Source organism: Lissotriton vulgaris, chromosome 7 (genome assembly GCF_964263255.1).
Source record: "Lissotriton vulgaris chromosome 7, aLisVul1.2, whole genome shotgun sequence".
Classification (NCBI taxonomy): domain Eukaryota; kingdom Metazoa; phylum Chordata; class Amphibia; order Caudata; family Salamandridae; genus Lissotriton; species Lissotriton vulgaris.
This window is the reverse complement of record NC_141695.1, coordinates 136,695,753-136,767,841: the sequence shown is the minus strand read 5'-3', so window position 1 is coordinate 136,767,841 and position 72,089 is coordinate 136,695,753. Positions and strand designations below refer to the sequence as shown.

The 72,089-nt window shown below is 46.5% G+C and overlaps 1 protein-coding gene across 1 annotated transcript; it reads left to right on the top strand.

Annotated features, from left to right (window-relative positions):
* Window positions 1-28,499: 28,499 nt before the first annotated feature.
* On the top strand, window positions 28,500-68,662 carry LOC147701009 (phospholipase A2 inhibitor gamma subunit B-like). Its single transcript, XM_086929835.1, has 5 exons — window positions 28,500-28,779; window positions 31,415-31,528; window positions 53,842-53,991; window positions 65,704-65,844; window positions 66,400-68,662. The coding sequence occupies exons 1-5, from the start codon at window positions 28,710-28,712 to the stop codon at window positions 66,588-66,590; spliced, it is 666 nt and encodes a 221-aa protein (XP_086785961.1). The 5' UTR covers window positions 28,500-28,709; the 3' UTR covers window positions 66,591-68,662.
* Window positions 68,663-72,089: the final 3,427 nt, after the last annotated feature.

Genomic DNA, 72,089 nt, shown 5'->3' with positions numbered 1-72,089 from the left:
GGCAAGATGGATAGGAGCTTCAAATCGATCGCATTAAAAGCATTCAGAAGGAGTTGCGCTTCCTTGGAGTGGCTATCCTCTAGATGGATGTTAAGGTCGCCAAGTATAATAATATTTTTATGTCTAACGGCTAACTGAGTGGCCAGTTCAATAGGTTGGCTACAGAAGGATGTTGCTGCTCCAGGAGGTCTGTATATTAGTAATCCCGTGATTGTATTGGTGGTGTCTAATTTGATGGCGAATCTTCCGCACTCACTATCCGTGATTTTTTGTTCAATTAAAGTGCACTAAAGGTCATTTTTGAAAATCATTGCCAGTCCTCCCCCCGTTGTTTCTGACGGTCTATTCTCAGAAGGCAATAGTTGCTTGGTATAGCCTCTAAGATCTCCGGGGAGGAGGCTTCATCTAACCATGTTTCAGTTAGAAACACGATGTCCAGATCACCATTAGTCAACAGATCGTGTATTTCAATTTTATGCTTAGGCATAGACCTACAGTTCAGTAATATCATGTTCAGGTGCAGTGTTTTATTAGAGGTAGAGTTACACTTGGGAAGTAGTTGATGGCATATATTGCATTGTGCGGGTAAAGATAACGGGTCTGTGGCATGCAAACAGTAGGATGATGATGGCTTACCAAGATTCAGCAGGTTGTCTTTAGTGTACTGATAGCGAGGACTCTGATTGTTAAGTGGCTGCATAGGTGATAGGGAGGCGGATCTGTGGAGTCCTGCCCCGAGCCCCGTCCGGTCGCGGACGGGCGCAGACGGGCAGGACTCTGGCTTGACTCCGGTGCGCGATCGGCGCGCCCGCAATGCGCGTCCGCTGCGCGGAGCCATGGACGTTTGTATTTATGACGTCGTCCGCGCGACGTTCTCAGCGAGCCCTCACTAATATGGCCGCTGTTGTGTTCACCCAGTCCCTGCAGATGACGGCCCTTTAATCGGCCACACCCACCGAGAGAGTCCGAGCAAGTAGGCTGCTCTGGCTGGGAAAACGGAGCAATTCTCCAGGTGTCAAGCCCCTTTCCTCCCAAAAGAAAGTATGGGCGTAGCTAAGTGGCAATAGTTGGATATTTTAAAAATAAACAAAAGGCGAGATCGCGTCTAGCCCTTCAGCGCGATGAGGGGGGAAAGGACACACAGGGAAATTCAGCAGGTCACAATTTTAAAAAATAGGACGAGTTAAAATTGACATAACCTCCCGGCTCAAGCCTCAGGAGGGAAAGCAGCAGTCTACCGGCTTGTTGTCTGGCCTGTATTTATGACGTCGTCCGCGCAACGTTCTCAGCGAGCCCTCACTAATATGGCCGCTGTTGTGTTCACCCAGTCCCTGCAGATGACGGCCCTTTACAACTAAAACCCCGTATACTCATGTTTTATAGATCATTTCTGAGCAGAAAGGAAGGATCCCCAAAATACGCTTAGGCTCATGAGGTCTAGTAGTTGAGAACTCTAAGTAAGACTTATCTTTCTCATTGTTTGCTCTCTTTCCATCTGAGCAGGGAGTAATTCTGTGTTTTGTATATATGTGTGTCAGCACTGTGTTATGTCCAGACGTGTTTTACTTTTCCACAGGGTACCATTATTTTTGGTTTGACCTGGTTGTATTTAGAGAAGGTTTTTTTCTTCTCCACTGATCTGTTCATTCCAGATCCTGTATTTATCTGTGTATTTCTTTCCACAGGTTCTATCGCCAATTGGGCGCAACTGCATTCACTAACATATAAACATTGTTAGGAAAATTACACATTGTGGTAATTAATTTTTAAACACTTTTACATTTTGCATGTGAGTAAGGGGAGGGTAAGTGCATAACCCTTGTCCTGAAGAAGGGGGCTGTGACCTCCGAAACATGTTGACACTTTAAAACAGTGGTTCTGATACCCTAACTCGTATCTATCAAACCACGCCCTGCACTTATTTTTAACAATACCAGCCGGGGATTTAATTAAAAAAAAAAAATTCTCTCCCACGTGCCAGGTATTTTTTAATTATTCACTTTTTTCACCTCACCTCACTCACACCTTGGTTATACACACAAACCCCCACACATAGTTCACTTCCAAGTGCTCCTGCGTATCCACGAGTCGCAGCACGCCGCATCCCGTAGAGGGGTGCGAAGGCCCCGATGATGAAGCATGACACCAAGGGGCCTGTTGGTGTGTGAGGGGCATTTAAAAAACACTGTGTGTTCCCCATCACTCTAGGGATCACTATCACTTTGAGTGGATTCCACTTTGTTTATTCATATTATCAGGGAGAATGAATCCACTGACTCTCTCTCTCCCCCCTCCTGTTAAAATCCGGCCCTTTAATCGGCCACACCCACCGAGAGAGTCCGAGCAAGTAGGCTGCTCTGGCTGGGAAAATGGAGCAATTCTCCAGGTGTCAAGCCCCTTTCCTCCCAAAAGAAAGTATGGGCGTAGCTAAGTGGCAATAGTTGGATATTTTAAAAATAAACAAAAGGCGAGATCGCGTCTAGCCCTTCAGCGCGATGAGGGGGGAAAGGACACACAGGGAAATTCAGCAGGTCACAATTTTAAAAAATAGGACGAGTTAAAATTGACATAACCTCCCGGCTCAAGCCTCAGGAGGGAAAGCAGCAGTCGATTGTTACATGATGTGCCTTGTATAATGATGAACGATTATTTGGCACGATTAACAAATGATTTACTCTCTATTTATCAACAGGTTCGAGAAGCGCTCCCTGACAACTCTATTGGAGAGGCTCACAATCTTCGTCCGGGGGATTTTGTGATGGTTAAATCCTTCGAGAGAACAAACAGCTTGGAACCGAGGTGGCGTGGCCCCGAGCAAGTCCTGCTTGCAACTCGAACGGCTTTGCGAGTGACCAACAGGAAGCGGTGGGTGCATTCAACTCACTGCCGCCGTGTTTCTCCAGACCTGGTGAATCCTACTGTGCTATCTGACTACAGAGAGATCTTGGATGAGGAAAAGAGCCCAGCTGTGACGTCGGCCGAATCGGAGGGAGCCTTCCCGGACCACACTGTTTCTGGACGACAACGATACAATCTGCGACCACGATAAGAGGAAGATTTTTTTTTTGGTGCGAGACTGGTTGAGTTACCGCTCCAGGTTTGTGAAACGGAAGCCGGGAATCTCAAGGGGGGGGGGGATCAGTTCTGCCAAGAGTAGCGACACCCGTCTTGACCCCGGAGAAGAAAACAACGGCTACCTCGGAGCTCAGCACTCACATTTTCATTTTTTTTTAGTTGCATATTTGAGACATTGTGAACTCTTTTGAACTATGGCGTCTTCTGCATCACGAGACAAAATAATTCTTGGTGCTATATTGTTTGTATTGACAATTGTGGTGATAGCTGTGATAGCCTGGGTAGTAGAACTCGTGGTACCAGTACGAGAACATTTGCTGCCGACTACCCCGGCTCGATCTGAACATTTTCATTTCACCTTACCCTATCATGAAGAACGGCACCGACAGACTTACTTGAACAATAGCTTCATTCAAATCTTGCATCATACCCACAATATGACGAACACGTCTAACTGTTGGGTATGTGGGATGTTGCCTGGACATCAGAAGAAAGGAGGCACACCGCTTATCCCGCTCCCTTTTTCCCACAATCGTTCTTGCAATGCCTGGTACACTCTTCTGTTCACTTTGCGCTGGCCAACAAAGGGGGGGTTGCTTTTCCGTTTAAATAAGATATGTTATCATGATCGGGATGGCTATCCACAAGCTGAGGGTACTCGGTTCGAATGGGAGGAGTACCGCCCTGACAACGTATCTGCACCCCGAATTTACAGTAACCAACGGAACATTAACATGTCCAACTCTCATGTTATTAATGTCATAGATACTAAGGCTGATCTCTGTATACGTAATAAAGGTACAATCCCGGTTGGCAGAAGTGAATGTAACACCACACTTACCTTTGACAGTCCGAATGGCATCTCAATTGTAGCCTCCCGAAATACATACTTCATATGTGGCAATAAAGTTTATCATCGTCTCCCGTTAGGATGGTTAGGCACATGTTACATCTCTTTTGTATTGCCCCCTGTATTCATTGCCCCACCAATGTATCATAATGATTATGTTTTATACCACGATTTTGTGCTAAACAGAGTTAAAAGAGCTGTAGTCCTTGAAGATATTGACCAAACCGATACTGCACTGCAACAATATGTAGATTTTAATTTGGGTTTGTTTTCATTTGTGGGAGCTGCTCTAAACAGTCGGAAGATACGACGATTAACCCGTGTTGTTGAAGCTGTTGCTAATGATACTGCTTTTGCATTGGGGAATATAACTGAAGAACTTCAAATATCTCGAATTGTAACACTCCAGAACCGGATGGTTCTAGATGTAGTTCTAGCCGATCGAGGGGGGGCATGTCGAATTATCGGAAGTAGCTGCTGTGTTTACGTGCCAGACAATTCACCATCTGTATATGATGCCATATCCAAATTGCATACAATTGCTGCTGAGATACATGCGGACAATGGTACATGGACCTTCTCGGGGTGGTTCTGGTCAATGCTTAGTACCTGGGGCTGTAAGTTACTGACAATCTTATGTATCATAGTTGGGATATTATTCTTCTTCTGCTTATGTATACAATGTAGCCCTGCATTATGTTCTATGTGTTTATCAGCTTGTATTCCATCTAGGCGAGCTCTTGCCCGAAATGAATCAATGCTTCATAAAGAAGTGGCCCAGATTATGTCCATCGATATAGAAGATGAGTATCCTGACTATGTCCATTATGAGGTAGCTTCAGCTAAACGCTAAAAGGGTCGTCTGTCGTAATTTGACAAAGACTGGGTTAGCGCTTAGCTTTGCTACACGTTATTTCCCTTATCTTGGTTTTACTTGAAAACGCCATTTTGAATGTTACGGCGGCCATTTTAGAGAATGAGCTGCCTCGTGGTCAGCATGCCATTTAGTCCTTTGTCCGTGCCACTGACCACTTGAGTTTGCCCAGCAACAGGCTATTTTTAGTAACGGTCAAGCCCAAACATGTGCAGTTCCGACTGACCAGTCACCCCTTAGGAATGTTTCGCCAAACTGACCAGTGGTGTTGTAACCCCTCCCATGAGTTGGCTGTGTTCCAAAAATGACCATATATGTACCGAAAACTTTGTAACCATGTACCGCCTACCTTTCTTATGTTTGAAAACTGTATAAAAGAAGGACTCGCACCGATGTTCGATGTGATACTTCTTGCATTACCGAAGGGTGCTGTAGGAATGTACCACCACCCCATGGGGTCTTAATAAACTTGTCTTTTACATTTTCTAGTTTCCGTGCCAACAGTTCTTACGGTGTAGTGGGTATTCTGCGGAGTATGTAGGCCTGGAGAACCCAATACCACACTTCCACGTACCCAAGAGGAACCTTCGCTCCGCAGACCTCGCCCTCGCAGAGACCCCCCGCATCCGCAGAACCAGAGCAGGAGGAAGAGCGCTCTCCTACGTTACAGCCAAAGCCTGGAACGAGCACACTGTGAACATAAGACGTTCCCCCGCCCTCCACACCTTCAGGAAGATCCTCAAGACCTGGCTCTTCGATTGAACTGGAGCTGCATCCCTCCTCCCCCAGCGCCTTTATACCCATACGGGTGAGTAGCGCGCTTTATAAATCCCCTGATTGATTGATTGAAGCACTTTCACACCCTTCTGAAATTAGTAGTCACACACTACTGTAGCACACTCACACTCCTCACAAATTAGCAGTCACACACTAGCAACAGCACCATCACACCCCTCACAGAGAGTTATACACTTCTGGAAGCTATCTCACACCCCTCACAAACTAGCAGGCACACACTAGCAGCAGCACTCTCACATCCCTTACAGACAGTCATACACTTCTTGAAGCACTCTCACACCCTTCTGAAAGTAGTAGTCACACAGTACTGATAGCACACTCACACTCTTCACAAATTAGCAGTCACACACTAGCAACAGCGCTCTCACACCCCACACAGACATTCATACACTTCTGGAAGCACTCTCACACCCTTCTGAGACAAGTAGTCACATACTACTGATAGCACTCTCACACCCCTCACAAATTAGCAGTCACACACTAGCAACAGCACTCTCACAGACAGTCAGACACTTCTGGAAGCACTCTCACACCCTTCTAAAACTAGTAGTCAAACAGCTCTGATAGCAATCTCACACACCTCATAAATTAGCAGTCACACACTACCAACATTACTCTCACACCCCTCACATAAAGTCGTACTCTTCTGGAAGCATTCTCACACCCTTCTAAGTCTAGTGGTTACACTAGACTGCTAGTACTCTCACACCCCTCACAGAGTAGCAGTCATATGCTACTGGAAATACTCTCACATCCAAAATAGGGTTAAAGTCACACACCCGCAGATGCACTCTTGCACCCCTCAAATACTAGCCGTCACTGCTACGAACAGCACTCCCACCCTACAGACTTGCAGCAAACACAAGAGACCTGCCATTTAACACTAAGAACCTCATTTATGAGACCGTGCGTCACTTTTACGCCGCCGGTGCGTCACTTTTTGTGACGCACCAGCATCGTAAAAAATGTGCCTTGTTGCACCATATTTACAAAGGGACGCATCTAGGTAGATGCGTCACTTTGTAAACCCCTGCGCCACATTAAACCTGCGCCAAGTATAATGTATGCAAGGGGGGTGTGTTGACGCAAGAAAGGGTCATGGAAGTGACGCAGTGAAGTCTATAAGATTTCACTGCGTCAATTTCTTATGCCCGCCTCACAGCAGGCGTAAGACTGACGCAGGCCCTTTCACATGGGGCTTGCCCCATGTGAAAGGACACATTGCTGGAGTTGTGTCACTTTTGTTACACACTCTAGCAATGCATCACTTTTGCACCATATAGATACATCAGAAAAGAACACTGTTTTCACGCAGCGATGCGTCACTTTTCATAAATGAGGCCCTAAGTGTCTTGTTATTGACTGGTGAATTTGTGTGCAGTGTGGATGGGAAAATTGGTGAATGCAAGAATGAGTCAATGGGTTAATGAACAGATGCATGAGTGATGGAGTACATGGACAGATGGACTCCATGAATAGAAGCATGTATGCATTTTCAGAAAAATACCAGGCCTGTTGAGTTTGCCAATGCTTTTTTTCTTAGCTTTGGCTCTAATTGGAGAGTGACTGTATTTAGGTTTCAGTCCCTTATTACCGCCTAAGTAAATGGTTTGTCATGTTCTAATTATCGTTTGACCACATAGTGTCTGTGCCCCAAATACTGTTTGCAAACATATTGGTACTGGAGTTAATAGCTCATCTGCTCCGAATGCAGCAGTATTTACACCACCATAATATGCCAGACTCTTTTTTTAGGTCGAAGACCGTAAGGCTGCGCTTGCACAGTCTTCGGTGAGAGATTTAATGTTTTTAGGTATGGGGGCTTGAACTCGCCTCTCTCCTCCATTGGCTGGCTTCCTAAACGGAGGCCAGCCATTGGAGGAGAGGGGCATCACTCCGTTCAAGCCCCGTCTCTTTCGGATTCAGGCGCAGGCTTTTTGCATTCTTTGTATCTGTGACGTCATCCGTCACTCAGAACGCAAAAAACACGCCCTCGATTTCGGACGTTTGTGGCCGCCATTTTTTGTTGTTGTTGTTGGCAGCCTGCAGGAACAGCCTCGCTGCCACTCCAAGTAAGTTTTCTTCTGCTCCCTGTTCCCTCGTGCTTTCGTCGGCAGGAAGCTCTGAGTGCTAGATCCGAAGTGTGGGCGCTAGACTCGGAGTGTGGGCGCTGCATCGGCAGGAAGGAGCTCTGTGAGCGCTAGATCTGGAGTGTAGGTGCTATACCTGCTGAGAGGTTAGTGTGCTCACTACAGCCGCTGTGTAGTGGGGGCCCGGATGACGTTTCTGGAGGAACGAGCTACTTAAACGCTATTCCCGGAGTGTGGGCGCTATAATGCAGTGGCGACCCCTGCACCTGGATCAGGAAGGAGCTGCGTGAGCGCTATACTACAGGAAGGCGCTGTACATGAGCTACAGTGCCGCTTTGTTGCTGTGGTAAGGAGCTATGTGAGCGCTACATTCGGCGTGTGGGCGCTATACTGTAGTGCTGGGTTCCACCCGCAGATACAGCGGCTTCTTCCCTCTTGATCTCCGCTGGGGCTCAGGTAGGTGCTACTTCCTGCTGTGTGTGGCTGAGTCAGGCTTGAACCCGACGTTTTAAGAGTTTTCCAGTGGTTTTAAGCTTTGCTCTGTTTGGTTTGGCGCCACCGCCTGGTTCGGTTGGCTGCATGCGCTGGAGCTGGCGGTGCCTGCAGGGAGGGGGCCTGAAGGACCCCACCCTCTCTCAACCAGTCACCCTACCCAATGGAGCCTGGGGTATAGGCATGGGCGGAAAATCCGTTCCGCTCGCGGATTTTGCGGATTTTCAGGAAATCCGCAATCCGCGAGATTCGCGAATCTCCCGCAAAATCCGCAAATCCGCGAGCAGCGGATTTTGCTCGCACTGCTCGCACTGTTCGCGTGAGTTCGCGCCCCGCGAATAAGTGCAAAATTGCAGAAATACGATCTTAGCAAAACTGAAAGTAACTACTTACCAGGTTCAAAAGTTCAGGCTCATCATTAGTAGCCATTTCCTGTAGTGCTTCCTGAGGGGCCCCTCCAGAGTTCAGTTGCCAGTTGAAACTATGTTAAATGTTAATGTTAATGTTAAATGGGCTTATATAGCGCACAGCTGCCCCAGCTAAGGGGCGTCCCGGCGCTTGCTGTAAGAGACGTGGAGACGTGAACAGAGGGAGGGGGCAGGAGAAGGAAGGAGACTAGCAAAAGAGGTGAGTTTTTATCGCTTTCCTAAAGGACTTCAGGTCCTGTATCCCTCTGATAGGGTCAGGGAGGTCGTTCCAGAGCTTTGCGGCCAGGTACTTGAAGGAACGGCCGCCCATCCTGGATAGTTTGATACGAGGCACTGTTGCCAGATTTTGGCCTTCTGAACGTAACGAACGACGGGGCACGTAGTTAGACAGGAGGGGGCTGAGCATGGGTGGAGAAGCCATTTTTAGAATTTTAAATGCTAGGCACAGTGTTTTGAAATGAATTCGTTTCTCCATTGGGAGCCAGTGGAGTTTAGTGAGAGTACTGGTTACAGACGTGTGGCGGGGGGTGCCTACCAGAGCCCTGGCGGCAGCGTTCTGTACTCGTTGGAGTCTAGCTTTTTCCGCTACGTTGGTCCCTAGGAGAAAGGAATTGGCATAATCCAATCTGGAGAGAATGGCTGCCTGTACTATTGTCTGACGGGTTTGGCTGTCGAAGAATCCAAGGATGGGTCTGAGATTTCTTAGAATACCGAAGCAGGTAGCTGCCACCTTTTTTGTATGTTGAGTGAATTTAAGGGCGGAGTCTACCCAGACTCCCAGGTTTTTTACACAGTCCTTGGGTTCCGGTGGCTGTCCTAGGTCTGCTGGCCACCAGTTGTCCCCCCAAGCTTTAGTGTTTTTTCCTACTACCAACACCTCGGTTTTTCCTATTATGTGACCCTGCTCTGAACCGCAGAATAGTTACACATATGCCACAAAGGTCCTGAATTACAGCTAAGGGAGACAAGCAGGAGCCAGGCTGGAAGTTAAAATCCATTAATCAGCCCCTAATTCATTATTGTCAGTTGGGGCAGGGCAGGTGTTGTAACTAATTTTGCAACAATGAAAGCACTTAGCAAGTGCAAAAGATCACTAATCAGGGCGCACTAAGGAAGCAGGGGCCAGCTAAAAAAATATTCTGTGACACATTAATCAGCCCCAAATTAATTCAGGTCACTTGAGGCAGGGAAGGTGTGCTTTGCTTTGCCGAAAATAATGTACACTGGACAACCAGAGGGTGTGGTGATGAAACAGAGGGTGGCATGGGTGGGCCAGAGGGTGGCATGAGTAGTCAGAGAGTGGCAGTGGTGACAGAGAGTGGCAGTGATGAAGAAGAGTGTCCCAAACAGGCTGGACACGTAGAAACAACAAGTTCGCAAAACTTGCGACCCGACAGGTAAGTTCGCAAATTGCGAAATTGTAAAAACCCTCGCGAACTGGCAGAAACACGGGCGAACACACAAAAAAAAAATCCGCAAATTCGCGGGAATTCGCGGATTTTGCGGATTGCGAATCCGCAAATCCGCAAAATTCACGAACGCGAGATCCGCAAAATTCGCTCATGCTTACTGGGGTACCCTGGGATGCTGCTGGCAGCTGAACTACTGTCAAACAAAAAACAATGGTCCAAACCAAAATTTATCGTATATTCAATGAATGATATACTCACAGTTATTCTTTTTCCAATTTCAATGAGTATCTGAATTAATCTACTCAAAAGAGTCAAGCAATAATGATTGTTTTAAAAAGAAAAGCAACAACCTGAAAAGAACTGAATTTATTCCAAAATGGGGGAGTTTTTAAAAATACTCCATCGTAATACAATTAATATATACATTTGTACATCTTCGAAAAACGAACGGTAAAGAAAAGGGGGAGCAATCTGCTTCTAACAAGAGGGTGCCGGAAAAGAAGAAAGAGTGATTGTGAGATAGAGGGGTGTAAGCCTCAATTGAAAAGTGACACAGAATTTGAGATAAATAGAAAAACAAAGCTATAAAAAATCTAGCTGGTAATGCAATTAGGCCACTGATGTTTTTTTCTATTTTTCACATTTATACAGTCTGGACTGGCATGTATAATGAAAATTTTTGGATGGTCCTATTTGCTTATTAAAAAGGCGTCGACGTTTCGACCCGTCTTGTGGTACATGGGTGGCTAGGGGCCTCGACCTGCGGGTCTTCTTCAGGACGTGTATGACCCAGGCCCTTTTACCGTCGATATTCAGTTTAAACCTAGGGTGAATTAAAATGACATTCAGGAAGTTGCATGGATTTTAGGTATAAAATGTTAAATAATTAACCTATCATCTCGCTTACCCAAGAGTTTCTTCGTATATTTTATGAGGGATGATTGCAGTCCTCCTGTAATTGAGGGTCTAGTTGTCTGACAGTGGTAACCCACCTATAATGGATTAATAAGGTGTTACCGGTCTGTCAATTCCAATGTTAAATTCTAATATTTGTAATATTCATAATGTTGGCTGAAAAACTTACCAACCAGATTGGTGGTCGTGTATTTAACCAGAAAAGTTGAGTAGGCAATTGGTGGGCAGCAGACACAGCTCGCAACAAGTAGCCGTCAGTCACTACAGAGAGATATATTAATTGGGTGTTATCAAGGGAGCGTTTTGGCTGGTGGTTCATAGTATACAGAACCAACATACTGTTTCATACCTTAGAAATTCCTTAAGCCGCCATCACTTGCATAATTGGCATAGGGGTTGCACTACACGCAATCGGACGTCGGTGAAAACTGTAATTAAAACCATGAAATGCGCATTAGTGGAATACCAGTAAAGTGTATTCCGTGTATTTCCAAAACGCATCAGGACGCCTACCTTGTAGGTTCTTATGTGTCCATCCCACGCTGGGTAGATAGTTTGAAACAAAACGGACGACACAGGTTCTTATGTGTCCATCCCACGCTGGGTAGATAGTTTGAGACAAAACGGACGACACAGGTGCCGCTGGGGAAGGAAAAATAATGGCGGGAAATTAGCGTGTTCTGTACCTCAAAGATACTTTTAGACAACACGCAAAAAGGGGTCTCAATGCCAAAAACAATGGCGCGACATACCTCACCAGGTTCTCCGTACCGCTCCGTGAAAACAGTCCGTGTTGCCAGGGCCTGCCGTTACGCGATGACGTCATATAGACGTATCCAGCGTTCACTGGCAACCGGCATAGAAAAAAGACTTGCTCGCGTTGTAGGCTCGATCAGAGTATCAACTGGTGCACAACAGACAGTGTCTACCAATGATATGAAAAAATTACGTGTGTTACGGGCCCAATTTGGATGTGATTATCAAAAAGGGAATATTGAGAATTAGGAATAGAGCCACATCGTGTAAAAAAATTTTTGGGGGGATATTAAAGTAGAGTACTATCACTTGCTTGCTAATATATATAGCCTAAGTGTGTGTTAGGGCCCAACTCAGATGTAGAATTACAGACAAGGAATTATAAAAATTCGGGGCAATCACACACAGAGGTCAGCAAATGGGGACAAGCAGGTCCATTATTGGGTATTGTCACCTATGGTTAAGCACTGCCACTTGCTTGCTGATTTCTTCATATTCATTCAAGCCCTGTTTTATGGTGTCAAATAAATGTATAAATCGACACTCACGAAGGCTCAACGTTTGACTGAAATCACCTCCCCTGGGATTTGGTGTCACTTTTTCAAGAACACACCATTTCAAAGAATCTGGGGCATGTTCGAATCTTGTGAAGTGTTCCACAAGCAGGGCTCCCTGGGTTTTGCATTTAATGTGACTTACATGTTGTAAAATACGGCATTTTACCCTCTGAATCGTTTGCCCAATATATACAAAGCCACATGGGCATGTAATCGCATAAATAACTCTGCTAGAGTTACAATTACTATGTTCTTTTAGCGTGTGTGTGTGGTTGTTATGTTCGAATTGTTTTATTTCTTGGGTGAGAGGGCAGGCCTTACAGTTGCCGCATTTTACATGGCCTTTTACTGGGGACAAACCCCACAAAACAGTTTGACTGGGAGGGGTCGTGATGGGTAATAACGCCTTAACCACAAAGTCCCTTATATTTTTTGCCTTCTTGAAAGCATGTAAGGGCAAAGGGGCATTTCCAATTTCGTCAGCTATCATATGCCAATGCTGGTTGATTATTTTTTTAATCCTATTACTTTTCGTGGAATAGGTAGTGACACACACTATTCGATCTTCTTTCTGTCTTTGATGGTTAGTTTGTTCTAAAAGATGTTCCCTATGATTGTACCAAGCCCGTTTTCGGGCTTGTTTTAGAAGCCTAACAGGGTATCCTCTTTCCCCCCCATTTCTATAATGGCAGCTGAACTACAGCACCCAGCATGCACCGGAGGTTCCCACAGTCTACCCCTAAACGTAGATTCCAATGTTCCCCGGCAGGTATAGACAGTTCTTGCAGGATCTTTTATGCTGTGCTTTCTGGTACTTGGAGCATTAACAGAGGCCCACGTTTGCTGTAAATACAACGGGACACCCCGAATGGTCCCAGGTGGCGCGAGGCTTGAGCTCTGGTAACAAGGCCCTTTCATGGACACACAGTGGGGTGAACACGCCTGGGAAGTCAGGCCCTGAGATAAAGAGAATGCATGCGGGTGAGCCAGCTCAGAGGGTTAATGCACTGGCAGCACACTGGAAGTAAGTGGCTCTGTGTCATAGGGCACATTTTCCAGTGCTGCAGGTTCAGTTACACACCAGACTATTGTGAAACCTCTTTTAGTTCCGCGCCCTAAATGCAGACAGTTGGGTCTGGTCCCTGGTAAGGTCCCACCGCAGCGGTGCCAGGCTCTCGTGCATCTGTTGAGAACCGGTGCCCCCAGCTGCCCACGTGCCCTCCATCCTGTTCGTCAGCCACGAGAGTGGCACAGTGCCCCCTCCCTCTGAGAAGGGCCCCTCTCTTTCTCTTTCTGGGCTCTCTCCATCCCTCCTCTGTTTGTCTTTCTCTCTCTCGGGTGCTTCTTTTCCTGTTCCCTGTCTACCTCTTCTACAGGTCTGTCTCTCTCTCTCTATGCGGTGTCTCCCTCTTCTGCATGTCTCTGTTTCTCTCTTTTGCATGTCTCTCCCTCTGTGACGCTTCCCTTTCTCTCCTCAATCTCCCCGTTCTATGTGTCTGTGTCTCTGGGGTGTCTCTCTCCTCTCTCTCTACTTCCCACTGAGCTGCTTCTCTTCCTCTACCCTGTCTCTCTCTTCTCTGTGTGTTTGTCTCCCTCTCTCTTTCCCTTGCTGTTGTGTGTGTTCGTGTCTCCCTCTGGGCTGTTTCTCTCCTTGTGCTGTGCGCTTTTGTCTCCCTCTGTGACCCTCCCCTTCCTGTTTTCTCTCTCTCTCTCTCTCTCTCTCTCTCTCTCTCTCTCTCTCTCTCTCTCTCTCTCTCTCTCTCTCTCCCCTCTCCTCTCTCTCTCTCTCTTCTCCCTTCTCTCTTTCTCTCTTTCTTTCTTTCTCTCTTCTCCTCTTGACATCACCCCTGAAGTCATCTACACACCCTAGGGCTTCTGGAGCATGTCCATCTGGGGCTCACATCGGGATAAAAAGTGCATGAACTCGCTGTGCTTGCCGCCCTAGAAAAGTCCTGCGCACATCATGTACATGTACAGCATACCCGCTGTGAAGTGCCGGTACTGCCCCATTACATGTACAGCATACCCGCTGTGAAGAGCCGGTACTGCCCCATTAAATGTACAGCATCCCTGCTGTAAAGTGCCGGTACTGCCCTAGGAAATGTACAATATCCCTGCTGTGAAGTGCTGGTACTGCCCCATTACATGTACAGCACCGCTCTTCAGCTCTCCTTCCTAGGCAGGGATTCCTTTTTATTCCAGAAGTAATCTTAATTTTAGGGGTTTTAGGTCTAATACTTGTACCCCTTTTTAGGTCGAGGGTGGCTCTGTGTGTGTGTGGGTGGCTCTATGTGAATGACTTTGTGTGGGTGGCTCTGTGTGTGTGTGTGGGTGGCTTTGTGTGGGTGGCTCTGTGTGTGTGTGGGGTGCTCTGTGTTTCTGTGGGGCGCTCTGTGTGTGTGTGTGGGGCTCGCTGTGTGTGTGTGGGGCTCGCTGTGTGTGTGTGTGGCTCGCTGTGTGTGTGTGCTTGGCTCGCTGTGTGTGTGTGTGGGGCTTGCTGTGTGTGTGTGGGGGGATCGCTCTGTGTGTGTGGGGTGCTCTGTGTGTCTGTGGGGTGCTCTGTGTGTGTGTGGGGCTCGCTGTGTGTGTGTGGCTCGCTGTGTGTGTGTGCTTGGCTCGCTGTGTGTGTGTGTGTGGGGGGGGCTCGCTGTGTGTGTGGCTCGCTGTGTGTGTGTGCTTGGCTCGCTGTGTGTGTGTGTGTGTGTGGCTCGCTGTGCTTGTGTGTGGGGCTTGCTGTGTGTGTGTGGAGGGGCTCGCTGTGTGTGTGTGTGGGGGGCTCGCTGTGTGTGTGTGTGTGGGGCTCGCTGTGTGTGTGTGTGTGGCTCTCTGTGTGTGTTTGTGGCTCTCTGTGTGTGTGGCTCTGTGTCCGCGAATACTCTCTACTACTCTCTAATGCTCACTTATTGCCATTGTAAATGACAATGCCATTTATGTTTTTTTTTAAAAATGAAAAAAAATGTCATGAGCAATGCCAATAGCTCTACTTTTAATAATGCCGAGACCATTGCATTGTAAATGCGTGTTTTATTTATTTATGCAGCGCAAACTCGACAAGGGGACTGATTGGAACGTTCTACACGAGAACTAGTTACATCACACAAAGTGACATTCACATATTTCGGCAAGGGGAGGTTAAGTGCTTTGACTAGAATCACAGGATGTTGCGCCGAGGCTGAGACTCGAACCAGAGGTTCCCCAGGTTCAATGTCGGCAACTCCGGCCAGGACACCACAGCCTGTCCCTATTTTCGTTCTGATGATTCTGATCCACCTCCAATGTACAGACCCTCCAGGATTTCGCGATTTGCCAAAAAATCGCGAAATCGGCAGTTTTGTAAAAATGGCGCGATTTTTACTAAACTGCCCGTGAAATTTGGAAGGGTCAGAGGATGTTTAAATGGAACAGTGATGGGCTGGGAAGGTGCAGGGTTTGCAGTGAGGTGAGAGTGGTATGAACGGCTAAGAGGCAGCGCAGCGAGCAAGAGTTGCTGCAGGCAGACATTCACGGAGGAACAAAAACTGCTAAGAGGAAGGTGGACTGTGTAAAACTTCCGAGGATAGGTACCAGGTCTGAATAGAAGGGGTCGCCGCGGCTGCAATGAGGAAAAGCCGCCGGGCAGAGGTGCCTGCCTGTGACCCTGTGTGCAGGCATCCCTGCCTGCCAGGTTGCGGGCACCCGCCGGGCCTCGGGGCTAACAGGTTGTACGAGCGAGTGCACCATTTCCTGGGGCAGGGAGAGTGAAAAATGAAGCAAGAACTTCGGAAAATATAGGCATCTTAAGTGGCTGTAAGTCCAGCAAAACCGTCTCTTGATACTTGTACTTTGGGAGCTACACGTTTCTTACACGTTTCTGTCTCGGAGCGCAAGTGTAAGACAACTTAGAATTCATTTGAGAGGCCTACTGCGCGGTGTTACTGGCCAGTATTCCCTATAGGACAACACGTCCCACAATGCATTGCGCGGGATGCGTTGTGACACCCTGCAAGATGCGTCATGAGGCCCGGCATTATATCCACCTGGCCTGTTTCTAATATTACTGATGCTCTGTGTAACCCCGCTCGCCTCATCTACCTCGGATAAAGAACGAATGAAATCTAACATCAGTTTCACATCCCCATTTGTATTCAGATTTTGCATATTTCATTAATTTTGGTGCAAAAAACGGATTACAAAATCTCAAAAAAGTGACGCACCGGCGGCGGTAGAGGCTTGTTACGCCCCCACCCCTCCTCCTCCCCCGAGCCTTGTGTTGTCTCAAAAATCAGTAGCGGATCTTTTTGGCATTTCGTGCTTTCACGTGAACCCTTGCCCGCGCGCTCAGCTGGCGCACTACTATTTATTTCGTTTACCTTCAAGGTTTCAGTAAGACACACACACAGACATACAAACTCGAGAACACAAAGAAACATACATTCAGATATGGAGAGGGAGAAATACACATAGTCACACATTTAAACGGACACACACACAGAAACATTAAGATATAGAGGGAGAGGAAGGCACACAGTCACATGTGTAAACTAACAAACGCACAAATATTAACATACAGAAAGAGAAAAAGAAACAGTCACACATGTAAACAGAAACATTCAGATATCGAGAGGGAGAAATACACAGTCACATGTAAACAGACAAACAGAAACATTAAGATAGAGAGGTAGAGGAAGGCACACAGTCACATGTGTATGTTATATGTTATATGTTATGTTATATATAGCTTTATAACGTGCTCCGATAGTCAAGACTGTCCTGGCGCGTGTAAACTAACAAACACACAACTATTCACATACAGAAAGAGAAACACACAGGCACACATGCAAACAGAAACAATAAGATACAGGGTTGAGAAATGCACACCGTCACACGTGTAAACACACATACACAAACATTCAAACACAGACAGAGAAAAATAAACAGTCACACGTGTAAATAACAAACATTCAGATACAGAGAGAGAAAAATGAACGCAGTCACGCATGTAAACGAAAAAACACAAACATTCAGATACAGAGAGAGAAAAATGCACACAGGCACTCATGCGAACACATTCAGAGAGAGAGACGCAGTCACACATGTAAACAAAGCACATGCATACATGGGCACTAGAACATCCCAGGGAGAAAGACAGCTCCCTCCCACAAGGTTAGGACTGGAGCTGTGCTTCCGTAGAGCTGCAGACACTTTAAACAGGCCTATTTCAAAGTGGAATACTCTGCTAAAATACTTTCCATTGATTTCAGGCTGAAAATAAATGATTATTTGTAAAATAAAGTGCCGCAAAAATGCCGCTAAATTTCCATATTTGTGCCGCTAAATTTCCATTTTTGTGCCGCTAAATTTGCTAATTCATGCCGCTATATCCTGGGGGGTCTGAATGTAAGCCGGAGCCACGCGCCCTAAGAGATTCAAGGCCCAGAAAGAAACGCTTTCAGCCGGTGACTATTACTCACAGTCAAACAACAGATATCGGAGAACGGCCCTGTAATCACTTACAGCCCGAGGCGCTGGAGAAAGGGCATGGTGGAAGGAATTCCCCAGTTCAATGACGCAGTAAAGCACTTCTCAGAAGGGATCGGAAACTATGACACAGAACTCTCCAATCATCCTGTTTCCATTTCACGCTCAGACTTGATATCTTTCAAGATCTATTGAGCAGTGCCAGAGGCAAGTAACCAGGTTGTGTAATCGAGGGATCACGAGTTACATGCCTGCCAACTTGAAGAACAATATCACTGCGTGAGGAGGGGCGGGGTCCAGTGCTGAGAGGTGTGAGTTTGACCAAGCCCTGCGTAATGAAATAATTGCGAGCTGCTCTTTGTGCTACTTGGTGCTATTTCTTTCTGAAAGGTTAAAAATTCATAAATCTGGTTATACTGATTCGATTTTTGTCATTTTGGTGTCATTGCTTTTGATACATCATAGGCTATTATTCTAAATTGGTTTAGAATTTTTCTTGTGTTGTTTTTTAACTTTATTTCTGTTTGAGTGCAGCAAACATTCTTTACACAATGCCTCTAAGTTGAGCCTGACTGTTTATGTGCCAGACTACCAGAGGATTATGCACAGGTTTATTTAGTTACTTTTGTGGTTCCTACCGACAAGGATTGTGTTTATTGAGTGGGGTTATCACACCCTCAGCTAATAGTCCAGTATCTTACAGGCTGCCTTGCCAGTATTGCCGGATTTACGTACAGGTCGCTGCTGTGAAGCGTCACTAATAGTGCCACATTTGAGCACAGAAACATATCTCAGAAACAGTGATGCTACCTCGGGGCAGCCCACAAAGATTTGCCAGTGCTGCCTTTAAGTGCTACTAAGTATCAGCACTTTCATACAGTTGCCCTGAAGAGAGGTGCTGCCCTACTTAATACAGACCAATTGAGAAGAGCCAGTACCACCCACTAACAGCACGTCTAAGAAGAGCGAGTTCCGCCATGCAATAGCCCTGTGATAAATGCTAGTACTGCTACATAGCAGCCCTGCTGAGAAACACCAAACTGTCTTGTTGCAGTGCTTTGGAAATGAGCCAGTCCCATCGAAAGAAGCTCTACTGACAAGTCTCTATATACTGCCTTTATCAGAGGATCAACTAGAGCCACATTTCGGGAGGAGGGTTGTGGGGGGGGCTAAGAAAAAATGTTGTGGGGGCTGAATTGCTAAGATCGATGGGGGGATTGTGTTGGCATTATTGGCAGACTTTGCTGACTCCTATCTGCCTGCCGAGGGGCTTCTTGCTTGGAGCTCGTGCCCTTTCTCCACTCTGGGCCCACCTGGTCTGCGCTTCCCTGCTCTCCTGCTCTCCTCCCGCCGCCGCTAATTACTGCCACCATTTCTGAGGCCGCTGTGTGGGGGAAGGCCCTTGCGCTAAGGACTACAAGCACCAGCCTGCAACGCGGCCGGAAGCCGCCACCGCCTGAAACGCGCCAGGAGGCGCTTTAAAGACTGCCTCTTCCCCGGTGGAGTGAAGGACCATATTGGCATTATTGGCAGACCTTGCTGACTCCTATCTGCCTGCCGAGGGGCTTCTTGCTTGGAGCTCACTCCCTTTCTCCACTCTGGGCTCACCTGGGCTGCGCTTCCCTGCTCTCCTGCTCTCCTCCCGCTGCCGCTAATTATTGCCACCATTCCGAGGCCGCTTTGTGGGGGAGGGCCCTTGCGCTAAGGACTACCGGGTCAGCCTGCAACACGGCCGGAAGCCGCCACCGCCTGAAACGTGCCAGGAGGCGCTTTAAAGACTGCCTTTTCCCAGGTGGAGCTGGGGATCGTGTTGGCATTATTGGCAGACCTTGCTGACTCCTATCTGCCTGCCGAGGGGCTTCTTGCTTGGAGCTCGTGCCCTTTCTCCACTCTGGGCTCACCTGGGCTGCGCTTCCCTGCTCTCCTCCCGCCGCCGCTAATTATTGCCACCATTCCGAGGCCGCTGTGTGGAAGAGGGCCCTTGCGCTAAGGACTAGAGGCACCAGCCTGCAACGCGGCCGGAGGCCGCCACCGCCTGAAAGGCGCCAGGAGGCGTTTTAAAGACTGCCTCATCCCCCGCATCGCGGGAGAAGCCCGGGACAAGGGCGGGACCATCTGTGACCATCCGGGGCCGAAGGAGACTGGGCTGGGCCACATCTCTTGGTGTTTGAAAAGGACAGCGGTACTCCCTCTTTGATACCCCTTACCTTTATAATAATTGTACCCGTAAACAAGTCAGTCTGTATAGTTGATCCGCTAGATTTTAAATCCACTGCATTCCAGATTATGTATTTATTTATTTTTTTATTTTTTTTCCCTTTTTTTAAGAGTAAGCGCTATTAATTTACACTTGACTTTTACCTTTTCTCCCACATAGGATAATATTATTTAATTATTTTTTAGTGGTATTACTTGGACGAGAACTATGGGCAAGGGCAATCTCCCCACAACCCGCACTAATACCTGTTTAACGGCAGCAACAACTGCCAAAATCCCGACCCTCACTGTCATAGACAAAATCCTACAAAAGACTATTGGGGTTGTAGCTAATGCTATTGAGAATACAGAGAGACGCCTATCCCTGAATTCATCTTTGCACTTTTCCCCGGTGGCTACTGTGTTTGATCTCTTGATATCTGTGAACGATTCCCTGGTAGTAGAGAAATCCAGGGACTAGCTGTTAGTGTCTTCCTTTGCTGATCTCCCCTGCGTACCAACTCTTGATCCGTGGCTTTTTTCCCCCACTGTGGAGCCACCCAGCGCATCAACGGGGCTGGATGTTGACCCTACAGTTCATTCCCCGTCTCCCATGGGGCATTGGGGGGTCACTATGGCACTCAAGTACCGCCCCAAAAAAAGGAAGCCCATTCACAAAAGTAAAAAAGCTGTTGGGCACAATAGACCTACTACAGATATTCCTAGTATGGCTGAGGGGCCCGCTTCCTCTACACAAGCGCCCCACCCTGGGTTTCCCACTTACTGATTGATTTGCAAACCCACATGGAACAACTTATCAGCTCACAGTTTAAAAATCTTACGAGCCGAGTTGACAAAGTTGTATCCATGCTTAACAACATGAGTAAAGCTGGTCAGCAGCCACCGCTGCTGAAACCTAGCACTGCTGCAGCATTGGCTGTGGACACTTCCTAACATTCATCCCAAGGCACTAGTCAACTCCAAACACCACACCCTGCAAGTAAACCAGCGAGAGGTAAACCCCAAATTAGCGAAAATAGAAGAGTGTTATCACCAGTTATTAACATAGATAGTCCCGGGTGCACAACTACAGGGGAAGGCTACTAAGGAAAAGGTCCAAGATAATTCTAATCCAGATTTAGTGCAGGGGAAAAGGGTACAATCAATTCCAACAGGCACTAATGCAGAAACTAACAAGCTGGTAGGGAGCTATGAAACAGGCATACAATCGCCGCATGATCAAATCAATCTAGCTTGTAAACCCCCAAATATAAATCTGCCACCAGCAGCAGCTCCATACGTGCTGATCTTGGCCGGGGGACCTGAACTAAGAAGGGGTCAAACTGAGCACCACGAAGATCTAAAAAACAAAAGCTTATTCTGGCTAGCTAACCACACCGACTTTTGTTATGAAAGTCCAGATGAAGTATTAACCACTAGAAGGGTGGGCTGGATCGGAAGAACCAGAAAATGCACTATCAGTAACTGTATTGATATTAATTTTAGAAACCCAGATGTAGCTGAAAGAACTCTAGGATCTGTGAGAGGTATGAACCCAGGTGGAATTCATTTAATGCCCTTAGGTTTTTTTTACCCCCCAAGAGTCCAGCAGGGACATCAGCAGGGTAATGTTTTTGGGTGGAAATTCGACGAGCAAAATCGACATATGCCATTTAACGGCCAAGGCTGGAGAAACAAGCATTTTAACATACCAACAGGTAATAGGTTCAGCCCCCTAGAATGGGTAGATTGACAGCTAGCATCTGCAGAAGTAACACAGGAGGCGACAAGGGCAAACCTATGTGACTCTGAAGCTAGGGTGTGTCCCACTGAGCTTCATCTCCTCAGACAGGAAACCCTGGGCGGAGAGCACTTGTGCGGCTCCCACTCCAGCAACCCGGTAGGAGATTAGCTGACTTTGTCAGTGGACCCAACTAGCCCCCAAGGCATAAGGAACGCTGAGCCGGCTCAGTACAATATAAGTGCTGACCCAGGGAATCGGTATCAACAGACTATAGAGGAACCCAAGGTAATCATTGCAAGTACAGAAGTTACTAAGATACTATCCTGGACCGTAGCAGGGATAAATAGCAAATTAGACAACCCCGATTGGAGAGTGTTTATAGCAGAACACGACATCTGTATGCTCCAGGAGACCTGGGCCAGGAGGGAAGTCTGTGTGCAAGGATTTGCCTCATACCATATACTGGCCACTCATGCGGGTGTTGGAAGACCCTCAGGGGGACTGATCATTTGGGTGGGTGTACACCTTGGATGTAAAGTAAGGCAAATAGAAACCCTATCTAGGGACATTCTATGTGTACAGCTGGAGTTCCCACAACACTGTCCCATCTAGTTAATTAACATCTATTCAAGACCCACTCCTAAGGGCAATGAGTCGGTCACCCTTGAGGAGCTTGACTCTGTATTGACCTCCATTCCCCCAAAAGATATGGTTATATTGGGAGGGGATTTCAATTGCCAATATGAGCCCCTAGAAGGGCTGGATTGTGATGCGATCTGTGAGGAAGACACCATCCTTGGAATCCCCGAGTCTGGCTGTCCGTCTGAAACCAAATGGACACCTCTGGTAATTCAGATGAACCGCCTCATCTTAAATTTCTCAATGAGAGCATGTAACGGGAGATCCTCCTCTGTTACTTCATCTGCCCCTAAGTTTCACGGTAAAGATAGAGGGTCCATATTGGATTATATTTTATTAAACTCAAATTACTGGGACAGGATGGTTGACTTTAAAATTACTCCTCGCATTGATAGTGATCACAATGCTTTAACAATTGAGATTTACCCATTCACCCCTAAAACCGAGCGGGGTGCTGTTGCCCAAAGTGCTCGAGAATTAACTTTAACCAACTGTCGGAGGCGTGTCCAGTGGGCTAATTTTGCTACTAAGCAGGAAAATCTGGGCTCCCTATAGGATGCTCTTACCTGCCTTCTTGGAAGCATCCAATTTATACAACCTAAATAAGGATTGTATGGACAAAGAGGCGATTGGGTCAAATCTTGAAAAATTAAAGAAAATAGTAACAGAATTCCTTTTCCCCAGTAAATCTAGTAAAAATTCTGGACCTATACCCCATCCATGGTTTAACTCTACTTGCCATAAGGCCAAAAGTCTACTGTTGCCTGCAATCCAATCAAATAAAGAGACGGTTCATGCAGCTAAACAAAGATGGGAGCTGGAAAAATGGGAACCTCTAAAAACATATCTTGGGGAGAGGGATATGCGATCCTTTTGGGGTATTGTTAATTGGGGTACTACTGATCCAAGGAAAGCATTAGAACCCACTTTGGGAGAAGAGATCTGGCTGGACCATTTTGAATCACTGTACAAGGACCCAGAGAGCAACAAGCTTTTTTCACCTGCCCATCATGTGGAGGTTGCTTGTATGCCCACTATATCTTTGCAGGAAGTAAAAGCTGCAATAGAGAGAGTAGCCCCCGGCAAAGAACCCGGTTTAGATAAAATCCCAGGGGACCTCTATAGGAGCGAACCAAGTGTTTGGGCCCCGTATCTCTGGGTTTCTTTCAATGCAATTGTGGCAGGGATGAAGATCCCCACAAGTTGGACAGGGGCAGAAATAATCCCCATTTTTAAAAAGGGTTCCCCCTTATTGCCGGGTAATTACAGACCCATTAGTTTGATTGACATCTCAAAGAAATCTTTGCACGAATCCTATTATTAAGACTCCAAGCTTGGATGGACAACGAAAGTATTCTCTCCCCATTTCAGGCTGGGTTTAGGGAGAAAATATCAACTCTGGACCAGGTTTTAAGACTGCAACTGCTCCACTGGAAGACGGTCCGTCTCGAGAGGGGCAGTTTGTACCTGATATTTGTTGACCTCAGGTCAGCCTTTGACCTGGTCCCAAGGGCTAAACTATGTTCCGTTCTAAACGACCTGGGGGCCCCGGCGTATCTTATTCACCTCATTCAGCGATTGCATGAAAACAACTTTGCACAAATACGATTTGGTAAAGACGGCGGACTCTCGGCACCTATTCCAATTAAACGAGGTGTGCGCCAGGGTTGCGTACTCGCCCCAACTTTGTTTAGCCTTCACGTAAATGACTTGATAAATGCCCTGTTAGAAGAGAAAGACCTAGATGTCCCCAAACTAGCTGGGAGAAGAATTTCAGCAATGATGTTTGCTGACGATACGCTTTTGGTATCGAAATCTCCCATAGGGATCCAAAGGGTTTTGGACAGATTCCAGTTGTTCTGTGAGGAGAGAGGGCTTGAGATGAACCTCCAGAAAACGAAATTTGTGGTTTTTAATAAGCCAAAGGGTACACGTCTAAACCCTATTCTAAAAAAGGAACCCCTAGAAAGAGTAACATCTTTTCTGTATCTAGGAATCACAATTACAGACACCATGGACTGGGGGGCTCACATAGGGAAAGCATCACTAAAGCTAGCCCAATCAACCGGGGGAATAATGAAGGTATTTAACAATATAAGTAGGACTGCTGTCAGCCCGGCACTGGAAATTTATAAAGTTCAGGCATGTGGGGGTGCCCTTTATGGAGCAGAACTCTGGGGCCACTGCAAGCCTAAAATCCTAATCCAGTCTGAGAATGGCTTCTTTAGGAATCTCTTTAGGATGCCACGCAGTACTCCCTTCGTTCCCCTCCGATTAGACCTGGGGTTGATGGAGATGGAGGCGGTTTTATGCCTCAGACCACTTCTATATTGGCGATGCTTATGGTCGACCCCGGAGCTTCTAATATATAGAGAGGAACTGTCGGAAGTCCTAGCTATTAGTGGCGCAGTAAAGCTCCCTTGGTTTGCTCATATTAAGCACCTGCTAACTAGTATGAGGATGGGGGACTGTTGGTCTGACCCCGAGGCATCATGCCTGTGCGTTACAAAAAAATCACCTAAAGACCATTTACACGGATTATAGAATGTCCTTGCTCCACTCTAATCCTAATCTGTGCAAATCTTCTCAAACCTTCCTGGAAATTAAGACCACTCCAGTCTTTGAAAGGGCCATCAATCTTATTAAGCCCCCGGCAGCCAGGAAGTTGTTTCTACAGTTCAGATTTGGAGTCCTGCCCTTACGCTGCGTGACTGCTAAATGGACGGCGCAGAAAGAGGTCAGGTGCACTGTTTGCAATCATTCTGATGAAACTGAACTTCATGTTTTCTATGAGTGTCCGGGTTACAACAAATCAAGAAAGAGATGGCTTGTCCAGATTTGCAGGAATCTAGGTAGTAGAAGATGTGAGAAACTTTCAGGATCTTGAAAACTGATTCCAGGACCTCAATTGTTTACTGTGTAGCAGGGTTTCTTTTCTCCATATGGTGTACAAGAAGGGCCCTTACATGTTAACAACAGATAAGAATTGGCCGTTAACTTACACAAATGTACGCGACATAAGATTCCCCCATGTGTTTAAAAGTTATGATGTACCGCATTCCAAGCTGCTCCAACATGTACATCACAATTATGGGTGGGAAAAGTAGAAAGGATTGTTGTAGGAGTCTAAAGATAGGCTGGTTAATGCATTATGCATTTTATTCTTTCTCAATGAGATCCTATGGCTTACTACCAATAAGAATAATGGGAAGAATGAAATTGCTTGTGATCTCGGAAAATATGGCATTTAATTGACGATGTAAGATGGAACTTACCTTATATGAAACCATTAACTAATGTACAGGATTTTTATCATTACTTTTATCATTGCGGTTTTTAACATGTCATTTTAACATTGCTGTTATTTATTTTTGCACTTACTGGGCCATGTTGGCCGTAATAAAGATCGACTTGACTTGAATTGCTAAGCAATAGGCACAGTGGAGCTTCAGGGGTTCTTAGAAGGGGTGAAACAACAACAAAACCTCATTAACAAGGAAAAGGTCTTTAAAAGACCTGTGAAGTCCTTGGTTGCGGCTGTGTGTGTGCCCGGGAAGCTGTCTCATCCAGGCTGCCATATATGACGGGGGGAGGGCTGAAGCCCTTTGAGTCCAATGGGGGTTGCGCGCCTGTGCCTTATTGTAGTGCTGTGGAGTAATGCCTCTCTGCTAAGAAGCGCAGTATTTTTTTTATTGCAGCTCAGTAAGAAGAGTTAGTACTGCTCTCTGGCACTGCTACTGAGCAGTGACAGTACTGGCCAACATCAGTCTTGCTGAGAAGTGCTTGTACTACTCTACAGCAGTGCTGCTTTGAAGTGTAAGTACTGTCTTGTTGCAGTGATGTGGGGAAATGCCAGTACTGCTCAAATACTTCCTGCTGAGAGGGCCTGATGTGGCTTTATAGCAGGGCTGCTGTTGGAAAGGACATGTCATGCTCTAAAGTAACGCTGCTGAGAAATCCTGTACTGCCCTATTGCAGTGCTGCTGAGATGTGTCAGTTATGTATTGTTGCAGCCCTTCTTAAAAGTCCCAGTACTGCACTTTAGCAGTGCTGTAAAGACATTCCAGGCAGTTTAGAGAAGTGCCAGTGCTGCTCTATGCACTGTAGAAGTGCCGGTGCTGCTCTATGCACTGTAGAAGTGCCGGTGCTGCTCTATAGCTGCACTGTAGGAGTGCCGGTACTGCTCTATAGCTGCACTGTAGAAGTTGCACTGTAGCAGTGCCAGTGCTGCTCTATAGCTGCACTGTAGAAGTGTCGGTACTGCTCTATACTAGCAGTGTAGAGAAGTGTCAGTGCTGGTCTATGACCTATTGAAGTGCTGGTGCTGCTCTATAGCTGCACTGTAGAAGTGCCAGTGCTGCTCTATAGCTGCACTGTAGAAGTGATGGTGCTGCTCTATAGCTGCACTGTTTAATTGCTGGTGCTGCTCCATACTAGCAATGTAGAGAAGTGCCGGTGCTGCTCTATAGCTGCACTGTAGAAGTGCCGGTGCTGCTCTATAGCTCCACTCTATCACGCCTTTTGAATCAAAGCCTTACCCTTTGGAACTAGGAGTGCCTCAGGGCTCTGCTCTGAGTCCCACACTTTTCAGTCTTTATGTGCAGCCGCTGGCTGCTGTCGCCAAACTCTGGGGTATGACTGTTGTTTCATACGCGGACGACAGGCAGCTGGCAGTTGCTCTCAGTGGGAACTCTGATCCTGATGCCCTGAGGTTCCGTAATGGTCTCCTAGCTGTGGCTGACTGGATGTCTGCCAACGGTCTCCAGCTCAATGCTAAGAAGACTGAGTTTTTGATTGTTGGTAAGCAGATTAGCCTTTGGGGCGATGACTGGTGGCCCCCTGAGTTAGGTGTCACCCCAATCCCGACTCTAGAGGTTAAAAACTTGGGTGTCTGGCTGGATTCAACCCTTTCTTTTTCTGGTCATACCAAGAGAGTTGCAGCAACTTGTTTTGGGATCCTGCGTGGGCTGAGGCCCATATTAAAAGTTTGTGATGCCCCCACTAGGCAGTTGGTTATTCAGGCAACCATCTTGTCCCGACTTGATTATGCTAGTTCCCTGTTATTAGGGGCTAATCAAGCGGAAATTTCCCGGTTGCAACGTGCACAGAATGCTGCTGCCAGGGCCTTGGTGGGACTACCAAGGTTCTGTTCTGTAAAAGCCACAATTCGTGCACTTCATTATATACCGATTAGGCAAAGGATTGATTTTAAGACCCTATGTCTCTCTTTTAAAAACTTGAAGATTTCTTCTCCCCGGATCCTTGAGAACCTTCTTATTCTTACATTCCGTCGCGCACCCTAAGGTCATTGGTGCAAAACTTGGTGGTTATCCCTCGTTTTAAGCTCTGTAGAGTTGGTGGACGATCATTCCATGTTTTGGCCGCAAAACTTTGGAATTCTCTCCCTTTCCACATTCGTGCTCTCTCTGATATACTTAAGTTTAGGAGGGCAATAAAAACCTTTCTATTTCCCTCTGAATACTAGTTTTCGCTCTGCTGCTTCTTTCTGCTGCTCTGAGTAGTGTTGTGTTGCCTCCGCCTATCCGAAGCGCCGGGACGCCCCTTCGCTGGGGCAGCTGCACGCTATAGAAATGTGCGTAACATAACATAACTCTAGAAGTACCAGTGCTGCTCTATAGCTGCACTGTGGAAGTGCTGGTGCTGTTCTATAGCTGCACTGTAGAAGTGCCAGTGTGCTCTAGAGTTAGGGTGACCAGACTTTTAAAGCCAAAAACTGGGACATTTCACAAAAGTACAAGAAGGACTACAATTTTACTTCAAGCGATGAGAGCGCTCCTCAGCAGAAAATTACAGAACAGGCACAAAGAACATAAATAAAGTGCAATTTTTAAACCAAGTAGCTTGCCCTTAATTAAATTGCTTTCTTGAAACAACTGCTAACCACCCCTGCTTTGTAAAACATAAAAAACACCTCCCACCGTTTTCAGTAGACCCTCTTTAAAAACAGGGACAGGAGCTACATTTCTTAAAAGTCGGGGACGCCTGCACCCTATCTAGAGTAGATTTGCTGAGAGTGGCCAGCGCTGCCCCCCAGTGAAATAAAAGAAGTGCATTTTCTCTCCTTCGAACTGAGGGCACGCGCACGGCACGTGCAGAGGGAAGGGTTGCCCCGCGCGTGAAGGCGGAAGCCCCGCCACGACACGAGCACGTGACAGGTCGCGAGGAAGGGCGGTTAAAGACAACTATGCAAACTCTGTGTTGTAACAGGCGCAGGTGAGCCCAGATCGATTCCTAGAAGGAGGAGGCGCGGGGCAGGAGGGGCAGCGCGGCCGCACCCCTCCAGGCCGCACCCCCACTGGAAACACTGCATCCTCACCCAGGCGGCGTGCACGCCCCTCGAAGCATAAATACACCGAGCTGGGAACCACTGGCAGACGGTGCACTCCTGGAAACACCCTGGAAACCATGCAGCTGCAGGGCACACGGAGGGTTGCGCCTCTGCTCACCTGGATCCTGGCGGCCCTCCTTGTGGAAGGTGAGGACCCTGGCCCACCGCCCCGCGAGGCGCGTTATCTACGATGCCTGAAGGGAGGTTCCCACCCTCTCCCTCTCTCTAGAGCTAATATCCCCCCTACGCCTCTGCTGCACGTGAGGTTCCCTCTCACTCTCTAGCATCTATCCGCGCTGCTCTACAGGCCGAGGGCTCTACAGGCTGAAGGTGAGGTTTTCTGTCTCTGGAGCCTTTATTCTCTGTTCCTCATGATGAAAATGCCGCTCCCTAGGCTAGTCCCACTTACTCTGTTCCCTGTATCCTGTCAGCTTTCCTGGCTGCAGATGAGGTTCTCTCTGTTGCCTGTATCCTCTGTCCTCTAAAAGTTGAAGGGGGTACCCTCTCTGTAGAGCCTGTAGCCTCTCTCTTGGCCCCTGGTTGAAAGTGTCCCCTATTACCTGTATGCTTGCTGCTCTCCATGCTGAGGTGAGGGGCTCTCGCTCTGTGTCCTCGCTGCTCCCTGGACAATGATGAGACCTACTCTTCAGCCTTAAGAGCAGAGAGGATACAGGCTACAGCGAGAGGGACCCTTAAGCCAGGAGAGCAGAGAGGATACAGGTTATTAGGGGGTCGCTTTCATCAGGTGGGGAATGGAGGGGGGCGGATAGTGCTTGTCCAGTCACCCTTACCGTTCAAGTAATTCTAGCATTTTTGTAGTCCCCCCTCCCCCCCTTTTTTGCATCAGCACGAAGAGGTCACTCTTCCTCATAGCATGGCCTGTAATGTGTAGAACAAAAGTTAGTTAATTCTTTAAATTAATATCTTAGTTTTATGTTGATGACAATTTGATACAACACTTTAAATCTGATTCAGAAGTCATGTGGGCAAGAGTGAGGCAACTCAGTTTGTGGTGGGCACTATGTGTAATAATAACAGTTTTAATGCTCAATAATAATTATTATTATTATGAATATTAAGACTGAGCCTGCAGACATACCTAGACATCCTACTTGCAGGTGCCGACAAATCGAACTTTTCACCTCTTTGAAAAGTCTTGGCATGTGAACATCAGTGTACCCCTCACTCAAGGTTATCTGTCCACATTTCCTAAACACAGGCCAGGCCAAAAAGCCAAAGTCAGTCCTGGTCCTGGCTGCCTGATATCCAGTGCAGTCAGTATGGACGCCCTAATGGGGGCTCCATAGAAAACTCTACCTGGCCTTTGCCTTCCGTCAGATTGGTAATATGGAAAGATGTGTAAGGCCAACACCTCAGGCAAGCTGACATGCTGACTCGGCCGGTGGTCGCTGTAGCACAGACCTTGGCAACGCATTGCTTTGTGAAGAATGACATGAAGGTGCCCCTTCTGGTGGTTTTCCAAATTAAACTGAACGGAATGTGTATGATCAAGCAGAAACAGCAGGGGGCGATGGTCCCTCCTCTCTATCCGTGAGCGCGTGCCCTCTGTCTCAGAGCACAGGTCCTTTCCGTCTGGCTGCACCCTGTGTGTGCTCTGCTCACCTTGTGCTTACCTGGAAGCTTTATCGTCTGCCATGATGGCACTCTCGCATGCCAGGCTCTGGCGGTTTCACTGCCCGGGTAGAGCACCTGCCAGGCTAAATTGCTCTCCACATGGCTCAGCATTTGGTGCTTTTCAGCCTCCAGAGCTGCATAAGTGCAATTCATATGGGAGAAAACTAGCAAAGAGTGGATTAATCTTAAAGTGAAAATCTAGAAAAACACAAATACTACAAAACAGGAGCCCTCATTATGACTACAGATGCGGTTTTCCTGCTTTTTCTATTATGTATCTAATGAATATATTTTTATTTTTTCTCAACGGTGTGTGTGAGACTTTATATAATTCATCTGTGTGTAATTTATAATTAAAACGTCTTCTATTTGAATCTATTTCATTTTCTCCTTTTATCTACCTTTCTCTTTTTCCTCTCTCCTATTACTTTTTTCCCACAACCTCTTTTTTCTATTCATGATATGCTTTTCATACTGAATATTTAAATTATCTTTTTTTAAGAGCTTTTGTGAATCTTTTCTGATATAAATATTTAATCGTCATTAATATGTAAATACCGGGCCTGATGAGCTTTTCTCAGGTTGTTATTATTGCGGTCTAATAATAATATGGACTTCTTTCAAGCTGCTAATGCATTCGTAAACTTTAGTTGTAAAACATCAATACATATGTATGAAATAAGCCATTTGTAGCACTGAGACATTTTAATAGAATTAGTGTTTTCCATTCACAGCACAATTCATTTTAGTGCCCATTTTCAGGCTAATGACAAACAACTTGTGGCAATGAGAATCCGTCTCTTCTGAAGACAGTAAAGATAAATATACATGTAGAAAGGTTTAAATAAATTCCCGGCCATGCTTCTCCGGGTCTCTAAGCTCAGATGGGGTCACAGCAAACACCTCCACCTGGAGTGACGAAATCTGTATCAGTGCAGGACGTCATGAGCTGATGCCACAGCTGCCTTCTTGTACTTACAGAGGAAGACACTCTATCGTATTTATAACCGCCAAGTGACTTGTCCTTTCTTACACGTCTGGTAAATGCAAGTCACAATAAAATAATTTTATTCATAAAAGTGGAGACACAGGGAGATTATAATGTGTAAGTGAGATTAACACAAAGTTTCTCCATTTTATCTTCCAGGCGAGGCCCTCTCCTGTGTGGAATGTACGAGCAACATAGACTGCACGACCCCTAGCGTTACCTGCCCCAGCCCCTCTGATATTTGTTATACTAAATACACCGAAACTACCTCTGGTAAGTAGGTTTCAAATAAATGGGGTCCCAGGCAGTAGGTACACAACGGCTACTAAAATGCACTATTCAGTCCATGTATGTTTCGGCTTCAGACTTTTGTAATCTAGAGTAATTTTCAGGACGAAAACAGATTTTCAGACATTTACAGATTAACTCATTTTTCCACCTAGCTAATGGGATTTATATTTCAGCGAACAGGATATCCATTACCATTGTTAGGGAGTAACCAGTCTGCCAAGATCCAAACCACGGCCTTTGTAACTTGTAAACAAGGAAACTGCCTCATTATAGAAGAGGACTCTTATAGGAGCCATGGCAAATGTTTTAACCTTTTACTTAAACAGAAAATGCAGAAGGATGAGCCTGTAAACCTAGTGCATTTCTCGAGATTCACATGGAATTGCATTTTTAAATTATAACCTGTAGAAGTAGGCTTTTAATGGGCACACTCAAAACTAGGGGAAATCGGTAGAGAATGAATCGCAGATACTGTTATTACCAGGGTCTAAGGTTCTGTTATATCAAAGACCCTCATTCACATGCTCCAAATAGTAAAGTATATCTTGGTTCTCCGCTCTGTTGGCTATGTGAGAAGCCTCATCATTGGGTCTTTTATCACTCGAACACTGGGTTCTCCAAGTGATCCCCTTTTTTCACCCGGAGGTGGACCGTCTGGTTTTGACAATTGTGATAAAAAGTGAGAAAATGTTCTAGCGAAGTGTGAGTTAAAAATACCTCCTGTCCTCAGTTTGAAACTTTAACTACTGAGGAGGGGGTAAGATGATGGGTGGGGTGGTGCTGTGGTGGAAGTGCTTCGGTTCCACCGTACCTGGTGATAGACCGTCAACATATTTCGCCCCTAGGTAGGCCTCGGGGGTCTGTGGGCCTTCTTTAGGACCAGATCGAGGATGGCTATTGTCAGGAATAGCCTGCGACAGGTAAGTATGTTACTCACCAATCTTCATCGAGCTCAGCCGCTCCTGTTTGTTTTAGAGTCACAGTTGGCAATTTAGTCTATGACTCTGGAGAGATATAAGACAGTACAGATATAAATACTCACATGCATTTCATACAATACGATGTAGGTATCATGATGTTTCGTTTTAATAAAATCAATTTAATTAACTTGGTACAGCTGGACCAAGGAAAGTTTTGTGATTGCTGTGGTTAGTGTTCTAAAATAACTGGTTTGGCTTGTGAATAAATTATGAAGTTGTATAGTACTGCTGTAGTGTGGGGAAATTCCCCTATTGTGATGAGTATGTCTGAGCGCTATCAATAATGCCGCTCGGAGTGCATTTTATTCTTGGGGATTAAGGTCATAGTTATCTCGCTCACAATACTTTCTGAAGCATTTGTAAGATTAAAGTCAATGTAATGTGGCGGCACTTGGTATGGCTTGGGATGGTCAGTGTGTTACTAGTTACTACAGGGAGATTAGGCAAACTAAATATGGATTAAAATATTCTTATGGATACCTGTTAGTGTGCTAAATGTGCGAATGAGGCGAAGTTATGAAAAGGTGTTAAAATATGACATTATATTTTAGGAAAGGAAGCCTGGTTAGATATTAGACATTGTGCAGGGTGACCGAATTACAAACCGTAGCACACAAATGCATGTTACATGCACGTTTGTATGTCACTTAATTTGTGACTTGATGACGGCTATTACGGGGATATATTCTGAAAATAGAATAGCATCTCTTTGAAAGTGGTCTCCTTGACAGGGTGGTTTAGCAACGATAATGATGGCACCGTATGTTATGGTGTGTTATATGGTGCGTCCGCTGACATTCCTCAGAGGTGGTGTACCTCTTATAAGTATAAATCTTGGTCTAACCTCTGGGGATGACGTGGTTTTATGCTGTTATGCATAGTTTTATTATTCTGATTTGTGCTTTTTTGTTATGTTGGAACTGGGATTTTCAGTGCATTACAGAGAGCCAGGGTATATTATCATTTAAACGATGGTCATAGGTCTTCAGGCGGTACACCCGACCGCTGTTCCTATTCAAAGAGGATGCGTTCTGCATTGTAGTTCTTTGTGGGAAGGGTTTCCAAAATGACCCGTTTTATGTCCTCGGTAATGTGTTTCATATTGAGAAAGTGAGTGCTCATCCGGGTGGTGTATTTTCCGCATTTGATGTTACTCTGGTGCTGGCAAATCCTGTTTTGCTTTCCTGCAGGTCATAACAATGTACTTAAGACTACAGGGACAGATAATCATGTAAATAACGTGAGTTGTATTGCAGTTGGTGTGGTATTTGATCACCCATACCAAATTTTCACTTACACTCTTGGTAGTTTTAGTAAGTTTGCAAACAGAGCAGGATCTACATGGGTAATGACAAAGGATGGGTGGTAAGTTCCACATTGTTGTCTGTTTTTATTTATTATTATTTTTTTTTTGTGGTGGTCTTGTGTGGACTAACAGGTCCTGGATATTCCTGATTCTTTTGTTGGCAAACCTTGGTTTTGGCCTGTTAAATGTTCCTGATAAGATACGCCAGTGTTTATTGACTGCTTTTTTTAGGTCGAGACCTTCTTAGGCTGCGCTTGCGCAATCTCGCAGGGAGAGATCTTATGTTAGAGTGTGGGGGCTTGAACCCGCCTCTCTTCTCTATTGGCTGGCTTCCTAAACGGAGGCCAGCCATTGGAGGAGAGGGGCATCACTCCGTTCAAGCCGGATTCGGGGTGTGTTTTTTTCGTTTCTTCCTCTCCTCTTCCCATTGGCTGGAATTTTACCTTCCAGCCAATGGGAAAAGGAGAGAACGAAAAACACACCCCCGAATCCAAAAATGCCGCTGCGTTTTTCCGAGTCATTCCTGCCTCGCCTCGGAGAAACATGGTGGTGTTCGTCTGCCCTCCTGACGGCTTGCAGCATCCTCCCGCCTCCCTCGCCACCTCTCGCACTTCCTGGGCACTGCGGAGCTCCCCCCGGGCGCTTCAGTGATACACAGGCCTTGGTGGTAGTTTGTGCAGTGTCTGCCAAGGCCCGTCTCTGCTAGTGCGTGTGACTCACCCAGTGACTCGACCAGTACTAATATTCTGTGGCACCATCAGCCTGACTCATAGCCTGCACCATAGCCGTCCAGTGAGAGGCCCCCCCCTTCACACCCTCCGCGGCCACTCCACCGAGGGACCTCGCCCTGGAGTTTGAACACCTCCAAGGCGCTATCGATTTGGAAGCACATCCCGCGAGTCACCGCCGCAATACTAGAAATCTCATAAGGGAATATCTGAGAGGAGCACTGTCTGCCTCTGGGAACCGGGACGGAGGTCTAGGGGGGACTCCACCTGGCCTTTGAGTATTGTTTGTGGCCCATTGCGGGAATCTCCTGCTGACTGACCGTGGAGCGCTTGTTGTTGGTGCAGGGAGTTGCGATTACTTCTCGGGAAAATACATACATTCAAAACCATACATATTTAGGAGTGCCAGTCCTGCGTTTTAGGTTAATGATGCAGCTGCATTTTGAATTCATTCCCACGCAGGGGCGGCACCCCATTCACTTGAAAGTAATGTTGGTAAAGGGGCGTATTCTTTCCCACTACATTATGTGGCGTGGTTTGAGACCAGACGATAGCCGTAGCTACTCTTTTCTGAACAAACTGAGATCATGGGCAGGACCTTAATGTAAACGCGGCTTCTCCGCTTGACCGAATCGTTTGATCTTGTGCTCATGAGCGGCCATTTCCATGTGCGCGCCAAAATGTGAGCGTTTTTTAAAGTGGATCTGCGCCATTAACTTAAATATGATCTCAGAATATGGATGGGCTCAAGTCGCTGAACCCTCTGCTCCTGCCATATCAGCGACAATGGCATCAATCGCATGGTTCGCCAGATGCACGGCCTGCGCACCCTCTACATCGGCCAGTACGTGCGCATCGTGGACAAGGGGCTGGAGCTGATTGCTGACCATCTCTCAAAGCTCACTGGGATAAACTTGTACCGCTGCACCTGCATCCCAAAGCGCGGCCTGGAGCTGCCCTGCCTTAAGGTGCTCAACCTGGGCCTCTGGCAGATGACCGAGAGCGACAAGGGGAGGTTAGGTCGCACAGGACACTTAATCTACTTATGCCCTTGCTCGCCTTCCAGCGGTGGCGCTTAATATTTCAATTCCCTAAATATCGGAAATTAATGTTTGTGTAGCGCATGCATTTACTTTGTAAAATACTTGTCTAAATGATGCAGCCACGTGTGCCAAGATTACAAAGGCATTGAGGGTACGGGAGGTATCCGCTAAACAAGACACACAGCCATCATCAAATAAATTATGCTCGCATATTTATTTTACAGCTTGTAAAATTTGCGAGCCTGCCAGTCTCTTGCTAAACAGTGCAAGAAATTAAAGGCAATACGGGCCTCGGCGGGGCTGTTAAATCACGTGCAGCGGAAGAAGGTCAAATGAGGGGGTGGAGTGCGTGCTGCTTGGACCTCGAGACAGTCAATTTTGGCACCCTTCATGCTTCATCTATGCCCTTGTTGGATCTCTGTACCGTGTGCATACCCAGTGCCCCTGGTGGTCAAATGTGTCCTATCTCAGATTTAAATGGTGCAAACTCGACCCGAAGGTATTGGAGCCGTATTCATGAGTCTTGCAGTGAGACCACTACTCCTCTTTTCTCGGCCGCACCTTAACAGACAATTAATGGATTCCAAGTGTGTTATTTTTTCCCCCAATATCAGCACTGCTAAAAGTCGAGTTCCTCGGTCACAATCGGATGCTGTACTTTTCATGGTAGGGTCAGCTCGCACACCTCACTTCCCTCTCTCCTCCCCCTGCTCTCGGCCCTCCCTCCCTGCCTCTCTCAGGCTCTCCCTCCGGTCGGTGCCTCCTGCCTCCAGACACTGCTGCCCGGGACCCTCAAATGAGCCTGGCCTCCGACCCCCCTGGTGGGGGCTTCACTTCCGGCCACCTTGGGAGAGTGCCTGAGTGGGATTGGAACTCTAGGTGGGTGTGTCGTGGGGGCCGCCCGCCTCCGTCACTGCTCTTCCGTGTCTGGTGATTTTGAGGTGGTGGTAGTGATGGGTGGGGGAGGGGTCGTGTGTTGTAGGGTCTGTTCTTTTCCCAGTGGGATTGGATTGCGTAAAGTTGCCATTTTTGTTTGCCGTTCCCCGACTTATGTGTGTATGTAACTTTACAGGCCCGGGTGGAAACTCTGGCGGGGTCTGTGCAGTTGTAAATATGTCTTTTGTGCGGTGAGCATTGGCAGGGTGTCCTTTCCCAGCGTGTGATTACTTGTGTTCACAAGTCAGGGATGTTTCACGAGTTAAGAGTTATGTACAGTATCTGTAGCTTGTTGCTCTTCGGCAGTGAGGAGTGTGTGGCCGGGTTGTGTTTGCAGGGTACTGTGTGCGTGTGGCTGTAATGCTTGAAGGATGTGGTGTGTGCGTGTGGCTGTAATGCTTGAAGGCTGTGGTGTGCGTGTGGCTGTAATGCTTTGAGGCTTTGGTGTGTGCGTGTGGCTGTAATGCTTGGAGGCTGTGGTGTGTGGATGCTTAGAGGCTGTGGTGTGTGTGTGGCTGTAATGCTTGGAGGTTGTGGTGTGTGCGTGTGGCTGTAATGCTTGGGGGCTGTGGTTTGTGTGTGTGGCTATAATGCTTGGGGGCTGTGGTGTGTGGCTGTAATGCTTGGAGGCTGTGGTGTGTGCGTGTGGATGCGTGGAGGCTGTGGTGTGTGCGTGTGGCTGTAATGCTTGGAGGCTGTGGTGTGTGGTTGTAATGCTTGTGGGCTGTGGTGTGTGCGTGTGGCTGTAATGCTTGGGGGCTGTGGTGTGTGCGTGTGGATGTAATGCTTGGAGGCTGTGGTGTGTGCGTGTGGCTGTAATGCTTGGAGGCTGTGGTGTGTGCGTGTGGCTGTAATGCTTGGAGGCTGTGGTGTGTGCGTGTGGCTGTAATGCTTGGAGGCTGTGGTGTGTGCGTGTGGCTGTAATGCTTGGAGGCTGTGGTGTGTGGCTGTAACGCTTGGAGGCCGTGGTGTGTGGCTGTAACGCTTGGAGGCCGTGGTGTGAGGCTGTAATGCTTGGAGGCTGTGGTGTGTGGCTGTAATGCTTGGAGGCTGTGGTGTGTGGTTGTAATATTTGTGGGCTGTGGTGTGTGCGTGTGGCTGTTATTCTTGGGGGCTGTGGTGTGTGCGTGTGGCTGTAATTCTTGGGGTTTGTGGTGTGTGGCTGTAATTCATGGGGGCTGTGGTGTGCATGTGGCTGTAATTCTTGGGGGCTGTGGTGTGCGTGTGGCTGTAATTCTTGGGGGGTGTGGTGTGCGCATGTGGTTGTAATGCTTGGAGGCTGTGGTGTGCGCGTGTGTTTGTTTTGCTTGGGGCCTGTGGTGTGCGCGTGTGGTTGTAATGCTTGGGGGCTGTGGTGTGTGTGCATGTGGCTGTAATGCTTTGGGGAGCTGTGGTGTGTGCGTGTGAATGCTTGGAGGCTGTGGTGTGTGCGTCTGGCTGTAATGCTTGGAGGCTGTGGTGTGTGCGTCTGGCTGTAATGCCTGCACAAAGTAATGGTGTTTGCACAATTGCGCGTGTTCGTGCTCCTCCATCGGCACCGAGTGCAACCCGTCTCTAGCTTGTGTTGGGTGTGATTGTTAAAGTGGATGTTCCGGAGAGGATGCGGCCCCTGGTGCCGGCTGATGGGCATTGAGACGTGTGCGTATGGGTGGGCCTCGGCTGTCCTAGTTTTCCCCTCAGTCTGAGGTGTGTGCTTGGAAGTGTTTGCATGAGAGCAGGACGTTGTGTCCCCAGCCTAGTGCGAGTCAAGGGGTGTTGCGTATCACACCCTTTTTGCCTGTAAAGACATCCTGGTGTTCACTGTTCGTGGGGAGACATGCAGTCTGCTGGTGTCTCATGCGCGTGTGGTGATGTTTGTGGTTTGCACTCCAGGCTTTGTTCTGCGCCTTGTGCTGGCCGGGGCACTATGCAGCATTTCAATATCTGTGTAAAGCCCCATTTGCGGAAAAGCATGCAGCATGTTGTCTCCCCGAGCCCCCCGGATTTGGGACCCCCCCCATCTCCCCAGGGGAGAGTGCTGAGGAGCCGCAGCCGGCGCGTGAGCAAGCTCCTGAAGCCGGAGTCACAGCCCGTGATGGAAGACCGTGCGGCCCCGGGGGTCATTGGGGTGCTCCGTCCCGCGCCGGCCGCCCATCGCCAGCCAGGGCGGGCACCGCCAGCACCAACGTGGCGCACAGCGGGCCCAGGCACCAGCAGAGGAGGAACAGCAGTGGGAAGCCGGCTGGTATTTTTCGCTTTTCTTGCCTCTGTTCCCTTCCTGTGCGTGATTTTCTTGCCTCTGTTCCCTGCTTGTGATCGTTTTTTCTTGCCTCTGTTCCCTGGGGCGTTACTGGGCAGAGATGGGCGTGTGGCTGACCCAGACTGAGGTAAGCAACTGGTGAGCTCTGGGAGTTGGTGGTGGCCTCGAATAACCTATTTGTAAATAAGGAGACTCCCCGAGGTGAGGGTGTGGCTCTGTGTGTGTGTGGCTCTGTGTGTGTGTGTGGCTCTGTGTGTGTGTGTGGCTCTGTGTGTGTGTGTGGCTCTGTGTGTGTGTGTGGCTCTGTGTGTGTGTGTGGCTCTGTGTGTGTGTGTGGCTCTGTGTGTGTGTGTGGCTCTGTGTGTGTGTGGCTCTGTGTGTGTGTGGCTCTGTGCGTGTGTGGCTCTGCGCGTGTGTGGCTCTGCGCGTGTGTGGCTCTGCGTGTGTGTGGCTCTGCGTGTGTGTGGCTCTGCGTGTGTGTGGCTCTGCGTGTGTGTGGCTCTGCGTGTGTGTGGCTCTGCGTGTGTGTGGCTGTGTGCGTGTGTGGCTCTGCGTGTGCGTGTGGGGGACTCTGTGTGTGGCTGTGTGTATGTGGCTCTGTGTGTATGTGGCTCTGTGTGTGTGGCTCTGTGTGTGTGGCTCTGTGTGTGTGGCTCTGTGTGTGTGGCTCTGTGTGTGTGTGTGTGTGGCTCTGTGTGTGTGTGTGTGGCTCTGTGTGTGTGTGTGTGGCTGTGTGTGTGTGGCTCTGTGTGTGTGTGTGTGGCTCTGTGTGTGTGTGTGTGTGGCTCTGTGTGTGTGTGGCTCTGTGTGTGGCTCTGTGTGTGTGTGTGGGTCTGTGTGGGTGCAAATGCAACAGGTCTCGCATTTGCAAGAGATTAAGCTATTGGCATTGTAAATGACAATGCCATTTATTTATCTGTTTTTAAAACCAACACATAAATAAAAATGTTGTCATTTACAATGCCAATAGCTCTAACTTTTGCAGAGGCGAGACCGTTGCATTGCAAAATCTTGTTTCACTGGGTTAGTGACTGAACTGTAGGTTATGACGCACGTCAGGACTGGCTTATTTTCTTTGATATTCGTGTCTATGAGATTGTCCCTATGTTTGTGTCGTGCTCTTTTCTGGCATTTTCCAAACCCTAAAGCTGAATTGAAATAAACTTCAGGAAAGAAAAATATCTTCCTTTTCTGCGTGACAGTTTATCACAGTGTTTTAATCGTATTTCCACTGCACTTTTTTGTAAATAACCTCACTGGACCCTTCTCCTCAGTTCAGTTCAGTTTCAACTTATTTCGGCTAATATAGCCATAAAAGCAGGAAGTACAAAAAAAACATTTCCAGACAAATATATACAGTGCCCTATACCAACAAATAATCACATGAACAGGTTACAATTAATAGAAAGGGGCAAATAGACAATTGATCCATATCAATAATTTAACAATACTGCGTTAAAATCTAGATCTCACTTTATAATTTAAAAAAAGTTATTTTCCATAATTTAAAAGCTAGATTAAAAACCAGAGTTTAAAAAACACATTTGTAAAGTAAACTCTGTGCAATCTATACTAACTTATGCAGGATGGAGAAGACTACGGACTCCAACATTACATTACAGCTTGTGGCCAAGCCGTTTCCTAATGAGGTACACATTAAATAAAAACCTACTTGTGCAAAACACTACCAGTTGTGAGGTATTAGACTTGATAATACGCTCTGCCTCTTTGTATGATCTAATGCCCCTATTTTGCAAAGAGGTCTAATCCAACGATTCCTAGTTAACTTATAGACTGAGCAGAAAAACAATAAATGGACATTGTCTTCCTCTGCCTTTAGAGAGCAGAGGGTACAAAGACCATTATCATTTTTACCCCCCCCCCCATCTGCATGTATTAGCATTCGTTTGGAGCACCCCATATCTAAATTGCAGGTACAACATTTTTGCTAATGGTGGTCCTATCTCGTCCATAAATGGTTCAAATGCAGCATTATCCTTTACAATCAGAAATTTCTGAGTCGGTGTGCCAGTGGATGAACTAGTAGCTCACCATCGACATAAGACCAGTAAATGGACTTTAGGAACTTTTTACACAAGGGTGTCATATTCTGGGGTTCATCCCAAAAATGGGACAACCCTAACCTAATACACCAAAGGGAAATATGTTTTAACCAAGCGATTTTCTTATACTCATCGATCTTGATAATTTCTATCAATCCCCTTTTATAGTTTCACAACTCCGGGGTTGTCCATAGCCCTACCCAATACAACAAAGGCCTTAGGATTGCTTGGTAATCTGTCCGTTTGAGATCCAAATCCAGAAACACTGGGACTAGGGGAGTTCTAGTTGGTAATTTAAGCAACCTACGTATAAAGTGATTTTCCTCCTATTCAAAGTTGCTTTTACAACAATGCCCCCGGACCTCAGCACAATAAAGTGCAGCTGATTGGGCCTTTGCCTTAAATACTTCAAGTGCCGGCGTAATAGCTTTAAAATGACTAGCTCCATGCACTTTTAGGATGGGCATCAAATTTTGTTTGAAGGACAATCTACTTTTTACCCCCTCCTCTCGCCCCTCCCACTGCAGACTCCTCCTCTCCTCATCGAACTTGTATGCGCTTGTTTTTGTGTCACTAGGATTTCATTTGTCAGTGTTTATGTGCTTTTTGAAGCACAAAACAGAAACAGAGTGCCATGACTATGCAAAGTAGTGAAGGCATACTAGCCTTGCGCTCTTCAGGTTAAGAAAATCAAGTTTCAAGTCAGCGTATAAGGGTGATTGAAAAACAGGCGAAGCTGGCAGCTGCATCTTGAGGAGTGGCATATGCAACAGATTGTTATTGATTGGCTACGACAATCTATTCATTGCATTTTCATATGTCCTGGTGCTATGTCATTTATTTTATTTTAGTTTCTTCTATAGCGCAGGAATCAATCCCGTAAGGGTATCTCCGCGCTTTGCCAGCTATAGAATGACAGGTAGTGCATCATAGAAGTTAACTAGACAGAAATGCTTCTTGATAAAGAAGGGTCTTTAGTGTCTTTCTAAAAGACAGGTGGTTGGTAGTCATTCTTACTTCAGTGGGAAGTTTGTTCCATAAAGCAGGTCCAACCGCGGAGAAAGCGCGATCTCCTTGTCTGTATTTCTTAGTTGCAGGGGGCTTTAGAAGGGCTTGGTTGCTAGAGCGGAGAGACCTGCTGGGCTGATACAGCTCAAGGGATTGAGACAGATATTTAGGGCTTGCTCCGTAGAGACATTTGTGGGTGGCGAGCAGCCCATGGCGTCTATTGTTTTGAAATTGCACAGTGTACTTCTTGTGGTCCCAGCAGGGCCCCTTTTATGTATGATCAGACACCCACCATGAACACTGGCTTGTGGAGGGACTGAGCGAAGATGTGACCTGCTCTCTGCTGCTGCCTGTCCTGCTGTGAGGACAGAATCACAAGTCCAGACTCTTATTCTGTCCTTGGTTTGTGGGTCCCACAAGTCGTTGGCATCTTTGTATATTTAGCAAGAAGTGCAAATGCATCAGTGAACTACAAGTACGGTTTTGTACAGGGTGTGGGCTAGAAAGAACACCAGAAGGATGGCATAGCTGATATATTCCCGTTTCAAGGTCCCTCTGTAGGTTTAAGGTGGGGGAGTTGGCCTAATGGCTAGGGCGTCCGTCCTCGAATCTGGGGAACTGGGTTTGAATCTCGGCAAGGACGCTGAACATCCTGTGCAAATCAATTAATCTCCCTGTGCCCAACAAAAATGAATGTGTCCTCATGTAATACAACTGGTGCAATGTAAAGCGATCTGAAACCCGATTCGGGTCAAGTTTGCGCTATATAAAACTCTGTAAAAAAAAATAACATAAAATGTGGTACTACTCGTAGGAAGCAGCAGAGAATCGGCCTCATTTTAATGTCCTCCGTGTAGGTGTTACTGTGTCCTCTGACTTGAGCTAGTATTCATAACGCCTTGTGCTTGTCAAAAAGTGCTGTATAGACTGGATTTACACCAGGCACTAGGATGCCAGCGACCAAACCACAGTGAAAGCAGACATCCATGATGAAAATCACGTTGTTGAGACAAGCATAGAAAGGTTTTGACAGGAGAACAAAAAGTGATAAACTTTATGTACAATACATTTTTACGTCTGCCCAGGGCACAAGTCCTAAATAAGAATTGGGGGGATGATGTCACTGGAAGTGACGTCACAACAGGAAGGGACATCACGAAAGGTGGCTTGCACCATCAGGCTCATTGCCTCCTTTCGCTTACCCCTTGAATGCGTTTGCATCTGAGAAGCCAGCGTGCGAGCAGTGTGCTGTGAGCTCCGATCTCGTCCTAGAGAGGCCAAAGAGTGAAGTCCAGCTGTTTGGCAGGGGGGGTCGGAGTCCACCTGATAAAATAAGTGGGCGGACGCCGTCCACCCACGTGGTGCCAAGACTTGAGCCCTGCGTCTGCCAGAAAGTTTAGTACAGCTCAGATATAACTACCACCACGAAAATAAAAAATGTGCTGCCCAAGATCAAACGTGTCAGCAGGGTAGCCGGGAGTTAGGTGCGTTTCAGCATATCTTCTGTCTGGACCCGGCCTGGCCAGAAGCTCTTCCTGTTCTGTTGATTATAATCTGCATGACAGACAGCAGGCAGTCGACAAAGAAGTGCTCACTGTCCTGTAAAGCGAGTCTGAAATGTCCCCAGTCCCGAATGCACACCGTTCAGCCAGCAGTATATTGAGTTGTGTCTTGTAGTTGCTGCAACGATAATTTCTTTCTCCTGTCTAATGCTGATTGCCCCCTCGGGCCTTTAGTATTAGGCAAAATTACATATTGATGACAGCAGAGAACAGAGCTAAAGTTCCAACCATTTTTACATGTTTAATTCCAGCTTAACTTAAAATGGTGTACTTTGCTGTCAAGCAATGAAAGCATTTTTATAAATAATACAAGAAAACTCAGAACACAGCAGTTACTTTGGCTCTGGAGGCCATCCCTTCTTCGGAGTTTTGTCATGTGCACACAGTCGGCGAAAATATGACACCAGTGTTTCTAAAATTAAAATACACCATCCCTTTTCCAATTTTTTAATTTTTTATTTTATTTATTTATTTTTCCCTACCCTGCCTCCACACATATTTCGAATGGAAAGAATAATAACGTTTTTAGATTTGCTTTAGAAATAGCAGGGAAGAGAGTTTCTTGTCTCCCGTCTGCCATTCACTTCACATCCATTCAAGTGGTCTGGGGCAGGTTTTCCGATCCCTTTTCTGTGCTTCGGTTGGACGGCGTTGTACTGGGGCGGGCCCAATACCCGGGCCCCCGTTCTAAACCCGACCACTCACACATCAGAGCCGACCGCGTGTATGTGGGAGGGGTTCCCACACACATGTGAGGGCAATGTCTCTATATAACAAGGCAAGACCGACGGGGGTATTAGGTGAAGTGCGGCCTGCTTGAAAACAGGCGCCAAAATCTGAGTCAGGACCCAGACGTGATATCATGGTCCTGACAGTTGACATTAACCCTGTGATAGCGTCGCTCAGCCTGTTTGGGCGAGGGAGGGTGCACCATCCTTTGAGGGGTCTCTCTGGTGGTCGTGTCTTTCTGGTCGCCCCTTTCCTAATAGAATCTACATGTAAGGCCTCTTTGTGTTTGTCAGAGAGGGTTTGCACAAGCAAGGCCACACAGCAGGGAGCGCGTGCAACAGCAACCGCACAGGCTTCACGGCTGGAATAATACCCCAGGAACCGCTCTGAGTAACAGGTGTTCTCCTGCTCCTATGTAGTTAAATACTCAGTGGTCGAAGATCCCTCCTTTTAACCCCATTTTGCTTCCTCAGCCTATCTTACTCTTTACACCGCTGTCTACGCCACCGCAGCACGTGACCGCCCAGCCTGCCGTCCACCCATGTCTGCTCTCCCAGCTAAAGAGCCCTCCAGTGCACGCTGCTGCGACACATAACGCAATTCAGTTTTAAAATGGCATTATTACCACTCCCTTCTATTTTGTGCACTATTTTACTTTTGCCAGAACATTTTCTATTCGTGTTTGCTTCCTTTTTCATTGTCTTACTCTGCTCTCTCGCTTGCAATGCATTTTCATCCAAACTTTATTGTTAGGTCTCGCCTGACCCAGCGCATGCGCTGGTCTGGCGAGACATTTAGTGAGGGTGACTTAAAATGCTACCATGGCCGGCCTACAGCTTACGTGCATGTGTGAGGGCATGTGCTTACGAGCAGAGGCGCCATATGGCTTTCCTCGTCATGCTCATTAAGCGCCGTGCACATGAACGCAAGCTGTAGGCCATGGTAGCATTTTGATTGCGATCAGTTACACTTTCTCAGCCGCTTTGATGTTCTCGTCGCTCCTTACGTGATTCCCCATTCGTCATATAATGTAATACATCTCGCATAGCGGAGCTCTTTGAACAGTGGATAAAACAGCAACCTAGGGCCATAAAAAAAAACAGGCAAAGCTCAGTCTCACCTCTCCTTGTGGTATAGTGCTCTGTGTCTAAACCCAACTCCGCAGCTTGGAGATCAAGTGCCTCTCTGCCTTTCAACACTCGCGCGCACATATGCCTGGTTCAACTTCCAGCGCTCATACAGCACTTTCACGGCCGCGCAGCCGTGTCGCTTTCACGCCAGCGCAGACAATGCTTGTTTTTTTTACTTTGAGCGCGAGGCGCTGGTCCGGACAACGTGCACACTCATGGCTGGTCCTGGGGTGTCCGGTGCTGCAGCACCCTGCCCTGTCACTACAGCTATCTCCTCTCTCACTACAACAGCTGCCAACCCCTCCAGCACCCTCACTCGAGCTTTCACATAAGCCCTGGCACCCTCTCTTAACACTTCTGCCAGCCCCTGGCGTCCCCAGCCAGCTCAGCCTTTCCTGCCTTCCTCTGCTGGTACCCACAGCCCACTTCCCTTTTTATCGCTCTCCGTCTCTGCCTTCCACTTCCATAGCTCTCCGCTGATAGCATCACTCCACCCATCTGCCTACGCCGTGTATCCCCCTTTTATCACTGCTTTGCAACCCCTCGTACTCCATACACCTTGGGGTCTCTGCGGCAGTAAAGAAGTTACTCTGCGTTAAGTATCAGTGAGCTCTCTCGTCCATCTATTAGTTCATAGTTCAGCTTTGTCCCAAAAAAGTTCAGAGGACTCGGTCTCTCGACTCTCATAAGTTAAAAGAGGACACCCATACATTGTGCATGGTTTACAAAGGGCCCGCGCTCCGATGTTTACCACAGCAGACCCATGCCCTGGCATGTTGCCTCCTCCACCCGCCTCCCCCTCTCTTGGAAGCCCCTTCCCGTGCGTTCCTCTGCTCTGTTTTCCTGCCCTCCTCCTTTGCAGCACTTTCTCCTCTTTCCTGCGGTCGGTGTTGCTAGGCCTGCACCCTACACTTCCTCTGTTGCTATTACGACCATCCCAAACGTGTTGATGCCCTCCCGCCCTGGGACTTCCTTCAACCCAGTTTCCTGCTCTCGCTTTCGTTTACCGCCACACCCCAACTTCCTCCCTGCTTCCTCTACTCTAGTTTTCTCTTGTACAATCCTACCCCTTCCACAGACCCCGTGCCTCCCCTGCCTGCCGCAGGCCTCCGGTACCAGGCCACGGTCCTGCCCGCCACAGGGTGCTGGCTGTTGCTGAGGAGATGCCTCTTCAGGCCTCGGTACCTGCCTCTTCCCCACACGTACGCACCCAGCAGAGCAGGGAGGAGCCCAGGGGGCGAATGACCGCCTGACTCAAACAGACCCTACAGTCCGTGTAGGACAGATCCGGTGGGCCTGCGCGTCCTCACACACAAGCACACTTTACAAAGCACTTGATTCTAAAGTAAGCATCTGAAACCCTGCAGCATGGGACTAAACTGACCACACCCACTTGGCTGAGCTGCTAAAATTCTTCCTCATTGACTGTGAACTCTCCCTTTATATGACTGTTTTTTGAGTTAACACATGTTTTACCCAGTTTCCTAATGCTAAAAGTGATGTCAGGAGAAAATCTCCCAGGACTTGGCTACAGGTCTATGATTGCAGTATATACTACACATGGCTGCCATTTGTCACCCCGAGTGGGATGGGTATGCTCAGACTTGAATCCCATATGCTCCACACCACTGGAGTCAAGCTTTCCTGGCTGAAGATGTGTGATAGCCAGAAACCGGTCCTAGGATGCTTGATTCTGGTCCAGGAAAGCTTAGCAGTTCGGGCTGGACTGTTCCCATGAGGCACAGGGTCAAGGCTGATTTGCATATGGCCATGTCTGAACTGGGGTGGTGTGGAGTGCAAAAAAACTATGGATTTAGGCCCAGATCTCTGTACTGGGGTGAATGTATGACATTGTTCTGTATCCAGTCAAGGTCTTTTCTTTTGAATTCTGGGACTTGTGGTCCTGTTTTATAATGGAATATACAAGAATAAAAGCCCTAGAATTCAAAGAAAAAAAAGCATTGGCATAGCCAATAGGTCCCGCATTTGGGACCTTCTAAGTGTTTAGCCATGCACCAGTTACTGTTGTTGCACCAAGGATATTCTGCTGCATAACTGAATACTTTTAAGGTCCCAAAAGCGAGACCTATTGGCTATGCCAATGCTTGTTTTTGGTATTGTGCTTATTACGGTAAATCCTGCGTTTACTCAATTTTTGAAATTGTATTTGTTCGATTCATAACCTTTTCTTGTAAACAAGCATTGGCATAGCCAATAGGTCTCGCCTTTGGGACCGTATGTGTTTAGTTATCCAGCACAATATCTATGGCTTGAGTCGGGGTACCATGCGGGTGGACTGCGCCCCCCACTTATTTTACCGGGAGCTCGATAACTGGAGCAAATGGAGCCACACATTCACTCTTTGGCCTCTCTGGGACGAGATCAAAGCCCATTCAGAACGCTGCTAACGTGCTGGCTTCTCTGATGCAATCTCATTTAAGGGTTGAGCGAGGGGAGGCAATGAGTCTGATGGTGCAAGCCACCTTTAGTGATGTCACTTCCTGTTGTGACGTCAGCGTCCCCTCCCCACTTCTTTTTTTAGGACTTGTTCCCTGACAATATCCTTGGTGCAACAACATCAAGTGTTGCATGGCTAAACACTTATAAGGTCCCAAAGGCGAGACCTATTGGCTATGCCAATGCCTGTTTGGAATGTTGCATGCCTAGCCAGCAAACTGGTCTTTTGAAGACTGTGAACTCTATATACGTAAGGATGATATTTTCCTATTGCAGTAGATCTGGGCTACTGAGGAAATCGTTTTGGATGGTTACAATTCATACTACTTCCACGTAGCTCGCTCTGCTGCAGGCTAAACGTCTTGGTTCAAAGTCACCCTGGATTACACCGTCCCACCAATCCCTTCTGATAGTCTCTTAAGTCAAGCTTTCCTAACTGTTTTGCCAAATGGTATGTGTATTGTCCTAATTAATTTCTATAACAGCTATTTTGACTCAGACCATACTGCCAACTTTAAAGAGCTGTCAGGTTTTATATTAGGTCTTGGACTTTTAGCATCCTTGTGTGATAGCTTTAATATTATTTTAGGGGGTGATTTTTCAATTAAGTGGAAAATGCACAAACTACGTTTGTTATAGCCTTACCATTGGGAGTGACGGACAACCCCAGGATAAGGGGGGAGGAGGTCAGGCCCTTCACCAACTTACCAAACTGTGTAATTTCCTGAATGCAACCGAAGTTTATGATCCTTTCTATCCAACCAAAGTAACTTTTGAGAGAGGGTAGTGCACCTCCATGATGCACGTAATTTTTGCAAATCAGCCTCTTTGTGCCTAGGTCATGTGGGGCAAAATAGATGAAAGACCTCATAGTGCCGATAACCTCCTCTGTTTGGAATTATGTTTTCAGAGTAGAGGTGGGGCGATCTTGATCTCACAATCCCTAGTAACCAAGACCCGAGGGCAGGAGTCTTCTTGTTCTGGAGAAGTGTGGATATGACCCACCTCCTAGAGAAAATATGATCCAACCATCTCCCAGTGGAATTGCTTGTTGTGAGTCAGTGTCTACCCACTTTGTAGAACTAGATTTAGTGGTCAGTGGTCTGTTTATAAAACCAACAGCCAAGGCCGGATGGATCCAAATGGTTCGACGAGGCATGTAGAAAGGCTTCAAAGTGTCTTCATGAAGCTTTAAAGGTTAAGCCAAAGGATTCACATAAAGTGTGCAAATGGAGACAGGTTTACAGGGATGTGTAAAGTGCTAGGTGGAAAGAAATGCAAGTGAAAACCTGGGGAGAGTTGATGAAGGCCTGCAAACTGAAAGATACTAGAGCTTTTTGGGCTGCCATAGGAAACATCAAGTCAGTGGGGGTAAAATAAAACCGTGTTGTCATGACTAGCCAGGAGGCCTTGGTTGACCATTTAAAAAAAAAAAATAATAATAATAATAATAATTCTGTATAGGAAGTAAGAACCATCCACAAAAGCGCATGCTGAAAGGCCCCTTTCCAGAAGGGGTGCCAATGCACTTATATAAAACTGCCCTAGACCTTTGGGCCCCTTTACTGTGTTTGACTGCGCTCTGTAAGACAGGCATACAACAATCCTGGCGCTCAGCCCTAATTGTCCCCATTTTTAAAAAGGCAATCCTCAGAATGCTATTGTCCAATTTTATTACTGTATTCTGCTGTCAAGTTAGTGGGTAGAATAGTTCTGGTCCACCTTTTGGACTGGATTGGGGTAACGAGTAACCTGTCAGAGGCGCAGTACAGAATCCATGAGGGGCTAGGCACAACAGATCAATGTTTAAACCTGTATCTGCTGATAACTAAATATACCATTGTCAAGCAGGGCTCCGTTTGTCTCATGGATCTGTCTTGCGCCTTTGACAGCATGGTGAGGACTAAGCTTTGGGAGATACAAATTGATATGGGGGTTGACGATGACCTATTCCTAAGAGCTCTCCATTATGACCTCTGCCTCATTCCGGTTTGGTTCCTCAGGTGTGAGGACTGAGAGATTTAAGATTGGACTTTGGGTATGCCAGGGGTGCGTTTTACCATCCCTGCTATATATATCGCGCCTATGTCCTGCTCTATCCTCCCAAATCTTGGTTGCCCCCTCCATAGGAGGCATAAAGGTCCTGGTATTACTATATGCCGACGATGCCATTTTGCTATCTAGAACCCCCAATGGCTTATAAATATAATTCCATGAGTTTGTCACCTTCATAGGTTCTTTGGGTTTTTCCACCCATCGCTCAAACTTTTATTAATTGTAACCTAAAGCAAAATAAAATGTGATGTATCAGGTTGCAATGCCATTCTGTGGCACATACCCAGGATTTCTCCTTGCTGGGCATATTGCTTCCAAGGGGAACTGGGGAACCTGTACCTCAGTGGTCCGGTGTAAATTCTCAGGTTCGCTCATATATGTTTTTGACCTGGCAAGGCGCATTGGGGAAAAAACATTTGGTGCTCCTATAGGAGGTATACCGGAGTGTCTTCTCATTTTAATGTACGGCACAGGCATATGGTGGTTATAGTAACCCAAGTCACTCCACGTGGTACAAAATAGAGTTATTAGGAGACACCTTGGTGTCCCACCTACCTGTTCCACTTATATTTTGCGCTAGGGTTGGAATATACAGAAGACTCCATTAATCTACCCCCACTGCTGCTGTGGTGCTCTGTATGGACTAATCCGCATGCCGCCTTCAATGAGGTAAAAGTACTAGACTGGTTGTCATGTAATGGAGGGCTGAATATCCCTTGGATTCACTATGTGAAGTATGTGTTATTTGATCTAGATGAGTCAGTTTTTCCACTACACTGAAACTGTGCAAGCAAGATATGGTTCCTTGTTTGAAACGAATAGACATTATCTTAGTGTTAGATTTGGGGATCTCTAGTTGGCATAGGTAGGTACCTGTGACACATAGGGACCCTTGCGTCTAGTCAGAGTGAGGGGGTACACTCCCAAAATAACCCCTGCTCACCCCCTTGGTAGCTTGGCACCAGCAGACAGGCTTAACTCAGAGTCCGTGTGTAGAGCATTTGTGAACAAATACAGTAATCCAGTGACAACACTACAGATGGACACCACACAGTTGTATATTAAAAATAAGTATTTTTTTATATAGATTCAACACAAGACCACAAACGACAAAAGTCCACAATACTGTACTTAAGATGGTAGAATTAACTTAGTTCTCTTTAGATCTTAAAATGGGACCATTTGAGTCATGTAACTTTGGATGTGTAACGCTATACAATGAAAGTGTTGCAGGGTAGGTGATGCGTTGTTTTCTGGCTCGCAGGAACAGTGATGCGTTGGTTTCTTACTGCGCTTCCGTGGCGGTGCAGCTAGCAACGCCGTGATGCGATGAAGATCTGGTGCGATGAAACAAAGATGGCGTCTTGTTCTTGATGCGGCACGCTTCTCTGATGTTGCGAGATGCCTCGACTCGATGTGACAGCTGCAGCGGCGACACCCTTGTTCAGCGATGCGGCTTTGGCGGCGACACTCTTCTCCCACGATGCGAAACGCTTCCGCTTGATGCGGCAGCACCCTTGTTCAGTGATGTGACGACTACGGCGGCTCAGACGGCGGCATGCTTCTCCGTGGATGCGAGGCACTTGTGCGGTGCAATGCGACAGCTACAGCAGCGACACCCTTGTTCAGTGATGCCATGGCTGCGACGGTGACACGCTTCTTCGATGTTACAAGACATTTCTTGTGATGCAGTGCAATGCTACAGCGGCGGCATCCTTGTTCAGTGATGCGCAGCGGCGGCTGCGACAGCGACACGCTTCTTCGTGAGTCGGGCTTCCAGTTCCTTCTGACACGCAGTCCAAAACAGCTGCAGGCTCTCCCAAAGAACCCTTGGGGAGCTGGTGGTTGACGTCTGTTGTCCCTGAGACTTCAGCAGGAGGCAAGCTCTTTTCTCAAGCCCTTGGAGATCCTTTACAAGTTGAATAAAGCACACAAAGTTCCTTTCTCCTTTCTTTGGCAGTCAGGCAACCACTGCAGGCCAATGTCCCAAGCAGCACTTCAGCTTAGGGATAGCCTCTCCTCAGTTTCTTCTGGTTCCTCTCCTCGGCAAAGGTTTCTTGTTGTCCAAAAGTGATCTACTTCTCTGGGGTTTGGGTCCCCCACTTACATACACAGTTTCTCTTTGCTCTCTGAAGGCAGAGAGGCCTTTGCCTAGTCCAAACATTTCTGGTCTGTCCTGGAGCACTCTGTTGACATGACTCCTTCTTTCCTTTCACAGTGCAGGGCAGAGACATCAGACTCACCACAGGAGGTGAAGCCAGAATTGTGGTGGGAAGGCACAGCCCTATTCAGGTACCAGGTGCAACTCCTCCCTCCTAGCTAGATGCAGATCTCTCTATTCACCACTGGGCTGACTCACCGGGTTTCCTGGAATCCCACAGCCCCGGCCACTCAAATTCCAGACAAGGAATACACAGCCTAGCAGAGGCAGGCTTGGATAGTTGGACAAGAAAATACCTACTTTCTAAAAGTGGTATTTTCAAACACAGAATGTTAAAATCAACTTCACTAAAAGATGTATTTTATCATTCTGAGTATAGGCATACTACACTCCAATTCCTACCATGTTCCCTGAGTCAGTCAAGTTTATAACATGTAATAATCTAAAAGCCCATTCTGGCCTATGGGGAATAGGTAGTCTTGCAATAGTGAAAAATTAAAATGGCTGTAATTCACTACTAGGACATGCCACACACATCAGGGCTTGTCCTACCTTATACTTACAATGCACACTGCCCTTGGGCCTACCATAGGGGTATCTGATATGAAGAAAAGGGAAGGTTTAGGGACTGGCAAGTGGGTGCACTTGCCCAGTCAGCATGGCAGTACCAGACTGCACACAGACTCTGCAATGGCAAGCCTTAGACACACTTTTCCTGGCTGCTTCTGTGGGTGGCACAACCTGTGCTGCAAGCCCACCAGCAGAATTTGGTTTAAAAGGTCTGGGCACTCCTGGTGCACTGTGCTAGGGTCTGACAGGTAAACCAAACCAGCCAATCATGGAGTCACTAATCCGTACATCAATTTATAATAGGGAGAGCATATGCACTTTAGCACTGATCAGCAGTGGTATAGTGCCCAGAGTCCTAAAACCAACAAAAACCGGTCCGACAAAATACAGGAGGAAGGCAAAAAGTTCAAGAATGACCCTGCAACAAGGGTCAAGTCCAACACTTAGCATAGCAAATGAGTCCTCCAAAACCACTGTTATGAAGTATTAGTTCTGCACATCACTTCGGGTATGTCAATGTGCTGGGGGGAGGGGGTAGACTCCTCATGGGATAAAATGTTACTTGCACGTTTCCGCCTAGGTTTTGTAAGATGGCTCCTGAGTTTTTCTCTGTGGCCTGTATGGTGACGTGCCCATGTGATGAAGTTTCACCTCAAAGTTTGCTACATTGCACTTTTTTTCTATACAGTTTATCAGGATTGTTGTCAAATGTACTTATTCCCCTTCATCAGGGAGTGGGGCATTCAAACTTCCATGGCAGCCCTGGAGTGCCTTCAAACACTGGAGTCTCAAATGAACTGTCAATATCTGCTCCTTGTTAAGATGTGCCATCAAAAGGAGGAACTCAATGCTGTTATCTGTTTCTATTTCTCTTGCATTTGAGTAGCTTTTAAGTATAGAAAGCAATGTTGCCATGTAACTTATTCTGTAATAAATTGGCACTTGCACTTTGTCTGGCCATCCGGGCAGGCAACTATCAAGTGTGGTGACCCCTCTTTATACATTAATTTCTGCTAATACCCCACAATCCCACCCATACATTGTACCTTCATGCCTAGGAGTCCAGGATGTATGCACTTTAAAGTAATCAAGGCCAATGTTGAGTTTTTACTTTGTGATGCACTTTTTTTCTTGCTATGTTATGTACTATTAATGGGATACATTTTTATCTGCTGCACTTTTATGGCTATGTTCGTGGCCGAGATAGATATTTTAAACAAACCATATAGGAGGAGGTGCTGTTTAGGGGTTAAGTTAAAGCTGCTGTCTGTTAGAACAACTGCTTTTTGAATGGCTACCTTGTTTATCGATGTTGTTTTCCCTAACAGATGGACTCCTCAAAAAGGAATATGTTAGAGGTTGTGGACAGTACAGTGCAAAATGTAACAAGGTTCAAAGTATGACTGCTCCCTACGTTGAAATCAGAGGAAACTCTACCTGCTGCACCACCGACAACTGCCACCCTGACCAGCCCACAGGTGTGTATGTGTTATCACATCGTGTGTGTGTGTGTATGAGCTTACGCCTCCGAACACAGGTTTGGTTTCTGTCCCGCTGCTGTTCTGTGTAAATATTTGTGCTAGAAATTGGGTGACTGGTTGACTGGGGTGTGAGCCTTGGTCAAGTAGCACCCACAATTCTAGTTAGGGTAAGTCACAAGCAGACTTCAAATGAATCTGTGCTCACTTGCTGTTATCTTGGCACAGGGCAGTCAGGTTTAACTTAGAGACAATGTGCAAAGTATTCGTGCAGAACTTTAAACATCAAAACAGTGACAACACCACACAAAAGATCCCCTAAATGGTTAGAAAAGTAGAGCAAAATATAATTATTAATCTAAACCTAACCAACAAAAATCCAATCAATATAAACAGAGTTTTGCATTTTAAAGAATAAACTGTAATATAGTGCCTAAAAACATAGGGCCAACCACAGCTATCTAGTCAGGCTATACTGGGTCAAGGTCAAAATTTCAGGCCGACCACGATGGCTCACGGGTCGAATACATTCCCAGATTAGTCACGCAGAAGTTTTAATGTCTCAAGTTTTGTGCCAAGAGTCCTGTTCGTGTTGGAGAGGTTTGACGGGGAGGCTGGAACTTTGCGTTTGTGGCCCGCACAGGCTAACTGCTGCTGTGCCAGTGATGGTCTGGTGGCTGCTTGTGTGGGATTTCAGTGTGAGCGGTGCGCTTCTAGTGCGAACAGTCCCATTTATGGTTGCGAGGAGCCCAAAAGTTTGATTTACGAGTCAGATGAGCCCCACCAACTGTCCAGTACATGAGGGGCACCACTTGGGTCAGGAACTTGCTGTAAACAGGTCCAGGAGCTGTTGGGGAGCATTTTATGATACTGAAGCTCAGATCAGGAGGCCAGCAGAGTAGTCCTGTGACTCTCTTTGGGGTCTTAGGTTCAAGATGAAGTTGCAGGTCCAGGTTTTCTTCCCCAGACAAGAGGTCTGCAGGCAGCATGGCAGCACAACCGGGCAGTAATGCCTTTAGAACAGCAGTCTGGTAGAGTTGCAGTCCTTGTAGCAGCACAGCAGTTCTTCCTCCTGGCAGAGTATCCACAGGCCCAGAAGTGTACTGAAGAGCAGCCTTTACACGTATTTTTTGTAATACACAGTTGTGCCTTCTAAATGGGGAGAAGCTTCTAGATGCATGCCTTTGAAGTGCACAGATGCCCTGCCATCCTGGTGCGGACTCCCGACTAACTGCATAGAGTATGCCACACTTTTTTGTGGAGGCAGGACACATCCCGTTCAAATGTAAGTGGGGCTGTACCCAGCTCCTCCCTCGATTCCTGTCAGTGATGGCCCAACCAGTCACATCTTAGCTCCCATTGTGTGTTGCTGCCCAGAGAGAATACACAACGCCTAATTGTCACTCGCACCCAGTCATGTGTCCCAGAGACATCCTGCAGGCCCCAAATGGCTAAGGTGAGAAAATGCCAACTTCCTAAAAGTGTCATTCTAAGAATTGTAATTTAACATCCAACTTCACCATTATTTAAAATGTTAAATTGTGATTCCAGAGACACCAAACATGAACTACATATTGCCCTAGCATCAGAACTTTTATAGATGCCCATGCTTTTGTATCATTCCCTGTCGTCGGAATGGGAGTCTCTGTAACAAAAAATACCATAGCTGTAGGTACAAAAGAGAAAGGAAAAGGCCTAGGCCTCATTCCCTTTTGTAGCATATCACCCTCTTTTTGTAAAAGATTAAACTTGGGCATCAGCCAATCAAAAGTGCCTCACCCCTTATAACCCTCCTGAAGGAACCTCAGAGCCTCAGATTTTCTACTGCACGTTGTGCTTAGGGAGTCTCCTTTGAGCTCTGCTCAACTTCTACTCTTCAAGGAGTTTCTTCAAGATTTTTTCTTCAGATTCTTTTCAAATTTACTTCAGAATTGTTAGCTGCCTTCCAGGAAGTCTGACAAGGAGAAGAAAAAGGCCCTTTTCAAGCCATGTTCCACCTGTGGATAGAAAAAGCTTTTTGTGGAGGATACTAATAAATGTGTTCTGAGCACACCTATTTTACTCTTTTTTTAAAACAAGTTTCTTCTAGTTATTTTGATCTGCGTGCTGCAACTAATTGAGTATACCCAATACTCTGTCTTAAACTAAAAAAAGTGGCTGGTTAACTGGCGTTGACACAGACTTAGTTGCGCACAACCTAAATATATATTTGTTGATCTAACACTGTTTGTTTTTTTCACAAATCCAATTTATTCATATGCCGTTCACTATTATTATCAACATCAATATTACAGCATTATTTTTTATTTTTTATTTTTTTGTGGAGGATAAGCACACAGACTGCATCTATTGCCTCTATCCTGACCACAGGGCTGCAGACTGTAAGATCTGTCGCACCTTTTCGACCAAGACCCTCCGGGACCGTGAGGGTAGGCTTCTGACATGGCTCCAGAAGCTGAAATCCAGGAAGGATACTGTCTCTAGTAACAGTGAGGATGCAGCATCGGCGTCTTCCTCAAGAAGGTTCAGTGAAGAGAGGTAGGGGTTCCCCTTCTCCTTCTGTGGAGCGTTCTACTAAGACCTCAAAAAAGACCCCCAGTGAGTCTGAGAGCCAGGGTCCCAGCAAATCTCCTCACCGAGGTGAAAAGGAGAGGGTAGGACCAGCTACGCCTTCCAAGGGTGAGAAGACTGCCTCAGCCTTCATGAAACCCTCTTCCCAGTCTTCTGAGAGGAGTTCTAAGTCCTCGACCACGAAGGCGGCAACGGTGGTGTTTCCGTCGACGAAGAAATCGAAGTCGAAATTAAAATTGGTTTCGTCGACGGGGGATTCATCAATGAAGGGATAGTCGTCAAAGAAGGAAGCATCGACGGCAGGTTCATCAGCGTCGACGGGAGGTTTGCTGACGACGGTGTCGACGACGAAGGCGTCGGCGTGTACCACAGCATCGTCGACGAAGGCTACAGCGTCGCCGACTATTATCATGACATGTCGACGACTATGTTGGCGATGAGGGCATCGACGACTACTTTAACAATGACGACAGTTGGATCGTCAACTGTTTCATCATCGACAACACCAATCTGGTCGACGTGTGAACAACCATCGGCGATGTATTAATCGACGATATTGTCCTCTGAAAAGAGAATTACAATTTCTGTTACAAGAATTACGCCGGAGATGACATCTCCTAGGAGAGTGACCCCCTTGCCACCAGCTCTTTGAGGAAGGGGAGTCAGATGAGGATGGCCAGGACTCGTATGGCTTTGCCAATAGTCCCTCAACTTTTAGTCAAATGCCAAGAGATGGACTCTGAAGGAGAATATGACCAGGAGGATGGTAGACATCATCAGACGGCCCAGTCGCAACATCATTCTGGGCAGGATATGGTTACAGTACCATCTTCTTTTCTTCAGGACCTGCATAAGATGCTGCAGGACTACAAATCTAAGGCGATTAGGCCAATTCTGGTCCCGGCAGCTCCTGCTACGCCTACATTGATTTCTGCCTCAACGGTGATGCCAGGATTACCTGCTCAGGTATCCCCTCTGCCTCAGACATCTTTCCCATAGGATCCTTCTGGACGGGCAGATGCCCATGATGACTCCTCAGATGAGGATCAACAGTCGGATCATGACTCTGTTCATACAACTGAATGGGATGAATATATCATTCCAGATCCCTCATCGCCAGTTCCAGATCCAGTTGATTCCCCGCCAGCGGACAATGGAGGTTTCCATCAGCTGATGTAAAGAGCAGCTGGCAGATTCAAATTGGCCATGCCTGCTGTGGCTACGGATTGTTTCCTATATGATTTCAAGGAACCCTTTAGAAAGACAACCAGGTCAATTCCTATTGTGGATCATCTGTGGAAGGAGGGCCTGAAGGCTATGAAGAACCCAGCCACGGTGGTCCCTGTGCTACCGCGTCTGGATAAGAAATACAGGGCACCCGATGATAGACCGGTGGCCTTGATGGGCCATTCAAAACCAGACTGTTATCTCACAGGCAGAGCAGAGGAAATCTCGTAACCCCTCTGCTCCCTTAACAACTCCACCGGAAAAGGAAGTGCGGGGATTGGATAATGCGGGGAAAGGATTCTCGTCGATGGCGAGTCTTCTAGTTCGAGCTGCAAATGCCCTGGCGATCTTGGGTAGATATAACCGCCAGCTTTGGTGTGATGTTGCCCCGTTCCTAGATCAGTTACCTCCAGAGTCAACATCAGAGGCGAAAAAGATCTTGCAGGAGGGAGAAGCGACGTCAATGGAGATCATGGACTGTGACATGGACATTGCAACAACGGCGTTTCGTTCCTTGGCTGGGGCGGCAGTCCTCCGTCCCCAGGGGTGGCTGAAGGCTACTTGGTTTCGGCCTGAGATCCAAAGTCCTGGATCTTCCCTTTGATGGGGAAGCTTTATTCTGAAAGCTAATTGATGACACTCTTCAGGAAATAAAAAAGGATATGGAGACTGCTAGATCCTTGGGTACCCTTCAATACCGCAAGTCTCCTTTTAAGGGTTCCAGAGGCAGAGGTAATAACTACAGGGGTTCCTATCAACAGCAGCGCTATTCATCCACGGGCTCAGGTTCCCAGCAATACCGTCAGCCTTATCAGCAGAGACAAGGGCAGTCTTCAAACTACTCCATGCCTTACAATAAGGAGAAGCAGGCTGGACGAGGACTAGATTCGTCCAAGCGCCATTAACGGCCTCCTGGCTTTTCCTACTGGACCCTCCTCCAAGAAATCATCAGTTGGAGGCAGGGTAACCAAATACCTTCAAAACTGGTCCAGGATAACATCGGACCGTTGGGTGCTCAACATCATTCAGAAAGGGCATACCTTGGAATTTCCTCAAGTCCCTCCACCCAAGCCCCCGGCAGCCATTCCATCGAAACACCAGCGTCTCCTGTGGCTCGAAGTCCAACAGATGCTCCGGAAGGGAGCAATAGAGCCGGTCCCCTCCAATCAAAAGGGACAAGGATTCTATTCCAGGATCTTCCTGGTGAGGAAGACGCTAGAAAAATGGCGCTCCATTTTAGACCTCAGGGAGCTCAACACCTATCTCATCTCCCTGTCCTTCTGGATGGGCTCTCTCCAGGACGTCTTGAAGCTCATCAGTTCGGGGGATTTCATGGCCACGCTCGATCTCGAGGATGCATACTACCATGTCCCGATTCACCCAGGACACAGAAGGTTTCTACGATTCACAGTAGCCAAGAGCCACTTCCAGTTCATGGTTTTACATTTTGGACTCCGCTCAGCCCCGAGGATTTTTACAAAGGTGCTGGCGCCATTAGCAGCATTTCTGCAGAGGAACCATTTCCAAGTCTTCCCCTACCTGGACGTTTGGTTGCTGAAGGCTCCGTCCAGGGAGGCCGCGCTGGACGCTGTTCAGGCTTGCACAAATTTGTTTCAGAATCAGGGACTCACTCTAAACAAAAAAGTCATTCCTGGTCCCATCCAGAAAGGCTCGTTTCCTGGGAGACATCCTGGATTTAAAACTCTCGAAGGCCTTCCCTACTCTGGAAAGGAGGGAGAAATTACAGACCTTGGCTCGGGACTTACAAAAAAGAAGGTGTCTTTCAGTACGCTGCTACAAATCTCTGCTGGGAGTAATTTCATCTTGTATTCCCCTAATTCTTCATTGCAGACTAAGAATGCGTCCACTACAGGAGCAACTAGACAACCAGTGGAAGCAGGTCCACGGATCATTCCAGGACAAGGTGACCGTCACTCCAATGATGAAGGAAGCGGCCTTATGGTGGGCAGATCAAGGCACTTGTCCCAAGGTCTATCCTTCGTAAGCAACTCGTCTCCTCCAGTAGTAACAACGGACGTGTCATTGGAGGGTTGGGGAGCAGTGATGAAAGACCTGCATGTCAGCGGTCTTTGGTCGCCTCAGGAACAACAACTCCACATCAACCTTTTGGAGCTAAGGGCAATAAGACTGGCTCTGCAAGCCTTTCTCCCTCACCTGGGAGGTTCGCAAGTGCTAATCAGGATGGACAACACCACTATGCACTATGTGAACAAGGAAGGGGGAACCAGATCTCGTCCATTTTCGCAAGAAGCTCAACAGATCTGGGAATGGGCGATCCTTCAGGGAATATCGCTAAAGGCAGAACACCTGCCAGGGGTTCTAAACGAGGACGCCGACAGACTGAGCAGGTCATTCTCAGTCAGCCACGAGTGGGAATTGAACGAGCGAGTTCTGGAGGAGGTCTTCAGCCAGTGTGGCAGGCCGGAGGTGGATCTCTTTGCCACACCGACCAACAAGAAATGCCGGTCTTACGCAAGCAGGCTTCACCATCGAGGGTCACCGGGGAATGCGCTTTCGATATCCTGGTCAGGGCATTTGTCTACGCCTTTCCCCCCCATCCCTCTGATCCTGCGGCTCATCAGGAAGATCAAGGTGGAGCCGTTCAGGATGATCTTGATAGCCCCTGCTTGGCCGGTGCAGTTCTGGTACACAGAACTCAATCTGTAATCGCTAGCTTCTCCTATTCCTTTGAGGGTTACTCCAGATCTCCTCACAATGTCTGAAGGACAAGTTAGGCACCCAGATCCACAGTCATTACACCTGACCGCATGGCTCCTGAGCAGCGAGAGTTTATGAATCTCCCCATCTCAAGCGAAATTAAGGAGGTCCTCTCCAAGGCAAGGGCTCCTTCAACAAACAGGACTTACTGTCTTAAATGGAAAAGATTTTGTTACTGGTGTAGGAGAGGAAAAGATTGATCCCTTTGCTTCCAAACCTCATCTCCTACCTTATCTGCTGTCCTTGGCTAAGTCGGGACTAGCCCATTTGTCGATTAAGGTCCATCTGGCGGCCGTCTCAAGATACAGAAGGTCTGGGCCTACTTTGTGGTCTTCCAGGATTGTCAAGCTGTTTCTTAAGGGCCTGTTCAGAGTCTATCCACCAGTGAGGCCGCTGCCTCCTACTTGGCACTTAAATCTCGGCCTTGTTCAACTCATGAAAGGCCCATTCGAACCTATTCATCGTTCTGACATGAAATACCTTTCATGGAAATTGGCTCTCCTCCTCGCTCTCACATCGGCTAGGCGTGTTGGAGAGTTCCAGGCCTTGACTATCCAAGAACCTTTCCTGCAAATTAAAAGGAACACTGTAATCTTGAGAACTAACCCTAGGTTTATGCCTAAGGTACCCTCTGACTTCCACTTGAATGAGCCAGTTATTCTGAAAGCGTTCTTTCCTCAACCGGTTACACCAGCAGAAAGAACACTGCATTCGTTAGATGTACAACTATGCTTGAAATTCTATTTGCAACGTACTAAAGGATTTCGGAAGTCTTCACAGTTGTTTGTTGCCTTTGGGGGTCCAGGCAAGGGCCTTCCGCTATCCAAACAGGGTATTTTAAGATGGATCACAAGTGCCATTCTGTATTGCCACACTGCAGCAGGAAAACCTCTGACTGGCAGGATTCGGGCACATTCCACAAGATCTGTGGCATCTTCAACGGCCCTCTTTGCGGGGGTACAGATTAAAGACATTTGCAGAGATGCTACCTGGAGCAGCGTTCACACCTTTACCAAGCATTACTGCTTGGAGTCATTTCAACAAGATGATGTGGCAGTGGGACAGGCTGTCCTGAGGAACCTCTTCCAATAATTGGTGAGCTTTCCTTTCTATCCCACCTTCCGTGATACACATTTTGTATATTTATGTCATGTTGGCTATTGCAATACTGTTATGACACAAAATGTGATTTTATTGCTAACTGCTGCTACTTTGATACAAAAGCATGGGAATCTATGAAAGTTCCAATACTGGGGCAAGAAAACAAGTTACTTACGTGTAACTTTGGTTCCCCAGTATTGTTAACTTTCATAGATTCCCATGCGCCCACCCACCTCCCCGAGGAAAGCTCAGCCTACAACAGATATGGTGTCAACGGCTACGAAAATCTGAGGTTCCTTCAGGAGGGTTCTAAGGGGTGAGGCACTTCTGATTGGCTGATGCCCAAGTTTGGTCTCTTTTACAAAAATAGGGTGATATGCTACAAAAGGAATGAGGCCTAGGCCTTTTCCTTTCTCTTTTGTACCTACAGCTATGGTATTTTTTGTTACCGAGACTCCCATTCCGACGACGGGGAATGATACAAAAGCATCAATCTATGAAAGTTACCAATACTGGGGAACCAAAGTTACAGGTAAGTAACTTGTTTTCCTTCTTTCCACCAGGAAATGAAACTTTTATCAAATGTGATAAGCCATCTCCATTGTTATCCTATTGGAGAGATAGGACTTGCAGAACTGAAAAGCAAATGTAAAGAGTTTTTCACTACCAGTACATGTAAATCTTAAAAGTACATGTCCTACTTTTTAAATACATTGTACTCTGCCCTCTGGGCTGTCAAGGGCCTACTCTAGAGGTGACTTAGATCAATTAAAAGGAAGGTTTTGGTCTGGCAAAAATGTATCTTGCCAGGTCGAAATGGCAGTTTAAACCACACACAGGCTCTGCAGTGGCAGGCCTGAGACATGTTTAAAGGTCTACTTAAATAGATGACGCAATCAGTGCTGCAGACCCACCAGTAGCTTTTAATTTACAGGTCCTAGGTACATGTATTACCACTTTACAAGGTACTTATAAGTAAATTAAACGTCAATTGAGCTTAAGCCAATTTTACCATGTTTTAGGAAGAGAGCACAAGCACTCTGTGCACTTTACCACTGCTTTTGAGTGCTAGAGGCCTAAAACAATAAAAACTAATTCAGCAAAAAGGTGGAGGGTAAAGGCAAAAAGTGTGGGACTGACCCTGTAGAAAGGGCCACGTCCAACAATGTGAAATGTGTTTGGTCACCTCAACTTGGCTCCTAGCCAGACTGCAAGGCCACCAGACTGATAAAAGTACGTCCCTCATACAAGCGCCCCCTTCTGCCAAATGGACAATATGTACAGAAAAGGCTGCAAGGAGAGACCAAAGAATACTGGTGTTGGTTGAAACATACAGTCACTGTACCCCCCTTTTCCCTCCCTCTTCTTATAAATGGTTTTATGCATGATGTCCATATCAATCAGTCAGTAAAAGCATATTACAAAATGTAGGTCATTTGTGATGGCTTTCCTCAAAGTGGAGACACAGTTACTCTGTTCTCATCTTCATGGTCCTTACTTCAGGACACAAAACTAAGAAAGGCAAAATGGTCAAGCTTTGGCAAGTGGTATGAAGGTTATTTGTCAATTTTTTTTTTATTGCAGGTATATGCCACAAAAACAAAACCAGAGAACTTGCTACTTCCTAGACATGGCGGCCATGAAGTTCCAATAAAAAATTGTAAATTGCAGGCAGATACTTATAACACTTAGAGAAACCATTTTTAGTTCTAACAAGCATCTCCGATAAATATGATTCTTAATCGCACTAAGAACAGGCGTGTAAAACCTTGAATAACTGTCAACTGAAAACATAGTTTAATAGTACAAGGATGACTGATAAAAGGTAAACTGGATAAAGAATGTAAAAGAAACAAAGTTAAATATGGTCATACCGGCTGTGGCACTAATGTGCTTTATAATTGGTGGAGTTCCACATGTGAGCAGGAAAAATTATGTCACTCACTACACTGTGCAAAAGAGTCAGTGGCTGAAGGCTAACCCATTGCACCATGAACTGTGCTGCGGTAGGTGGAAGCAAAATGTGAATCACATTTGAACAACTCAATGAATGGGTGAGGTTGCTGACCCAAAACTCACTAAAAGGCACATAGTATATAAATGTTAATGCTGAACATTTGAAATGATACATTATTGGAAATTGAAGTATTTTCCAAAACATCAGGCTTACCTCTAACACAGAGAAAGATGCCTGGCTCTTAGAAAACGCATGTAAACAAGGCCACCACAAGATCCTGGTTTTGAAACCGAGCTTGAAATTAAAAACATAAACCATATGACAAAAGCATGAGGAGTGTGTAGGGTGATAAGAATATCAAAACCCAGAATGTACAGGGGACAGGAAGGCTACAGTAGCTGACTGTCCACAACTTCACGACTTCACGTTTTAACTAGCACAATGAATCGAAGGGAGCTTTCAAGTGGTCCCTTGTCATACAGGATTTGGTAATTCTGACTTTTTACTGTGCTACATGAGAGAGGCAAGTTGGCCGGGCAGTCCAATCTTTAAATTAGTGTCTTCAGATCACGTTGTGATAGAGAGCTGGTAAAAATGTAAAAATGGACACCATGGGCACCCCACACTGAACTGGAGTTGTACCCTGCAGTGTTTAGTGGTATAGATGGTATTAAAAACAGATACTAAGGTACGTGGCTTGAGTGTATTCATTTATTTATTATATGTTTTGCAGTTATAAGTTTGGTCAAGTTATATTCAGCGTTGGAATAGGGCGGAAAATTGGCCCAGGCATCAAAATAAGTGACCCTACTAGAATATCAAATGGCAAAAAAAGTGGCCCACATTTGCAAATTGGGGTAGTTTTGAACTTGTAAAGACATGCTGTATAAAAGTTTTTTCAAGGTAGCAGAGAATGCATGCATTTTTGCCTGCTGCAAATCAGTCTTTACCCTCTTACTTATGGAAAAGGTCCACCCGAACTGCCAAGCCAGGTCTTCCTGGACTGGAAACAAGCAATCTGGACCGGTTTCGGGGTAACACGCCTCATCAGCCAGGTTAGCTTGAATCCAGTGGCAAAGTGAGCAAGGGACCAACGTCTGTGCATACCCTGCTAACTTACGGCGAACAAAGCAAACACAAGGAGATGACGGACGGAGCGCTGAAACTTTCCAGATATTCAGCAGTGAAATTAATCAATCTCACTAGATTGAGAGAATAATATCCCATACGGAAACTGTCCTGTGGCAATCCCTCCCCCCTCCCCCCACCACCACCCCTCCCTCCTCCCCTTGCTCTCCTCACCTCTATCTTGTGGGCCACAAGATAATTATACTGAATTACATGGAACAAACTTTGTGGCACCAAGTACTTGACAGGGGTGAAGCCATCGCCAATATTAAAAGAAGATACAAGTTGCTTGTGACTTTTATTCAAGACAGTGGGCCATATTCCCAAGAATGGCGATAACATTATCGCCGCTTTAACGGCAGGAAACTGCCACTAAAGCAGCGATAAGTGGCTTGAAAATATGCTCTGGTGAATTCCCATAGAAGCCCAGGTTCTGGTGTGCAGGACATGAAACCTGGGCTTCTATGGGAATTCACAATGGCATATTTTCAAGTCCCTTATCGCCGCTTTAGCTACCGCTAAAGCGGCGATAATGTTACCGCCATTCTTGATAATATGTCCCGAAGTGCCACAGGTTCATTGCCACCTCTGCTGTTCCTTCAGCGTCACGCTCCACAACGGATATTCCAACTGCCTTTGCGATGTGGGTACATAACCAAGCCACGGGAAGGTGAATGGGAGGGGGAGGAAGGAGCAGGGGAATGTAACATGACCAGGGTAGGGTGAGGATGGCATAGGATAACTACAGCAGAGAGCCAACCCAGGCAGTGTGTCTCACTTCACTCTAAATGCTGGTAACTTTTCCCACTATAAATATTTGTCTATGTTCTAGAAGGCAATGAGGCTCAAGCAAGCCAGAGCTCGGTGAATATTTACTACAACTATTATAGAATTCTGGTGCCTTGGCTCGGATTCCTGCTGGTATATCAGGTTCTGTTTGCAGCCAGTGCTAGGTAAGGAGGGCTGACACCTTTTCTCCTTGTTTTTAGTGCCAACCACTGGGACTACTCTGAACGGAGTGACGTGCCGAACCTGCCTCTCAGTGACCAGCACCTACTGTTACACGGCAGACAGCATGAAGTGCTCGGGGATACAGACCATGTGTGCCTTCTATGGCATCCGAACCAGAGGTAAACTGGCAGACCCGTCTTTGGGTCTGTGCTTGCCCCGCAGTCCAGGGGCATCTCTCAAAAATCCCAAACGGATCTGTTTTATGTTGCATGTATTAGTAGAGCACACAACTCATCCAGGGGCTGGCAGACAACATATCACAAGTGAGATGATAACTGGGGCCAGCAGTAGAATCAAATGGTACTGAAAGCAGAATCACTTGAGATGTAGGTAAAAAAATCACCTGGGGTGTGGATAAGATGATTTACCTGGATGATGGTATATCAGATCATCGTCTACAGAAATATAGTCTTACATAAACAGCACATCCAATATTCTTTTGCACACATATAATCCCATTGGTTCAATTTTGAATTTACTCCATGGGGCAATATTTTTGAGGGCGATACTTAATCCACCAGTTTTATGTGAGCAACATTCTGACGCTGGTCTGCTGCTCCCATACCAACTGAGGGTCACTCGGGATAAAAGTAATAAGATCATGCCGGGTGTAGGTTACAGGACTGTGTGGCATGCCGGATGGCGTTGATGATAGATTTTTTTTTTTTTTGCAGGTGTTACGAATTCTGACATTGCATTCCGAGGCTGTGCAAGTCCAGACTTTTGTTTCATTGGTACTTTCACCTCCACTGTCAATGGCTCCACCTCGGATGGTGTCATGGGCTGCAGTAATGGTGCCATTCGCCCGGAGCACGGCCTCTTCTTCACAGCCTTCACACTCTTGATCCTGAAACTACTGCACTAGGTTCCTAAGATGGAACCAGAACTCCCTGGTGCAGCTTATCCTGAGCATAGGAAGCTCCTTGAATATACCATTTACAAGGCGCGTCGACTTCATGCACGTGGGCGTTCGATTTACAGCTGCGGGGCAAAGACAAGACATTGCCCAGCGTTTATCTCCTGCCTTGTACCTCATCTTGAGACCTTTCTTTGTACTTTTACTCAACACCGTAAGGACTCGACACTGTTTCATTGCAATACTTGTCTTCAGCTGGTGTCTTAAAAAACTCACAAACATATTTTCCATGTCCTCGTACGAGTGGATGTGAGACTTGAGGCACAAAAACACATTGCCAGAAGATATTTTTTACTTTTTAGAGAATGTAACATCTGGTCCATTTGGCTCTCCCACGGCAATGGCAGAAATTCTCCTCTCATTCCCATCCAGCTCCATTAAGTCCGACATATTCCAGATGTATTGTGGGATTGAATGACGTTTTAACAATGGACCCAAACCACCCCCTTACTCTTCAGTAGGGAGTCTACCTCACCCTCTAGGGACTGTGGAAGTAACACTGTCTAAGACAACTTTCTATATCTGGAAAGAGCTGCTACCACAAAATGTGGTGTGATTTCGGATCATGCCAGGAATTTCACATACTAAGTTTTCTTTGAGCATGCCAGGACAATAAATCATTAGGCTTTGGTGCGCTTCAAATATTCCCCTGAATTGCCCATACACATTCTCTGATACTGTTGGATTATTCTTATTAGATTTCTATTTTAAAGGCACTTTAATTTGTCTATTTCTTTCAATGCAAGCCAGCTGCTTTCTTGTACAGTCAGTCCTCCATTTTGTTAATTATCTTCAGTTGCATAAAATAGGAAGTGACGTCCGAACCAGAGAGAAAGCGCAGCCTGCAGACCCATCCCAGCAGCCACATTTCTAAGTATTGTTACTTTGTTTTTAATTTTCCAAGGAGACATTACAGGCATGGGAACCCTCGACTCCTCCACCTTTAGCTTGTGAATAATAAACATAAGATTTTTTCCTTCTTTTTATAAGCCTGTAATACTTTCTTTCATAGGAACAGTTGACAGGTTAAAGCTTCAGCCTGACCCATTGGTCTAGTGTCGAACAACAAGGTAGTATGGGAGCCTGAGAAATTGGGCATTTGCACCGCATCAGGGCATGCTAAGTAATATTCTCAAAGTTGGTTTCTTCCAAAGGGCTCAGACGTCTGTTTTTGTTAAAGGTCTATCTGTGGCTCTTTTTTTCAGGGTCTTCAGATTGAGTTGCCATCAAACACCTTGAAGAGGTTAAATAAAAAAAACTGCATCCAACTATCAGTAATTGTCAATGTCCAGGTTTTTGGAAGGCCCACAATGTTTGGACTGGTTGGTCAGTGTTCTGATTTTCCTGTCTCACTCTGTTTCTTGTTTAGGTGTCAAGCATTTGCTGATGGTGCTCTTTTACTTCGGTGTGTTGACTGAGCACATGAGGTTTAGGACTCGGTGGGTCTTAAGTCAGATATTTCAAGGCGCGTTGATTCCTCTCGGTCTTCAAATGTGTTAGCATTAAGCTTCGGTCCTGATAAACTTCAGCGTTCAGTCTGCCATTTTACACCCTCTGTTTCTGGATCCTAGATCCAAGTCTGGAACTTTGGTAAACAGTTTCCCGACATTGTTCTGGGTCAGGCTTTCCTTCTATTGAAAATGCTGTCTCAAGATCTTTGCTCTTTGCTTTGAAAGAGTCAGATATGTCTCCATGCAGTTAAGAGGACATAGGTAAGGTTCTGATGTATTTTTTCACGCTACATGATTAGGCAACATGCAACATAACTGCAGCTTTTGTTATTCTCCAAATGATTGCTTCTATTGAATATTCCTAGCATTTTAAGTATCCTGTCCCTGTAATCTGTGTAACCCTGTTGAGCCACACCTCCTGAGTTATGTTTACATTGATTCTTTTTGGCAAAAACAATGCAAAGAATGTAAAGTTAGTGTACAGCAGTAATCATTTCTGTACAAATTCTACTGTCCTACTCATTATTGTAAAAGGCTGTGTTTTTGTACAAATAAATAATTGAAATCTGAGATTTTATTTTTTTAACTCAAAATTGAAGAGTTGTGATTTATGGAAAAAAACTATTTGGGATAAAGCTGGAGGCTGGAGAAAAAAGAAAACCTCTTTGCTCTTGAGCAGGTTGCTAACTTACACATATGGTAATACACAACACAGGCTGAATTTCAATCCTAGCTTCCTTCCATGAATTGCATGTATGATTTGTTTCTGCAAAAAAGTGAAACTTGATGAAACGAGTACCAGGAGGACCACTGAGTTGTGCATCACCTTTCAGCCCAGGCTCCCTCTGGCGTGAGGGCAGCTCCTTACACACATGGGTCATCCTTGTGAGTGACTAACATACATCGAGCTACAATGCCTTCCTATTACAAGGTTTGGGTAACCTCTTGATCATCACAAGATAAGCAAATTTGGCGGCCCAGTTACAAAGACATTTAGATTACATAATTTGGGACTACTGTAGTATTTGCTTTAGTACTCGTACATGCCTTTTTGAATTTACCCCAAAATGGGGTGGGGCATTTTCAAAAACAATGATTCAAATAGAAAGGATTGTGCCCTCATTGCTCTTTCACTAGAAGGGAGTTAAACATTTATTGGCTAATTGACAAAGACATTTAAGAGTATGTGGAAGAGTACTACAAAAGTACCACTCTATGTACTCCTAAACAGGTCCTTTTGATATGTGTGCAATTGTATGGTTTCACGCACTTGATGGATGTGTGACTTCTGACAAGTGCGCCACGTCAAAGAAAAACATATTTGACACATAAGAGTTACGAATTGCACAACAGTCTGTAACAGTCTGTAAAACTGTAAAACAGATATTTTGAATAGTACCACCACCAGCCAGGATCAGGGCAACCTAACCTACATGCAAAGTGCACCCATTTATTGTCTACAAATCAAGGGCCAAGTTTTTGCGGGTGTAACTAACACTCAATAGGAATCTACTGACTCAGAACACTGACGTAAATAATTAATTTACTATCTTAATTTCTATGCAGGTAAGTACTTAATCAATAATAACTCAGATCGGAAGAAAAAAGACAGAGTCCGTGGTGTTAGAGTTTCTTAGGGGTTTATTCCTTAAAAAGGAATGGTCAAGACTAGGATATCATATTCTGAACACCACAGGGGTGTCAGAAGGGATAGAGCAACATTTTATTGACAATACATAGCTTATATACTTGACTTATACCATAAGAAGTAATGCAGGAGGCGTAACAGCTGAGAGAAGACAAGATAACAGTATACACGTGTTACTAGTACGTAATCAAGAGGCGTGAACTAGGCGTGAACTGGAGGTGTGTGCTAGAAACGTCACAGATAGGTGACACAAGTGGGTGGCACTGAACAGAAATTTGGCAATGTCAGCAGAAATTGGAAACTTGGAAGCGCGCGCAGCTGCATGACGGGTGCATGACGTGTAACTGGAGGGTGCAGGGGATTTGACATTCAAACTGACGGAAAGAGACAGAAGTCTGGCATGTCAGATCAACTTGTACCTTTATCATATCTGATATCTGATGTTGTAGGAACTAAGCTATCTGGGCGGAAAGGTCTCTGGGGCAGAAGTTATTTCTATACTGACTGAGAGTGCGTGTATAAGCGCCTGAGTGTCTGCAGGAGAAACGTGGGGGCATGGGCCTTCCATGGGATCATGGTAACAGAGGCTATGAATTACTTGAATTACTTGCACAGAGACAGGCCGGCCCTTTGGCTCTGCAGCTGGGAGGATGTTTACTTAAACTAGTAGGCAGGAATGCATTTTCGAGGAGCAGATCAGATAATTCGAAGGTTGAAGTCAGTCTTGGCAGAAAACAGGCTGAGCTGAGCGCGAGGGGCCGCGCTGAAAGTAAGTCAGAGTTCACGGGTACAGAGGCAGCCTGGGCTGAGGCCCTCGGAGTCAGAAGCCAGAAAAGAGGCTCGGTGGCAGAAATTCAGGGCCTACTCAGCTAGAGCTGAAAAACGTAGAAGTACACCACAAAAAGACGTTGGCATGGCATACTTAGGAACGGACTATTCAACCCATTCAGGGTGGGTCTGAAAGAGGACATATTAACGTTGGACGCAAATGTGTTTGCGTCTTCATAGCTGACACAGGAGGGAAGTTACATGTACTTTAAGCTTGATACATGGAGTCGGTGGGGTACACGATAGGGAACATAACATGACCAAAATTTATATTTCCTCATTCCCTCCTTGTTCCCTACGGACCCTTCATGAAATCTCGATCCTCATGAATCTATCAGTTTGTTCTTGCAGCATCATTTGCTCATCTTTCTTTCTTTGACGGTTTGAGAGAAAACTGGAATGTTCAATGCAGGATGTGGCACACAGTCCACAAATCGCTGGCCCACACTGTAGGCACAGGCAGCAACTGAATACTATGACTAGGCCAATGCCTAGGAAGGATAGGATCTTCCATCCCCAAGCAGTTAACGTTGTCCAGAACCAACCGGACCAAGTCCAGGTGCCTGGATTCTGATGTATCAGATTTGCAATTTTATGAAGACGGGTGATAGCTTTGTAGACAGATGGCGCGTTTTCTGGGATGAAAACACAGCAACTTGACCCGATGACCTTACAAGCTCCACCTCGATCTGCCAAGATGACGTCAATCACGAGACGATTTTGAAGGACAACAATCCGCATAGCAGACTGTTCCTCTGTTATGTTACCTAAAGCGGAAGCGGTTTCATGTACTACTGCTTCAAGTGTTCTAGTTAATCTACGTATTGTTTTACTATTTTGGACGGGGCCTACAAAGAAAAAGAATCCTTTATTAAAATCTGTGTATTGCTCCCATGCCGTTTCAGTATAATCGACAAGCGGGAGGTCTCTTCGGACTCTATTGTTTACTAGATTTGGATTACGATGATAATCAGGGGGAGCTAAGAAGACAGGAGGCAGAAGGAAAGCAAGATAACAGGTACCATCCCAATCTGGAGGTAGACTTATGTATGCGGTATGACCACAGACAAAATATGTATGTCGTCTAGCTCGGAATGAGGACCTACCCTCATCAGTGAATTCGACTACAGTAGTACATTTACTATGACCTAAGTGTATTGAACCCTTCTTTCTAACACAGAGATGACCGGTGACTGGTAATACTGACATGGCAGGAAGGGCGGGTGCAGCTTCAGATTCAATAACAAGAATCATAAGGTTTTCTGTGTAATTTCCTAACCCATATACTTCATTTTCTAGATCAGTTCCTACAGAAACAGATTGACCTTTACTATCAGGGTAACAGGCGTAGAATAGGACTGAATTCAGGTTTCCCCAAATCCAGCCCCCTTCGGGGGTAACGGCAATATCCGAATCTATAGAGTTTATTAATCTACTCCATGCACCGCAGGAGCCATTGTGCGAGAATGGATACGGAAAAAGAGGCAGGGCTCCCTGGTACTTCTGGTGGGGAGGGAGTCG

Excerpts from the sequence above, each read along its gene's own strand:
- LOC147701009 (XM_086929835.1), top strand. The coding sequence starts at position 28,710 with ATGCAGCTGCAGGGCACACGGAGGGTTGCGCCTCTGCTCACCTGGATC. Across the intron at positions 28,780-31,414 it reads GGCGGCCCTCCTTGTGGAAG|GCGAGGCCCTCTCCTGTGTG; the intron begins GTGAGGACCCTG and ends TTTATCTTCCAG. Across the intron at positions 65,845-66,399 it reads CTATGGCATCCGAACCAGAG|GTGTTACGAATTCTGACATT; the intron begins GTAAACTGGCAG and ends TTTTTTTTGCAG.